This window comes from Falco peregrinus, chromosome 12 (assembly GCF_023634155.1).
Source record: "Falco peregrinus isolate bFalPer1 chromosome 12, bFalPer1.pri, whole genome shotgun sequence".
NCBI lineage: Eukaryota > Metazoa > Chordata > Aves > Falconiformes > Falconidae > Falco > Falco peregrinus.
In genome coordinates, this window is record NC_073732.1 from 9892078 (window position 1) to 9963798 (window position 71721).

The 71721-nt window shown below is 42.8% G+C and overlaps 3 protein-coding genes across 6 annotated transcripts in view; all 3 read right to left on the reverse strand.

The window, feature by feature from the left end:
• Positions 1–3948: 3948 nt before the first annotated feature.
• On the reverse strand, positions 3949–21628 carry AP1S3 (adaptor related protein complex 1 subunit sigma 3). Its single transcript, XM_055817105.1, has 5 exons — positions 21496–21628; positions 7804–7982; positions 6521–6629; positions 5418–5555; positions 3949–4433 (listed from the first exon to the last, which is right to left on the reverse strand). The coding sequence occupies exons 1-5, from the start codon at positions 21604–21606 to the stop codon at positions 4398–4400; spliced, it is 573 nt and encodes a 190-aa protein (XP_055673080.1). The 5' UTR covers positions 21607–21628; the 3' UTR covers positions 3949–4397.
• A 7764-nt stretch (positions 21629–29392) lies between these two features.
• Positions 29393–57282, reverse strand: WDFY1 (WD repeat and FYVE domain containing 1). Its single transcript, XM_055817104.1, has 12 exons — positions 57054–57282; positions 49075–49142; positions 47337–47410; positions 46071–46125; positions 44576–44726; positions 41790–41902; positions 39040–39166; positions 37318–37423; positions 35053–35154; positions 34143–34273; positions 32984–33092; positions 29393–32287 (listed from the first exon to the last, which is right to left on the reverse strand). The coding sequence occupies exons 1-12, from the start codon at positions 57188–57190 to the stop codon at positions 32228–32230; spliced, it is 1233 nt and encodes a 410-aa protein (XP_055673079.1). The 5' UTR covers positions 57191–57282; the 3' UTR covers positions 29393–32227.
• Positions 57283–66051: 8769 nt separating this feature from the next.
• SERPINE2 (serpin family E member 2) overlaps positions 66052–71721 on the reverse strand; it is a 24104-nt gene continuing 18434 nt past the window's right edge. For all 4 annotated transcript variants that reach the window (XM_055817398.1, XM_055817397.1, XM_055817395.1 and 1 more), the window contains 5 exons: positions 69447–69645; positions 69208–69308; positions 68135–68221; positions 67518–67601; positions 66052–66715 (listed from right to left, as the gene is read on the reverse strand). In XM_055817398.1, coding sequence (XP_055673373.1) covers positions 66678–66715; positions 67518–67601; positions 68135–68221; positions 69208–69308; positions 69447–69645 — 509 coding nt within the window. In that variant the 3' untranslated portion in view covers positions 66052–66677. The remainder of the gene's footprint in view (positions 66716–67517; positions 67602–68134; positions 68222–69207; positions 69309–69446; positions 69646–71721) is intronic.

A 71721-nucleotide genomic window follows, 5' to 3' on the forward strand; every position in this document is an offset into this window, starting at 1 on the left:
AAACTACCCTGAAAAATCCTAACAGACATTTAACTCAACAGATATCTTATTTGTACTATCATCTTGCTGAGGAACACAGATGATGTTGAATGTAGCAGGAATGTCATCAAATTCCCCAGAAGGATGCTTTTACCTGGTCTGAGCTCACAAGTTCTTGGCAACCATCTAAAGCAAAAATATAATGATGTAAGCTGATGATGCAGACTCCATGCTCACAAAGGCATCAGACAGAGTTAATAAAAATCCCACCAAGGGATTAACTGCAGAACTGAGACCTTTGGGTTTACTCATTTTGTGCAGGGTGAGAGCAACATCTCACTCAGGCAGTAGCTGTGCTAACAAACATTTTCAAATGCATTTTCAGTGGAGTAGAATGTCACAGACAGACACAGACAGGAGTTTTCTCTATGAACTAGATTGAGCCTTGTTATTTTGCGGGGACTGCTGATTGAACGTCTCTGGGTATCTTTGAAAGCCTCACTCACACTGTTAAATTCTTCTAATCTTCCCTTATAAACCAATCCCTCCTGACCCCTAATGTACTGTTATTGCACACTGTATTACTCCAACGCAGCACAGTGCTACACAGAGGATAAAAAAAACGTGTTCTCTATTGAAACGACTGTAAAATAAATTACAAAATAGCAATTCATCTTTTCATAAGTACAGCATTACTCTGTCCAACATAAATTCAGACAGAGAACCATACCTAGACTATACAGTAAGTTTCCGACCTGGGTTTCTGAAAGCACATGGGTTTTTTGTAGGAGCAGCCAGGGGAGGTGTTGAAGATACACTTTCAGTGGCTTTTTGTTAAACAAAGGCTGATAGGAGGTAACCAAGGTAACCTAAATGCCAAATGTCCTACAGTTATTTGTAAGAATTGACACCTTTTAATGAGCCACAACACTCAGAAATGCATAATGAAAACAGAAACAGAAATTGTAAGAATTCATGAATCCTGTGAGATCCTGCCACTCTTGCCTCTCACACAAGATGATTTGTCATACTTTCAATATCCCTTTTGACATTATTACACTTATTTTTATCCCAGTCTGTCTGTCTCTCTTTAATTGTCATGGTATGTTCAAAGATGTCACAACTCAAGAGTTGCAAATAGTTGCGTGACAGATAACCAGCCCTGTCACAACTGGTAAGCAGTAAGATCAGCGTAAGAATCCTCCAGGCAGAGATGCTAACAAGGAAATAAAAAAGCTTTTTGTTAGCTGCAGCTGGCAAAAGCAAGGATGGCAATCAAGGCTAGCAACATGACCACAATTAATGGTTATTTTAGTAACTGGAATTTTGCAAACTAGGACATGTGCTTGAAGCTTGTCAGCGAGGTCAGAGTTTAGATAACCACAAAAGATGTTGGTGAGATCAGGAAAGCTGTTAAGGCACCTGTTTTCTAACACTTTTTTTTTAATTATAATTTCATGAAGTAATCTTAGAAAACTTTACATTGAGCATCGCCTAGAATAGTCAGGCAAGTTGAAAATAGAAACATCAACAGCAAACACAAATTAAACGGGCATTAAATGAGAGATTCGTGAACATATACAAAGAGATATGTATCTCCTCCTTTAAGAAAAATCAAAGAACTAAGACACTGAGAGCCAACCATCTTCTGATGAGCTATACTCCACAGTGCACTAACCTATGTAGAGTCCCGTCAATGGCAATGGAGTTCCACAAAGATGGAGGCACAGGGATTTTGACACAGTGACCTAAAGGTAACCTGTAAATAACTGGGTTTCACTTGGGCCTTTTCATTTTTGGACTTTTTCCCTTTGGAGAAAGAACTGAGCTGAACTGCCACTGTAACACCGCTTAGGTGAGTGACCCCTGCCTCACTGAAGGTTGTAAAAAGTATAAATACAAGTTTTATGTTTCCATCCAATCTGTTCTTAAGTGTGCTATACATACAGGCTGACACTTGCAAAAGTCACATTAAGTAACGCTCAACTGCCTACTTTGTGTAGGCAAAAGTAACAGGAAGATGTAGATGCTGCTTAGAGCAGGAATATAATTCAGCAGTTCTTTGGAGTGCTTAACACATGCTTTTCATCCCACTTTGTAGCACAAAGGTGGCTGGCACAGCAGGCATGCCATACTCAATGACCTTGTGCAGTAGGGCAAGGCAACCATACTAATTCTCTCACACTTCTCAAGCTGACATTGGATACATCAGTTTGGCAATACTATTTATTTCAGATGCTAGAATTGATATGGTTGGCATAAGTAATCCTAGCTAATGTATTATTCTTTTCCATAAGGAACTCTTCTCTATTTGAAATGAGAGAGAAAGAAGTCCTACAGCTCTTAGAATGACTAAAAAAAAAAACAGGCTTATGGTATCGTTATTCATACCAAGAGATCTTCTTTTTAGAACTCCTATTTTGATAATACTCCACAATTCAAGCAACATGACAGTTATAAGAGTCAGAGAATCACAGCGTGGCTCCAAAAGAAAAAGAGTAAAAGCAAATGAAACTACTGATGATTTCACTGAATAGAAGTCACTTATAAAAGCAAAGAGCAAAAAGAGCCTCTTTGCACATTCTGAAGTGGCTTCATAATCAATTAAACACTCTACTTCAAAAAACTTAATTTCAAACCATGCGAAAATAATATACAACTCATACAATTTCATTAATTTACTATTAAATGGAATGTCTTCAGAGCTATTAAAAGCCCTTCAGCAATTTCACTATTTTTTCAATGCTGAAAGTATGCCTTTGACATCAATACAGAGAAAACAGATGGATAAAGTAATTTTTAAAAAGAGCAGCACAATGCTATGAACCAGTTTGTCACAGTTTTACTAACAGACCAGATAACACAGGCAGAAAAGTGGGCTGAGAATTAGCAAAGTTGTCATGTTGTCTCAAAGTGCTCCCACCCTCCAAAAAGAACCCCCAAAACCCTTCCCCCCAGGAAGATACAGACAGACAGGAGAGAAAGGAGCAATGAAAAAATCAGAACAAGCATGCAGGACACTTAAAGATCAGAAAAAACCCTAAAGGAAAATACTGACTGTACATTCCAGAAATCAAAGAAAATATGTGGAAGGGAAATGTGAATCAACGCTCAGATCATTCTGGCATATGTCTCTGATAACTTACCTGATTTTTCTATAGGACAGTTTCATGATTTGACAGAGACAAAGCATCCAGCTATGGGTTATGGGCTAGGATAAATTGAATTTCTCTGAGCTTTGAATTCTGTTAAAGGAGGAAATTATCTCTCTAAGGAAGTGTTCAATCAGTTTAGAGAGACCAAATTGCACTGACGGACTTGCAAGTTAACATACCTGGCTCCCCACACACAGCTACAATGTTTTATAATACACAGTAAGATGCACAGCCCAGCTGATTCTTCTCTTTTTCCCTTTATGCAGCTTGCAAAGTTATAAAAGATTGATTAAATTGTCCAACCTTCACAAAAATGGGCCACGCTCAACTACTAGAAAGCTGATCATCCTAATAGGTGTGTGAATTTGGGACAGGAAAACTCTACTGGGAAAGACGGTTATTAGTAGATGCCAAAAGATATAAGAGATTATTTTCACCCTAAAATATCAAAGACTAATCTCTTCAGGATATCTCCTGCTCTCAAGCTGCACACTTCCAAAGGTTGCAGCCTTTGTCCAGGTCCAGGGGATCTGGGAAGGGGACAGCAAAATGAGAAGAAAGACAGAAACAGGCCACCCGCATGCAGCAGCAAAAAGAATACACTAAACCTGGCAGAAGCATCTTGAGCCAACAGTCTTCCTAAGGTGCGAAGTGCAGTCTAGTAGCAGTTGGAGCAGTCCTGCTACCAGACTACAACAGAAAATAGAAGGAAGATAGAGAAAGAAAGAGGCTGGTCCAAAAAGAAGTGTCTTTCTCCTTATACTAGGTGGCTTACATTTTCGAAACAAGCTTGCGAAATCAGGGTCCACAACCATTTGGCTTTTAGAAAAAAAATTATTATTAGAGCAGAATAATCATTACATTCAAAATAATGGACATTTGTACAAAAGTAGAGTCATACGGTCAGCAGTAGACCAAAACTAGTAAAAATAGCTCTTCGAAGTACTGTCAGTAACAGTTTATGATGACAAAACCTGAAGCTAAAAGACATGGTACAAAACAAGTGTTTAGCCCAGCTAGGAGAAGAGAAACTAGACGAAGGGTAGTAACAACTCTGAGAAACTCATCTGTAGAGTAACACAAGTGCAGAATTGTTAAACCCTCTGCTACATTAGCTGACCTTCATCTTCACCATTATACAAACAAACCCCTTCAGTTATTGGGTTTTGGTATTTCTCTGAGGATCTGGCACATTGGGAAGCAATTTCAGGAAGTGCATTTTAGAGGTGCATACAGCAGTTCTCTCTCCAGGTAGTTTTAACATTAAAATGCAGGCTTGTTCATGTACTCTTCCACTGTCTGGGGGAAAAACAAAACAAAACAAAAACTTGATGCATTATAAGCAGTACAGTAATATTCAAACAAATCCTCTCGTCCTCTCTGAAGACAGTTGTAATTTTGCATGGAATTAATTAACTAAAAGGTAGAAATAACTCTGCTTTAAAAACCTTTCAGAGCATTTTAGAATCTGCTCTTCTAATCGTGGCATCACGGTTGTGGCCAAACTCATCACATCCAGCTGGCCGTTGTACAAAGCTGGTGTAGTTTCACGTGCAAATGCCAGACCACTGTGAAAAACTGTTGGACTGACATAGCGTGCCCCTAGTTACTTCTACCAGCATGCTTTTCTTCCAGCATTAAAATGGGTCCTTCGCTACCCAGGAAAAAATGAAGTAAATCCATCACATTCAGCTGCTTTTGCCACTCCTGGCTCAATGGTACAAGTTACATTACAAGTTACAACAAGAGAATTCCTGCAGGGTTCTGAATAAAGTTACATATCTGTGCCCTGCAGAAAGACTACGAAGGTGTTATGAATGAAACTCGTTTGCCAGCAAGAACTTTTGCCCATGTTAAGTGTTAACAGTAGGTCATCTGTTTCCAATGTATTAGTGAAACAGAAGAGATTCTTCTGTATCCATATATATGTACGTATAAATGAAATATAACCTTAGATTATGTTCTCATATTATATAAATATCTTAGATACATCTTAAACTATTTCTTAATATAATATCCAAGAAATTCTAGCAGTTAAACTGCAAGAGAGCATTATATAAAGAGCCTCCAGACAATTCCGCAAGATGCAAGAGGGTTGAATTGAAAGCTTATATAACTGCTACCTTGACTGCACTGTTGTACCTATTGAAACTGGACGTAAGACACATTTGGATAATTAAATACCAGAAGTGCTTAGCTGTATTTTAAGCTCCTGTCAAACAAGGAAGATGAAAGAAGGCGGAGGAAGATCAGGGGTTTGCCTTTTGTTTTCCTCTGCCTTACCTCCTGCAACATGTCAGAGTCTTCTATGGCTTTCACTGCAGACCTCTTTGAAGTTTCTTGAACTTCTCCACCGATTACAAACTCATCAAGAATAAAATAAGCTTTTTCAAAATTAAAGATAATATCCAGCTCGCACACCTGCCAGAACAAAAGGACACCCCACATTTAAATAATTTTTACAGCATTATAAGCACTACTAGGCCAAAAGTTGTAAGATGATCAAACTTATTCAACATATCCACTCTTGTGGCAAGTAGCAGGGTAAAGAAAGATACTGCATATTCTGTAATATTGCAGCTTCTGCATGTATTCTCTTCACATATATAGCCTATACTTACAGCAAAGATATTCCACTTACTATATTTTATACAATATATTACATTCATAGTAGTTTTCTGAGAACAAAGCTGACTTCCTAGCCCACTAACCTTGTAATAGGTCTTACATAGCACTTGTAATATGGGTTACACATGTTCATGCAGCTTCACAGAGCAAGACAAAATCCCTGCCCTAGTGATCTTACAGTCACGGACCACTTTTTTGTTTTGAGGTGGTACAAACGGCACAGTGATTTACATAAGAAATGTATTAAGGTAGTGGGAACAATTTCAAAAATGTTCATAGAAAAGATGGGTCTCCTGCAGTCTTCTAAGACTTACTGAAAAGACTTATTTGGACCTTCTTCAGGTCTTTGCTTTAAAAAAACCACCCACTTTATCTTTTTCCTCTTCATATGCCCTTAATTGTTACACAATATTGTGAAACAAACAAAATGAGCATATCTGAAGATGTCAGGAGAGAGAATCAGAGTACACTCACCCAGGGTTTTTTAAAGTAATTTTCCTCAAGCTTTCCCCTCAAATTCTATTCCAAGACAGACATACCAAGCACCGAGATTAAATTGGGAGGGGGGAAAGGATAAAAAAAAATACCTTATGATAGTTTCAGCTCTATTTTATAAAATATTCTAATAATTCATTTCGCTCTGGATTAAGAGAGTCTACAAGTTAAGCAGTGCAGATGGAAACATGAAGCAAAACACCTTCAGACAACGGTTTATCAGACAGCCAGGAATGGAGTTCAGGGGAGAAAGTGAAACCTACGTTTCCAAAGTATCTGTCCAGAAGCTCTACGTATCGATGAACGACCTCTAGTGTCAGGAGCTCATTGTCTTGGTCTTCTATTGCACAACAGAAATATAAACTAGCATACCTAGGGAAACAAAGGCAAAACCATGAGTGAACAGCTATGCAAATGACAGTTAATGTCTATCTGGTCTCTAAAATAATCATTTTCTTTCATTCTTACAATGTCCCAGAGAACGCTTAAAAAGATCAGATAATTTAAACAAATTCTTAATTTAGTTAGAAAAACAAACTCCACCCTTGGCAAAGTGGGATACCTCCAACACCGGTCTTAAAAAAAACCCAGTAAATCAGCAGTACTCTAAGGTCTCCCTCAGCTGCTGCAACAGCACTACAGTAAGTGGGGTTAATTAATGAGTTACTGCTCTTTATTAAAAAATAAAGGCAAAAACCAAGGTGGAAGGAGTTACATCCCAGCAATCCTGCTGGCTATCAAGTAACTGACAGTGTTTTACATAGGGCCTGAAAGCATGAAACTGCTTAGACCAAGCAATCTTCACAACTAACTTGCAGCAAAACTTTATGTTTAAATCAACCCAAGATGGGAGTAACGATCTACCTCAGCTCTCTGGTGCTGTGGCTGGAAGCCCAACTTGTCACAGCATCTGATCAGATGTTTATATCCATCGCTTCACAGCATGGAGCACCATTTTTGCTAAATGGGAGATGCCGCTTAATTTGTACAGCGTGCTATACCTTAACGCTACTTTTGTTTGCTCCAACTTTACATGAATGAACAGGCAGTTAATGCTAAGCATCCTGTAACTGGGGTCCAGTGATCGGTTTGGAAAAGGAAGTGTAAATTAACACTTTCCAGAGGAACATATATTTCAGACAAAATTTGACAAAATGTTGAAAGTGCCTCAGAATAGCTCCTGCAGCCTCCTGAAGAGCCTGATAAAGCTCAGCATGCATCTCAGCAGGCTACCTTGGGGAATTAGAAGGAGCAGTGAAGCCTAAAGCCTTCTCACAGAATTTCAAGCACCAATACTTATTATGTTACTCCCATTTCTCTCCTTTAACTGATTGTACAAGTATTTTGCACCCCACAATTTACCCTGCCGATTTATCTGGGGACACTGTGCTGGTATACACAGATCACTGATGGCAGGCTCTGACTAGCTTAGTCTAGCACTTAAGGTTTTGTTTGCTGCTTTTCTTGAAGAAAGCCTTTATTTTCCCTCTTCTGGCACGTTATTTATATGAATAGTAATCATACGTTCTCACAAAATTACTCACACCTTTTGTAAACAAGCTTGAGGTCTTTCCAGTCAACAAAACTACATGTTTTTTGATTGCGAGACAAAATAATCTGAACAATTTCTCGAATGATCTTTTTCTTCTCTTTATCAGGTAGCGTCGTATACCATTTCTGAAGCCTTAACTTCCCCTGCCGACTGAACAGCAGTATAAAGTGTATCTAGAGTAAACAAAGCAACATGGTTAACACTGGGGCCACAGCCAGAGAAGAGCATTCCTCTGCCCCACGCCGGAACTCTGTGAAATCCTAGCGAAGGCATCTCCAGCCCTGACATGATGTCTGGACGTGGCGTCAGTGAGGTCTGGGGGAGGCTGAGCGGGGCAGCAGAGATCCCTCTTCTCTCCTGTTTCTTCCCCAGGCAGCTCTCTCCTCTCTGTGAGACCTCTCCCCTTCGCACCCTCTTCCACCCGACCTTCCCCACCTCCTTCCTCACCTCGTGCAAACAGCAGCTTTGCTTCCTACTCTACCACTTCCATGGGGAACAGGAGGAGCATCACCACTTTGCAGTTGTGAGAAGAGCCTCCTCCAGCAAGATTAGACACCTTAGTGAAGGGAATAAAGACTTATACACAACAAGGCTAGGGGCTAGGGAGACCAAGAATGCAGTGTGGCACAAGACCAGAAACACGAATACCTAGATAGTAATCACTAATTTTGGTATTGATCAATCTCAGGTCACAAACAAAGCAGCACATTCCTAGAAGAGGCTATAAGGAGCAGAAGAAAGCAACTGCTTTGGAAAGGGAGCTTGACTAGTTTTACTAAAGAAATCACCAGATTATGAAACACAGATGACTATGATGACAAAGGACAGACCTCAGTGACCAAGTATGTTACATTAAATAAAGCATAATATGTACACTGTTCTAAAATTTCAAATTTAAGTCTAGTCATAATTTTCCACAGTTTGGCCCATGATTTTTTCATGCTTAGCGTTAGCAGTATTATTGAAATACAGAAGTGGTCACTTTCAAATGCCAGTTGGCTTTTGGAAGAAAAGTATCAATTCACATTTATACAAATGCTTTTATTAGCAGATTAAAATAAATGACCATACTAAGTCTTTAAGCTACAGTAAGCTACAGTAAGCTACAGTAAGCTACAGTAAGCTACAGTAAGCCATCTACCCATAGCATGGCAATGGCTTTAAGAATGCAGGAAATCTATTTGAGGATGACATCCATCTCAATGGGACACCATCTGTCAAATGGAAAAAAACCCACAAACCAAAACCTAGCAGGGATAGAGATGCTTCCAGTGGCTGAAGACACTGTGAACTGCCCTGTTCCTGACAGGCATCCCCATCGCTTTTCTCACCAGTAGCAATGCCTGAAGGCCAGGGACCTGCAGGAAGGATGTCTAACCGTAGTCACGGCCATGTCACCATGACAGGCACACCACCACCTGCCCAAGCAGAGGCAAGGCTTCCTCTGATGCTGGGTGGACCAGGGAGAAGCACAGCTCATTTTCCTCATTTGTTCCCAGTCCTTGCGAGCCCCCCAACAGAAGAGCTGGCAGGTCCCTTGACACATCCCATTCCCATTCGCCTAGCCTTACCCTTCCCTATAGTTTCCCAGTCTACACCCTAATCCCTTCTCCCTCTTTTCTACTCCAGCTTATTGCTGCACCTTTACTTCCCCATTGCTCCATCTCCCCAGTAAGGATTAAAGTTAACGTTCACTATTACTATCAAGATTAAAATGCAGGTTTCTATAAAGACAAAAATCATTCTACGCTCTGGTAAAGTCCAAGCAGAGGAGTATACCAGGGAAGCTTCTACATAAAAGAAAAAAAAGAAAAGCTACCGATTTTAAACAAAGCAATCATTCATAATTCAGAGCCACGCTCTAGCTCTTAAGTCACATAGTTATTGAGTAATCCAGAGATAAGAGTTCTGACTATACTGAGAAAGACTTTAAATGTGGGATCATTTTAAGGAAACGTGGACTGTTTTATTCATATGTGCCTGTGGCAGGATCTACTGGTGGAAATATGGCTCTTGCCATCATTAGTCTAATGTGCTTGATAAAATTACAAGGATTTTGTAGCTGCCTTGTATTGAGTCCTATAATACTCTCCAGATGAGCTTGCTAAATAAAAATTATGCTGCCAGCAGTACACATGGCCTGATTACAGTGAAGATCAAAGCACCATGCTCTTGCCTTTCTCTGTTCATATGACCAACTGGGTTTTGACAACATTCCAGCTGTCAGGGTTACCCCGGCCCAGTAGATGAAGGGACAGTACTTAGTGTCCATACACTTCGTCCGCTGAGAGGAGCTGAATGAATGAATGAAAGACTACTTTGCATGCTGCACAGCTCATTAACTCCAAAGCCTTTGTAAAGGTGAGTGTATTTTGAAAAGCAGGGCATAGGTCCTGCACACAAGAGCAGAAGGTCAGTGGGTGTCCATTTAAAAGTAACGAGGCACAGGTAGCAGCTATTTGATAAACAAATTTCTAGAAATATGGTGGATCAGATAGGAAAGGGTGATTAGATTTGATTGACAATGCAGGGAATTAGTCAATGAATTCCTTTCAAAAGCTGGCAGCATGGTCAGCATAACAAGGTCGTGCAGTTTGAGAGATCCTCAGGAAGAAATGTGTTTGCCTGCCGTGCTTCAATAGGGGAAGACAATGAAGGGGTGTTCTGGTTTGGGTTCAGCTGTTGGACCCAACAGACCTTAACTCTGAGTGCCTGCAAGTAATCCATGTATGTGCAGGAGAGCAGCCTTACGCCTCTAAAAGGTTAAATACCAGCAAGCCAGGGAATTACTGTGAATATTATCACCATTTTCTGCTGATTAGTTTACTTCAGGGTGTTATGCTTCACCCATAGGAAAGCTGGCTGCTCTCCATTTAAAATTGCTTTGAAAACTCCACTGTTTCTTGTAACGATGCAGTTGATGTTTCACCACCCCTTTCATGAGCAGAAGGAACATTCTTTGCAATCAGAAAATACCCATTAACACACTTTTAAACGCATCAAGATTTGTACACAAGTTTCAAAAATCCCACTTTTGGGTCTCCTATCCCACGTTGCTTCACATACAGAATATAACTGCATACCTCATAAGGCGATTTTACTATTATAGAAATATATACAGCTAGAAAACAGGTAAGAGCTTCTACCGTAGCCCATTTCTAATTTTACAGTCTGCAGTAAAATAATGTGCCCTGAAGCCTAGGTATGTATTACCGGCCAGCTCAGAGCTCCTGTAACAAAATAACGCACTAGAAAGCTGCAGATACTTAGAAAATACGGTGGGCTTTTTTTCTCTTTTGACTCTTCTTCCTTTTCCTAAATTCCATTCAATTTGGGAAACTCTCTAAGAGGTAAATGTTGTTACATTCTCAAGAGGTTAAATGGCTTAATTCCTGTGTGAGCATCTCATTGCTATAGACAGACATTGTTTCAGGCAGTTCAGCATCGCTCTGCCCAGCCACACAGACACAGTGCGACACACCACATTCCCCACTGCCCCAGCTCCCTTGTTACAGCTCACTGGAAAGATGCCGACGCATCAATAAACCTGGAAATGTTGAAGAACTGCACAAACACAAATTAATAGCTCATTTGTTCCTTGACTGGGAAAACCTATTTGCTTTCCTATAGTGCTAACGGTGAGATGGATGTTGATTAAGGAATTTTTGGTTAGTTTTCAGCAGCCAAACTACGAACAGAGGTAGATTATCCTGGTTTTAGGTTTTACTCATCTTTAAAAGTTCTAATTCCAGAGGAAAACAAAGGCAAATGACTTGCTTCAAGCAAAATACCTTTGAAGCAGAGTGCTTGATTTCTTTTGCTTCCATTCTAGGGTGTGCTGGCTGTGACTAACAATCACCAGACCCAGGGGCGATGCCAGTGGGAATATTTAGGTCCAAGCCTGAGTGGGTCGGGATGAGGAGTGCCGTTCCTATGAGAGCATCGGCTGCCTTCACATGAGGAGTCTGTAGGAGACAAGCTTTGGTCTGGGAGCCGAGTGTAATTTTATTAGCCTGTTTTACTGAATCAGACCCAACCACCTACAGCACTATGCAAAATTATCTCCACAAACGTCAGTAAGTAGCCTAAATGACTGCATTTTGTATTTGTAAGCCATAATTTCCTAGTTGGAAAAATAGTTGTTTTTTTAAATCAAGCATTTAAACCGGACTTCTAAACCTGAATTCTATCCCCTCCTCATGCATTTCTGAATCAACTGCAGCTGTAAGTTGTGTAACAGGTCAGAAACTTAGAAGGCCTTTTGTTTCATCCAGATCTACAAAACTGCACCAGTGTTAACAACCACCCCCCTTAGTTTCAGGGCTACAAAAAACTTTCATATGAAATAATTTAGCAGTAAATAGACCACACACTGAAAATGCAAAATACAGAAGGTTTACATGTTCATAAAAAGCAAATATAAAAGATGTATGTAAAATGCACAATTGATACTTTTTTTTCCCCACCTTCCTTGGGAGACCTTTCTCTCCTTTTGCTAATGGGCTGCCATGGTCTGAGAAGTAGCTCACCTAAGCCTGTCTCCTAGACTGCTCCCTGCCAAGACCAGAGGTCCCCTTCGTGCAGCCTTCCCCAGTGTGCAGCCATTTCGCACTCCAGACCAATCAAACGCTTTACAGTTGGCTCACTGGTTTTGAACTGCGCTCATTTGTTGCTTTTACAGAGGTTTTAAAACTTTATCTGAACTCCAACATTTAGTACAACTGCCTAAAGGGCCCCAGACTTTAACATATACATACAGAACAAACCACCTGTAAGGATATCAAAAAAGACTGCCACGTGGGTAGGCAAAGCAGCTTTCCTGACTCCCAGAGTCATTTCTCCAGTTTACTGTCCAATGACATAAACATGTAAAAGATGCCACACTTCTTCCTGTGAGGGGAACTCCAGGGGTCAACGCAGCAAGGCTCTAATTCACCCGGCTGTGAGAGGAATGAGCACTGGAAATGCTGCTTCTCCTCCTCCTGTAATTCAACCTGCATAACCTGTTCTGTGGCATCTGGCTGCTCCAGGTCCCTCCATGGGAGAGGACAGGGAAACAGGAGGACTCCAAGGAGCCTACGGGGAGGGATGGCAGAAGAGATGGCAGCTGGAAGACTGAAAAAAAAGAATCCTTCTCTTTTCCTGGGTGCTTGGTTTGGGCAAGGATTTGCTTGGCTAGGCAGCTCTGTCACTCCAGCAGCATTGGGATTAGACTCTGCTCCAGTTGTAACCTTTTGGAATTCAGTTAAATCCCTCCCAAATCAAAGTCACCTTTATAAAAGAGAAAGATTCCTGAAATTCATAAGTTAACTAAAATTTGCAATTAGGAATTACTATCCTGAAACAGACAGCTTGGCAGAACTTGGAAACTTAGGTTTTCTTTAAAAGCTTTCTTTTTAAGCCTGCTGCTGCCAGTAGGGGAACAGGCAACGTATGACATACTAATAAAGAAAAACTGATGGACCACATAAAAAGGGAAGTGGGACAACAAAAGCCACACCTTTGGCTGATGGCATGCCAACAGCTGCCGACAGAAACCTGGGGAAAACCAGCCTGACTGGCTGTACTTAGTGGAGAGGAAGCAACTTTTTTCATAAAGTTCTTTTCACTTATTCTGACTCCCTTGAAGTCTGCTTGATCTTCTGGCACTGTTTTAGTCGAGTTCATATTCTGCTTATCTTTTACTATTTTTCATTCTTTCCTCCAAATGAAAGAATGTATTTCCCAACATCGACAGGTGTCCAGAGTTTTTTTATTAGTATTTATTTCACATTACATCTGAAAATGAACAAACCTACCTTCATGAAATTGTTTCTTTTAAAAAGTATGAGCATCCAAATTATCCGAAGAGGTTTTTTTCTCCAAAACATTTGAAGAATAAAAAAAATTCATTTCAGTGTTTGCTTTGTTTAGTGGTTTTTTTTAAGGGAGGAAAGTAAATACTGACTTTTTTTTTAAAAAAAAAAAAAAGAATAGCTATACTGTGAACACACAGATGGCTTGGAATGCCAGGTGTTTAAGGCGAAATGAGAAGGACATACTGAATGGACAACTACTGACCTAATGTATTAACAATCTAGCTACATCAGGAAAAGCCAGAATAACAACACACTGAAGTATTTCGGTATTCTGCTGCTGCACGGAGTCCCCATCTGGCTACTGACCTTTAATACATACACTCTGGGATTTTAGGGACTTTTAAAGCAATTATGTAAAATCCAGAACAGGCTACTTTATTGAAAATATTGCCTTCCTTGTTTACTCTGTTAGTCTGTTATTCACAGCCACGCAGAAGCTGACAGGTATTTGTTAAATACCGTAGAATCTCAGCTTTAAAAATTCAAATGCATATTCAGTCCGTATGATTCAAGCAAATAAGAAAAAAAGAAAATAAATGAAAAACCTGCAACACAAAAATACCAAAGTAGCTGCCCAACTGGCACAGAATTCTGTCTCACTTAATCTCCATTAGGAACATTTCTGAACAATTTCCCCTAAACAATACATCCAAAGTCCATGCAATAAAAGCTGTGCCAGATCATTACAGGCACACGTGACTATAGTTACACATTGATTTTATGCTTTTCGTGATGCAGAAACTGCCCTTATCTTATTACTGAAGATTTTAAATTGACCAGCATTCTAGTATTTAAAGGATATTTACACCATATAATATTGATCCAGGCAACAACCTTCTTGAGAGCCTCACTTGAGTTAAACAAAACTATAATCAAAACACTACAGCTGATCTCAAGTTCTGAATCAAAACCATCTTGAAGCTCCCTGCTCCTGATCCCTACCTAAGGATGAGAAAACAATGCTCAGGCCCCCGCAAGCTCCCTCCAGCTCTGTTCCTGTTTATCACTGCCTCTAGCAGGTCTAGTCCTCCTGACCTTGGCTCATTTCTCATAACCCAGCAAAATTCCTTCAACAACCACCTCCCTACAGTACAGGCATGCTTGGGTCTCCTCCTCGCAGGCTGCTGGGCATCCCACCAATGGCGAAGCTGGGTTTCCAGCACCTCTCCAAAGAGGACAGACAGCACAGCTTTCCAACAGAGCTCCTAAGATGTAGATGCAGGCAGCGACATCCAGTTTTTACAGAGGATAATTCGTCTCAGTTTTCTTAAATCCGTGATTTTTTTTATTCCCACAAAGTGGAATTACCCCAGTTTCTAGGCAATAAGCAAGAACAGGTCCAGGCAGGGAGTTTGCACAAAACCTTCCCCAAACTTCACCAGTGGAGAGCAGGCCAGTGACCACACTGCAGCTGCGTGAACCAGAGAGACAGCACTCACATCCTCAGCCTTGGCTCCAGGGACAGACAGCTGCAGGGACACCAGCTGGCTGACCTTACAGAAAGCAGCACAATTTGAAGACATTCAGAACAATTATTAACCAGGTAATCACATCCTTCTACCTCCTGTGTTCTCAGAGGTGTTTTTATTTGTTTATACGCTTTTGGGAGGCAGTGGAAATCTTCATTAGGTTACTATTAGCAGGAGGAGACCAGGGGAGAGGCTGAACAAGCTGCCAAGAACTACCTCTAATTCGCTATAGCCCCAGTGTATTTTACAGTCACAAGAAGCTGTTTTCCCAGCCTGCTACTTGGACAGCCGGTGAAGAAACAGAGCTAAAATCTAGCCCAATAGACTCTAGCAAAAGGTGCAGCCTCTTTTATTTTAATTTCCCATTTGTCTTATCAGGTATTTGCAAAGCCCTGCTATGTGAAGGCACCGTGATGCCCTTCCCTTGCCCCTGAGCTTTCAGGGAGCAAAGTTAAAGAGCTTTGCTCTGGGCCAGGGCAGGCACACGAGAAGGTGATGCGTTTCCCTGGGGCCTCAGCCAGCTGACATAGTGCTTCAGCCCTGGGAAGGCCATGTCTGGCGGCACAGGAACACTGCAGGTCTGCAGCAGTCTCACACCCATTCCTCCAGCTCCCAACATAGACACTCAAGGAAAACTCAAGCTCTGAAAGGACCAAAGATTCACATGAGTTAGGATGACATTCGTGAATGACTCTGAAAGCGCACTGGAGTAATTCTTTTGAAACACTGCAGCGTTCCACTTAGGCACTTTCAATAAACTCTTGGTTTTCCCTTTTAAAATGGCATTTTTTTTTTTCATTAAGGTAAAGAACTGACATGGACTTAACCTAAAGAAGCAACTGCTGTTTACAGAAGAAAGGGCCAGAGCACAGGATCTCACAAAATGCTTTATGTTGGCCCAAAATTTAGCCTCCAGAATGACAAAGTGTATGAAAAATTAATTCTGCTATACATTGGGTCTTGTCATGAGACTCAGAGGAAAGGAAATGCTTTAGGTCCTGTTCCTTCCCCATCCCCGTCTCCTGAGCCTGGTGGCTGTTGAGTTGTGAGTTTAACGCAGCCATGTAGCCATTCCCATGGCTTTTCCAGAGCTCAGAGCAGACGGGCAGACACCCACCCAACACTTCACATGTTCTCCTTCCAGCATGCAATGTTGCAAGACAAAAGGCACAAACTGGTAAATTTCTGCATTTTCTTCAAACAAAAATGATTTTTTTTCTCATTCTTTTGCACTATGTGTCTATCGCTTGCCTCAGGGAACTAGGCAGAGGGACATGATCATCATACAGGGGTTCCTGCACTGGTTAATGGGCCATCGAGAACTGCAAGTGTCTGAGCAAAAACCACCGTCAAGCTCAAGCAGCAAGGCAGCAACAGGCATTTACCGGCTGGTGAAGAGGGATTTTAATGCCCTCTCTTCCCTTCTCAGGTCTACACAGAGAATAGCAAATGGACATCCTCACAAATTCTGCAAGTTAGAGAAGAAAAAAAAAAAAAAAAAGACTGGTGCATGGAGTACCTAGGGTTATATCTGTCATATTAAGAAACATAAATCCAGGACATACTAGGCCAGAAAGACATGTCTGGCAAGAAAGGCACGTCAAGCTTGCCTTAAACCACACAAATGTAAATTTTCTTTTCCCGTCCTACCCCGGTGACTCTGCATGCTATATTCCTACTTGCAAATAAAACACCATTTGAGCATGACTGGACCCTGCACCTCTCTAAACTGCAACATCTATAAAACACAAAGGCCCAGAGTTGGCCCCTCAAGAAAGCAGATACCCAAAGAAGCCAAGGAAATGCATGTGACAGCCTTTAGAAATAGGACAGTAGGGAAATGAAAGGGAAATGAATGGGCAGGGATGGTAATTAGCAGTTGTACATATGTGATACAGAAAGAATTCTTTTTACAGGAGCAGTACGGTTTTAATTTAGGCATCACTGGAAAGACTGCTACTGGCTCACATAAATGCCTGATGTATATGCCAAAGCATAAATCTTATAAGTACTTTGGGGAGGAGCAGCTCTACCTGCCCTCTCTGACCCATCAGTTTCCTCAATACTTTCACTGTTTTGTCCCTTGCACATAACTGATGCCTTCAGAAGGCAGAAGATCTACAGGATGGTTTATAAAGCACGGGATTTTGAAGTAATTAAAGAAAAGCAGCAAACATTTTACATGGCTCACATGCTTGGCAGCATTTTCTTGCCTCCTCATAGCCACCGCTGCCCATTACTCCTCTAGCTCTCTCCCTCCATTTGCCTACCTCAGATGCCATGGCTTTCTCCAAAGCCCTCCAGGCACTTCACATCCCAGTAATGCCTGGCTCTGAGACAAGCCTACAGTTTTCTTATTTGTGAGTGAAAATATATAAAATGACTTAAGCAAAGAATCATCAGATGATCTATCATTTCTTCCGCTTTCCAGAAATGAGCATATTACCCAGAGACAGTAAAGTGTGCATCGCAATGACTGCACAGCCAGGCAGTCCAGCGCGGTCTCTAGTACAACAGTGACTCATGACAGTGAGTACTTGAGACAGACATGCAAAACTGGAAGAGGATCACATCGACAGTCAGAGATTATAGACTTCCTGAGAAGAACCCCAAAAAAACATTTTTCCTAGCAAATCCCACAAAACGGTATTAAAAAGTCCAACTGAATGGCAGGGAGTAACTGAATGCCAGATGATGGATCACCTCCTGAGCAGTACTCTGATCTGAGCAGCTTCCAGAAGGGGACAGCACAAGTAACAGGGCATGTGTAAAACCATTCTGGTAGTCCTGTCTCCAGGAATCACAGGTTTAAAGATTCAGGGCCAGAATCAGGATCCAGACAACGCACCTATGGACCCATTCTCTAAGAAATGCCAAACCACTAGGACACCCACAACACCCTTGGCAGTAGATTAAAAACCTTCATCTACACTGTGTGAAAAAGCATTCCCTTTTGTTTTCTTTACATTTAGTGCCTAAAAATTTCACAGGATGTATCCTGACTCTTCTTGCAGCAACCATTCTTTGTAGCATTCATGATTTCACGCATTTCTATCACCTCCCCTGCAGTCATCTCTTTCCAAGCTGAAAAGTCTGTCTACTCAGAATCTTCTAAATAGGATGCCATTGCATTACCATTATCTACTCCCACAGTAATAGTTCACTACAAGATAAACAAAGAAATACCACACGGACTTTTCTTTTTCATGTAGAACACTGCCTAAAACAACAAGAATCATCCATTTGTAATTTTCTCTCCCTCCCTCATCTATTCTAATCTGCGCCCTTCTTGTCTTTCAGAGGTAAATGCCTAGAGGCAAGGTTCATTGTCTTTGCTAGACCAATACACAGCTGTATTACAGAGTGGAAAAAAGCAGTTAATTCTTTAACCTGTAGACAGTAAGTTCCGTGCAGCACTGAAAACATTTTGCAGATCTGTGTCTAATTTAACAATTACGGACACTGAGACTGTTAGTGATTCAGAATAGCTGAGAGTTCATTTCAAAACACCGGGCAGGTGTCAGTAGCTGCAGTCGCTTCAACTAGTATTTCCACCCAAGCTTCTAGATCAGTGACTGGTATCAAATGTCTCGCTAAGTGGAAACAGTGCTTGCCAACTCCTTTTCTATTCAGGCCAAGTACATTTTTAGAGCCCCTGTGTCAATGGGATTCTTTTGATCTTCTTCCAGGGTTTCAGATCACGCTCACAGGTACTAATTTTTCTCGGTGTACTGAAAAGCAGCACAGGTAGGAGGGAAGCAGACCCTTTACTACGCAAGCACCAGTTCTGCACTGGTAACACTGAGGTGGCAGTAAGATCAAGGTGTTGCAACACAGGCACGAAAGACTAAAGCAACATGTGTCTTTGGGGAAAGAGTTTTCTCCTATGTGCTCTCTCTCCGCTCTTCGATTTTGTTGAGACAGCAATCCTTCAGGACGTGTTTCTCTGCTGCACCCATATATGTGTCAGGGAGCAGAATTTAGTCTCTTTTCTAAAAAGTCTTTTTTTTTTTTTTTTTTTTTTTTAACATGTCACAAAGCAGCAGCCAGGCAGAAAAGCTGTCTTTCTCATCAGGATGTGAAGTTAGCTTTGCTAAATAGACTCTTTCCTGAAACTTCCTTGGAAATCTGCAATACAGCAAGCAATCAAAACAACCCACTGGCTAAGATACAGTACCATCTGCACAAGTACCTTCCATTCAGATCTTAAAATACAGAAAAAAGGTGGCAAGCACAACTGTGTCATTCCAAGCTAGAGGAGTGGATCTACGAAGAGTTTAAATGACCTGTTGAAAGTTCTTCGCTCATGAGCCTGAGTAAGGCTTATTCTTGGTTTGTCATCCAGTAACCCTTATTTCTTGACACGTAACTTAGCGTAAACAATTCCTTCACAGAGACTGGATGACAGACACAGTAATTTTAACCAAAAGAGTACCCTGACAAAAGCACCCTTTCAACAGCACTGGTTAATAAAATTATTAACTGTAAGAATGCACACTCACCCTATAAAATTATAACCATCAATACAGTAGATCGTCTCCAAATTGTCAATAAGCAGCGCTCCCCCGGGACCATCATGAGTGCTTTGAAAACTAGCATTTATGGAGCGCATGTATCAGGGAGAGTTCTGAGATCAGCTTCCCTGAAATCTGCTCCTGTATTTACTGATCTTCAAGGGCAAAATAGGAACTCTGGTTGTTTACACAAGCTTTACCCGAGGGAAGTGACTATGTAGGGCCAGTCTCGGGGTGTAGCCGTAAAGATTATATCTATATGGGGACTTAAGGTGTGCAGACTGCATTGCCATCTGTAAATTCAGTACTATACATTTCTATTTGCAAACGTAATGACAGGTCACCTTTCTAAATACACTAGACTAACACATATTTAGCATTCTGGCTAAGCCACTGAAAAACAACAACATAGCTCTGCCTTTGAGGATAGAGACAAACAACAAAGCTTGGCCTCCGATGAAGGAGTCGAGACTTTGACTTCTGTTCAGCTGCACTGACAGTAACTGGTATCACGGATGCACACAGTAGGCAAACTGTGCAAGACAGCAGCTCAGGGCACGCTCGCAGAACCTGCCCCAAGTCTGAATTATCAGGCAGTAAGATGGTTTCTCAATTAAGAGGCATCACTGACCACCTTACTGCTTGACAGCCCACAGTCCTCCTCAGGGAAAATCTAGCCATTATTCTGAGGATATTGGTCATCACGCTTAACAAACGAGAATAACCATGGCAACCTTTTCTGATCCCAGCAAACCACCACCAAGCACAGCACTGGAGAGCTGAAACGACAGGATCCTGCCTGTCAGCCCTTACACCTGGAGGGCTGCTGCCCCCTTCCAAGCTGCTGCTGCTGCCTCTGCCCAGCCATGGAGCCAGGTCACACACGTGGCTGCCAACAGAAAACGTACAAGGAACTGAAGCAGACCCAGCGGGTCTCTCGGACACGTCACTTGATGGAAAGGCAGCACAAAGCTCCTCTGACCCCCATGAGACCAGGTAGCTGAGCAAAGGCACCGCTGGACGCTGCGCCCACTTACCTGGCACCAGGGAATACAGGTAGGAAAAAGCTCTTCCCAATGTGCCCATCACAAGAAAACCCACTGCCTGACACCACCTCGCTCTGACAGAAGAGCCAGACAAAGGACAAGAGATCCACACAAAGCCACACCTGATCTTTCTCCAGGCTCTGGAGCTGAGCTGATCTGCACCCCGGCTCCTCAAGTTACAGGAAGGCTGCAGGAAAGCTCTCTTAACAGCCTTGTTTTCCTGGTTGGCTACAAACGGCTGTCGGCGTGACCCCAGCTCACCCCGGGGCCAGAAGACAGACAAGGAAGGACCAGAACTTTCATTCCTGCAAAGGTGCAACCCTCGCCCCAAGCCCCCCGGCCGGTGCGCTGCGGCCCCAGCAGGCAGGCTGGCACGCACGTCCTGCACAACACGTTGTACCTCTGTTAAGAGCCAACTCAGATTATTCCAGCAGGATGATTTTTCACTGAAATCCAAGTTTCTTTCCCCCAAACACAAGCCGGCCGCTGGCGCCCCGTCCCGGGATGCGCCCTGCCGCAGGCACGGCGGCCCGGAGCCCGGGGCAGCGGCGCGGCCCCACAGCGCCCGGCCCCACCATGGGGCTGGCCCCTGGGCGCCGAGCCGGCCCCGCGCAGGGTCTCCCCCGGCCGCGGCGGGTGCAGGAACGCGGGCCCCGCCGGACCGAGGGCAACGGGGGCAGCCCCGCTCCGCCCTGCCTCCAGCCAGCCCCGGCGGGGGAAGCGCAGAGAGCGCCCGCCGAGCGGGGCTGCGGCACCCGGGCAGGGGTCGGCAGCAGCCGCCCGGCCCCGGCACACTTACCATGGTGCGGCGGCGGCACGCTGGGAGCCGGCCCGGCCCGGGTGGCTGCCGGCCGCCTCCCTCCCGCCCTGCCTCCCTCCCCGCCCCGCGCCAGGTGAGGCCCGGCCGCATCGCGCCTTCCCACAATGCCCCGAAAGGGCCCTCCCGGGCCGCCTCCCCCGCCGGGCCGCGGCTCCCGGGGAGGGCACGGGGGGGCCGGCCCGGCCCGGCGGCAGCGCCCGCTACGGGAGCGGGCGGGCGGCCCCGCACGGCGGGCGCGAGGCGGCCCCGCTGTGCCGCCGGCGGAGGGAGGCAGGGCGCGGGCAGCGGGCCGGGGTTCGGCCGGGACCGCACACAGCTCCCCCCAGGCCCCGGCATGTGGGAGGGCAGGCGGCCCCTGCCGGCACACGGGGTGCCCCCGGGCTGTGGGCCCGCCCTGCTCCCCGCAGCGGGACCCCAGTTTAACAACAACGCTGCCGGTTTCCCGCAGCGGCTCGCCTCAGCCCTGCCGAGCGTTCCCGGCATGAGGCCACGCTGCCGGCACAGCCGCGACGGCTCGGCACCCACCTCCACCACAATGAAACTCGCCCTAACCACCGCAGACGGCTGGGCTTTGCTAAGCTGTGCTTTCTGGGGGAGCAAGACACGAGCAGCGCCGCCGGTAGAGCAGCGAATCCCTGTAACCTCCGGCAGGGATCTGCCGATAAGCAGCTGGTGCCTAAATCATGTGCGACATCCACAGGCTCATCACTTGAATCTAAAGCTCTAAATCCAGGCCTAAGGCTTCTCAAGCTCCTACCAGGAGTCTGATTCAGATGCAAACTACCACACGAGCACAAAACAAGACAACTTAGGATGTTTAAGTGCCATGTTTGTAGTCTAAAGGAGAGCCGTTCTGCAGCACACAGCATCACCTAGCCCAAAGCGCTGCTCTCTGGATTCAGGATATGGTTCCCACCTGCCCTGGGCAGAGCTGTGCCCTGCTCCCATGTGCAGTGCTAGATGCATCAGAGCCATCAGTGAGAACGCAAAATCTGAATGAGCTCAGGGACTCCAGGGGACACAGTGATGTCAATGGCTGACACAGGTGGAACCCCTCTTCAGCCTCTGGCTTCAGCAAAGGAGAGGTCCCTCACTCAAAAGCAATCCTGCATGCATGGCTGAGAGGGCAGCTGGGCTGAAATCCACTCACAGCTGGAAAATCTTGTTTGCAAGGGCAGAGAGCATATGGAGGGGTGTGCTCCTTACACTCATTTAACAGTGTGGAGGTGATTTCCACATTTCCCTAAGCACACATGACCCTACTCCTCTCTGCCCTCCATAAGCTTCGATTTGGTCTACACAAGCACAGTGTTCATAGCGCCTTTCGCTGCTGCTTGCTCAGTTCTGGTTTCTGTATGTTCCAACCCCATCCTCTCAAGCAGCATGATGCATGCTGTGCTGCGACACTGCCAGCTGCCGAGTGCCCTGGTTTCACTTCTGGAGTGCACAACACAAGAAGAGTCCCAGCTGCCTACAGATCTCACTGATAGTTCATCTGCTCACTTGCCTCCAGCCTCTGTCGCATCCTGAGCACATATCCCAGACCCATAAAGCAGTGCTATCTACAGACTGCATGGACACACTCACCCTTTACTGCACAGCTGTGGTGCAGCACTCACCACGCCATGCTTCCAAGACAGGCCCCACTGGTTTTGCTGGGGCACTACCTTGCCTTCGGTGTGCCTGCTAAATACATGCTTACTGCTATCAGCATCTGTTAAAATAGACCAAACCCTTTTGCTAGATTCTCTGAAAGACGGCTGGGATGAGTAAACAGGCCAAATGAAGTGCCACAGCACCCATGCTGCCTTCCCCAGGAGGTAAACATCTGGCTCCCCCACAACCACAGCCAACGCTCCTGTCCTTTGGAGCCCCCAGCTCTACCCTACCCTGGCCTATGCAGAGCAACAAGAGCTGGCTGCGCGCTTGAACCCCAAATGTTCCTCACTGTTGGTGAATGGGGGATTTCCACAGATACCACCGCAGCACTGGGAAAGCCATGCCTCTGAACGCTGGGAACTGGATTTGCCAAATATGCAAACACCACAGTGCAGACGTACTGCAGATGTAGGGCATCAACGTTTCAACTCTTCCGTCTCCAAAATGAATTCAAAATTAAGGAATGAACATTCCCCTCACCTGTGAAAACAACTCTGGCCTACATTTTACCTTGCTATGTAATTTACTCCAGTGATGAACAGTAATATTTTTTTGCTTAACAACAGTCTCCCAATAATCTTTTCTATGCAAAGACTTTACTTACTTAGACACATGAATGCAAGGGAACTAGCTTGCTGCTTTTGTGGTTTTGCAAGTACATCAGAAAAATAAGCAGCAGCAAACACATCATGCATACAGCGTACATTAATAGTAGTGGCCAACATCAACACATCAACATGCCAATCTTACAGGTTAGCAGAGAGAATTTTGCTGCCCAACAGAAACAAGGCTGCAGATACAGGATCATGCCTAAATTAGATGCTTTCCAGCACAGAAAGACAGGGCGTACTTAATGACTGGCTAACTAGGAGTGGTAAGGAGTTGGAATTCTTCCCTCCCCACTTCTCCACCACTAGCGCTGTGTGCCCACAAAAGTGATGAAGATAGCTCAAACTTCCCAGCTAGCAACTACTGATGGTTATCAGTGTCACACAGCAAAGGGAGCAAGTGGAGACAGCTGTGGCACACAGTTGTGCCAGATGAACTGGTGGGGTGATCTTATGCCAGCAAAATGCCATACCATGGACTCCTTCGGGTCCTTCCCTTAGGCCCAATTAACTAATCTGAACACAAAAGCTTGCCAAGTAACGCAAATTTATTTCTCTAATTCAAAAGGGGCTGCAAAGGCTTTGGGACCCTTCTCTTTTGGCTTCTGTCTCTGCCTGAAAGAAAACACAATATGAATTCCTTTCTTGAGGACCCTTTGAAAGGCTTTTAAGTGAGGCAAACAGCTGTTGGACATTGCATCCTCTTTGCTTATATTCCATTCTTCTATCGCATTCAGAAGTAGAAAATGTTCACGCTGAGACTTACAGTGGATTTAGTGAGCCTTGTGTGCCTATAGCTGCTGGTAAGAGCTTCTCTAACTCTTAGGTATAAATTTTGGTGAGTTTGGACATTATTTATTTGAAAAGAAGTCACTGATAAAATGTCAGATGCCTAAACCTGCAACAAGCCTTGTCTTAGACCCTCCTAATCTCTGCAAGCTTTATGGACTACAGAAACTAATCCTGGACCATGTAAGTAAAGCTATACATTCACTAATGATTTACAATCGATTGGGAAGTTGTGTTCAACGTACATTTCCAGGGAAACAAACAAATCCTGACAGCTCCAATTAAAAGACACAAACCAAAGAACAGCAGGGAGAGAACAAGATACAACATTCTCCTTTCTTTCTAAAAAACTGCAAAAAATTTCCTTCTGAAAAAGCCCCACCTCTTTACTGCAGAAAGAAGCCTTTTTACTGACATTGAGCACCACAACAAATGAAGCAGAACACTGGCCATTGACAACGATTCTAGCCAGCACATACCTTGGTGTCATTGTCAGTACCTAAACTGAGCTGCGGCCAGGTACACAGAGCCACAGGCTACTACTGATAAGTAGCCCTGTGTGAACCAAGGAGTTCAGATGATGTACAGTCCACTTGGTGATTTTACAGGAGACCTGCTGTGCCCGTTTTTTTCCACTTGATACCAGGTCCATAGGAGAAAGGTAAAACTTTGAAAGCCCAATCTATAATCAGCTGCAGGAGGTAGCTTTTAATTGCACTTGGATCAATAGTGAAGCAATCTAACACTTGCTTTTGGTTACTAGGCGTGGGTTTGTACTTTTCCAGACAATTTCCCACTGCTTTTTGTGCATTCCCTTTTCCTTATGTGCTCACAGAGTCTGGATTCTCCACAATTTAAGTGCAGAACAAAGCATTCGTATCACTAGAGAACATACTGAATTACGTATCTGTGCCACAATTCTTGGTACCTTATCAGCAGCAATAGCATGTTCAGTAAGCAGTCCCAACACTTAAGCAGTTTACAGTACTAGAAAAGAGTTAAAAATAGCAGTCTCAAATCCTTAGAGCCTGTACTGAAGGGATAGGTGTACACAAGTACACCTTTAAAGGGTGTCCAGTGGCATTTTGTTTGTCAGCTGTGTAAAACTAAGAGCAGGCCACAAGGCAGATAGACGTTAATAAAGCTCCGTCCAGAATTCTCTATCAACACAAAATGTGTCAGTGTAGCCCTCTTGTGTTCAGTTGGATTCACAGCTGTTGGATCCATGGTGTCCTTCCTTACAACCCCTTAAGTTAAGGCTCTGCCTGCTTTAACCACACTGCCACTCGGTTCTTTGCCCTCTCCACCTTCCCTCAGTTTCGTTCATGTTTTGACTTGTCCCATCCTGGTTGTAAAATCTAAGTGTATTCAGACCATGCTTCTGAAACAGCAGAGTGCTTGATTGGTATATATACATATAGATATAACTGCATGGTATATACACCATAAAACGAGAGAACTGCTGTTTTGGAGTAGGACTAAAACATCCCTCGTTGCCTATAAGCATGCTTGTATTCCCAGCATTTCTTCTCCATAAAAGGACCACAATGAACACAATTTACAGCCTTGTTTCCTTCTTCTAGATAATGCCTATGAGATCAAGTTTTAAACTGACTGTCCTACAGACATCATTTAGACATGTGTAACGTTTCTCTACCCTTAGAAATCACGCTGACATTCTCCAAAACCTCTAAGTACTATTGACAGTCCTGCGCATCCCAGAGTGCCAGACCTTCCCTACCAATCACCAAGACTAAAAACTCTGGTATCCACCACTGAGCTGGGACACTGCACAGTCAGGTTTGTAAGAGGTAGTGGCTTTTACAGCGTTCTTTTCCAACCTGCAAAGGCTGCAGCAAACAGAACAAGTTATGGCTGCATTGCTATGGGTGCTTAACAGGACAAAGTCTGGTAACTGAGGATGAGGTACTAGGTTGTACCCTAGAAGACACTCACCTTCCCCGTCTGCTGCCTCAGTCGTCCTTAATTCCACCACTGCAAGACCAGCTCCTTCTAACAGATCAGGAGGCTCAGGGCAAGCAGTTCAGTTGTGCTTCAAGAGCTGCCATCGCTCGCCTCACGGAGCCGAACTCCAAAATGGACATGCTGCTGTAGAGGAAACCTGGAGAAGGAGCCATAAACTAAGAGAGAAAGAAGGAGAAATGAATGAGAACAGAGAAAAGACAAAGGACAGTACTAGAACAGAAAAATAGCTATAGCTTAGCAGCAACATCAAGGAGTATTAGCAAGCAGTGCCCACCCTTGATCAGCAACACAGGGGTGCACTTCAGTTCATGAAAACTTGACAGATACATGCATATAGATTTTGAGAGCAGCTGAAGCCATAAGGAAAACAGGCTTCAAAAAGAAAAATCAATATAGATCGTGAGAGTCATGGTATCTTCCTTATTTGAAAGACCACTATGGTAGCAAAGCTAGGAGCAAGTTAAATCCTGTTCTGTGTCTTTCCCTATAAACGAGGTAAAGGGGAGAAAAAGGGGAGAAAAGCATGCACCTCCACGACATTTGTTATTGCAAGCCACTTTCCTGAAGAACATAAAGTAACATAAAGCAGTTTAGAGGAAAAATGGGAAGACCACGTGTAAACATACAAATGGGAAATCCTACAGCCAACCTTTATTTCTACCTAAATTTATCTTGGTTTTGAGCTGGATAAATGCAAAGATACCTAAGCCTCTGGGTGTCTCACAGAAAGCATGATTCATAGCACACCAGGGCCTTTGTAAACAAAATTGACAGGATTTACTTAGTAATTCAGTTACAACAGCTGGATGTAAGGCAACCCTTGACATCTTTGTGACAAAAAGCAAATGTACCAAACATTCTGCAAGACAAGCCAGTCAATCCCACCCAAATTAGTATAACACATCAAGTGTAAGTCAAAGCATATGGTTCAACTTCTCTGTGTGAGCACAGATTATAAAGTAAAACTGGCAAGAGACCCTGAGTACACAAGTGAGTTGGAGGGCAGTTAGTTAGAGCAACTCTGAGCTGCCTGTATGTTGGGGAGAAAATGCTCATGCTATAGAAGCAGAAAGAAAAGCTTCTAATGACCCCACATACTTCATCTTATTATTTGATAAAATATTTTATATTTAATTTCATGAAAAAAAAATGTGTAATTTTTATTACTGATCTTTTGATACTTTCTTCCATTGCCAAAGTGATAAAACCAGTAACACTGTCTTTGAATCTGTTCAACTATTAGCTTTTGTAGACCATACAGAGCTACCTAGAGACCATGCCCTTACTTCCTCTAAAGTGGCAGAAAACTATGTGGGATCATTTGGTAGCAGTATCTTAAAAGATCATTGGGAAGGCTTGTGTTATACCCATGAGAGAAGCAGATAAAGCCTTCAAAGGGCACGCTGCAACTCACTGAAAGATGGTTGGTTAGTTGATAACAAAAGTACTTTTTTAAATATTAAGCTGGCAGAAATTCATCATTTGCTGTGTAGTTTGATCATAGTACTTCACTGTTAGCCAGGTCATTCAGCACTGAGGACTTAAGTCTACAGAGACAAAAAGCCTTAGAGAGCTTTCCTTCTGAAGTACGTAGTAGTAGTAAATCTGATCAATATAAAACCCTGTCCCTTTCCTGCATCTAGCAAATTCTAAATTTCTCCAATGAGTAAAGTTGACACCACACCAAAAAAACCTCATTGCTAAGACCTGCCACACAGCTAGCTGAAATCTAAATGAAGTTTAGGACATAAGAAATGTCAAGAAGTGATTAACTATGCATTTTCACTTAGAAAACAAATACAAGTATTTTAGTGCTTTTACTACAAGAACACCATTTGCAGTTCCCAAACATTTTCAAACATAACTAGAGTTCATATGCCTTATTTTTTTAAAAGAGTCTATAAGATGGTGTACACAGACATTTAAACAGGCTTTTCCGACTACAGACAAGCAACAGCTTCGTTGTTTCCAGTCAGTTTTTGTTGGAACTAGAAATCAGGGCATTTTGCCTTGGGAAAGGTGAGAAGCTGATCAAAATGAGACATAGTTTGTCAAAAAAGAAAAAAATTACAGTATTACATACCACACAGGCTACTCAGCCACCCTTCAGAGTGGAAAGAGTTTGTGAAACCCTTTCAGATTCCTTCTGTTGCTCCTGAATACCCCAGGGAGCAGTGAGCTACACTACATGTTAACAGGCCAGCATTCAGGCATTCCAGGTGTTACAAAGGCAGCCAGTGCTGTATTTGAGCCTGTGAAGGCTGTGTAACTGTGAGGGATAAGGATGCTTCCCAGCCTGTCCCCATCCCTTCTCCATAAGAAAGCGTCACAAGACAAGTGTAATCACCTCCTGTGGTTGCAGTTTGTGTCCTCTGTATATATCATATTGTAGACTCTGCTCATCCCATTCAGCATAAATTAATATTTCCCTAATACCTCAGGCAGGTCCAAGGGATCTCTGGGAAGGGACTGACCCTCTGATCCTCCATGTTGTAAGAACCTTCACAGACCTCTGAAAGGGAACCAGATAAACCAGAGAAGAGGTCTGTACAATCTAGCAAGTCGGACACAGGATAGGGTTATACATGCCTAGCTGGGACCACACAACAGTTGTTTGTCTCTCAGCTCACTGGTTCATCGTGGGCCTTTAACCCCACTGCTGCAGCTTCTCCAGTTCCAATACACCACCTCTTACAAGCTCTACCTCCAGCCTAGAATTTGGACACGGGCCATATAAAGGAGGAGCCAGAGCGCATATATATATATATATATATATATGTATACTGGGGTTCTGCACTCACAGAAGAAAAAATGGATCATCCAAATAGACTAAGTGAATATCAAGAAATATTTTATTGTACATGTAATCAAAGTTTAAAAAACAGACAAGAAGGAGCAAGGGACAGACTTATCTAGCATCTCTTAACTATGCAGGGTACAGAAATACAACTAGTAAAGAATCTGCACATATTAGTACCCTTTGCTCCCCTTCCCTGCCCCAGTGGAGGTTATACAAGCGAGACTAGTAATGCTTCAAATCAAGCCTTCTCAGTAATTGCACACTTGACTGACATAGTTGATGTTCAGTTTCACGACAGAGTATGTGCCTTCAAAATAGTTGTTTATAAACCAAATCGCTATCTCTTCAGTGGTTTGTAAGCATTACTCATTCAACACCAGGAGTATACTTAAATGACGAATGATTTAGCAGCCATAATTGTCTTGTTATATCTGAACCGACACTATCTTTAAGTATATCAATTATAGAAAATAGATTCCTTAGGTTTAATAATATGTAGTAGAGAATATATTATCGAGTGGCAAAACCGTAATGTAAAGAAGCAGAGGAAGTATTCACAGGGAAGGGGCGGGAGCTGCATGCTCAGCAGGGGGCATGTTGACTAACCAGAACTAAAAAAGCTGAAGCTCAGGAGTGCCGACTGCAAGGGAGTTACACCTCAGTATCATTGGTGTAAGTTTCAGAACGTCTGGTTTGAAAAATATGCTATTCACCCCACATCTACATCAATCTCCCAGCTTAACTCGTTACCCTAGATCCTCCTTACCTACCACAGTATGACCTTAAACAGTTCTAGCAATGTAACTCATGATCTCCCTTACATGCTGTGAGGAAGAAGGCTTCCATTCTCTTCCAGAGCCAGACAACAAGTAGTCTGTAAGTGAACGCAGAGCATTATCAGGGCTTATTCACCCCTTTAACCACTTGGTTCCCCTCCTAATTTACAAGGTCTTCAGAGCAGAATGCTGAAACTTTTTTTCCAGTACAAGCTCATCTTCTCTCAATAGCTTAGAAATAAGCCTTCACAAAACCTCTAAACTATATAGCATGTATCAAGGGATGAATCACATCAGCGTGACAAGTGCTAAATCCCAAACTGAAGGCAAGACAAGTTTTCCCCCCAAAAAGAGGGGTTATTCTTCAGTGGCCCAACAAGCCTAGCAAATTAAAAGACTCTTTGCAAAACTTCCAGAAAAGGCCCATGGACAGGCAGACAAAGCCAGATCCAAAATAACAGCAACTAACATTTTCTGGATTCTAATGCCCTTTGGAGACTATCAGCTTTTTGGCTTAAAACGTGAGTGAATCATTATGTATTAACGATACCATGATCTTCATCTATTCATCTGTTTCAGCCTAGAGCATGGTCCAATGCAGATTATTAGTGTCAAGTTACACACCTATGACTTGAATTCACTAACACTCATAGCACCACTTGATTGTTGCTGTAAATAAAGACAGTCTAGCCTCTAAGTCCTTTGCCAGAAAGAGACTATTACCTTTGAGAGTTGTGCAACACCAGCTATTCTGGCCCAGCTGACCTACCCACATTTTTTATCCTCACACATATGCATCGGTTTTCAGAAAAATCTTAACAGCTTCAAGCTTAAACTCTGTGACATATTACCTTAGCTTTCCGAGTTTCAAAGTAAGTTCTCCTTACAGTGTTCAAATATAGGAGAATCACACAACTGACAGTCCAATTTATTGACAATCTCACTAGCTATGTCTTGTACGTGCCAACTGCACAGTCATAAAAGCCTCCCTGTTCTTCTCCATACTTCTCAGCTTTGAAACAGGAAAGGATCAATATAGATATCTCATCTCAGGATTAGCAGACCTAGGTGCAGGGAAAAAAGCAGCTGATCTGTACCTCAGTAATTATTGCTCAGTATTTATCTATTTAAGCAACATCAAGGCAGTATTTGAATTTATGCTGCACTTCAGCAGATGCAGATTCCCTACCATTTAAGAAACATCAGCCTTTCCACAGCAAACAGGTCTCTAAAATTTAGCTGGCCATTTTTTCTTAGCCATTACATTTAACAAGGCAGATCTGCTTAGCTTCCCATTCTAACAGCATTACAGAGTTGTCAAAGTATATGGCTCATATCTACAGCCTCTCTTTAGAGTAGCTGGGCTGCACATCTTTGTAAGAACAACAGAAGTTTATTAGCTATGCTAAAACACTACTTAAAGACCCTAGAATTGTTCAAAGACTCACCAGCTACCTAAACAGTTGTCCCACAAAAGCGATTCCACTAATAACTGGACTTGAAGACAAACACTACAAGAAAGCCAGTAAAGGAAATCTTGTGTGATCAAAGGTCCCCTTACTATCTCATCTGAAAGAAGCTACCTGCTGCTCTGAAGTATCTCCTCCTTCCACAGGAATAACCAACGTATCTTTTGGAGGCAGTTTAGACAGTGACTGCTGAAAAGTATTTCTACAGAACTGCTTTTAAGGAAGAGAGAATAAGTTATTTCACTATTTGCACAAATTGAATTTACTACACTCATTTTACTCTGGTAACGTTTTAGCTACAAGGTATCTGTACAAGATATATCAGCAGAGATAGCACATTGTTAACACTACATATGTAAACCGAGGTCCTTTCATCAAGGTGTCATATTGCAGGTAAGCCATTTTACGTTAGTCCAAGAGCCTGCGGAACTGCACTTCCGCACCAAGGAGAGTCCTGGTGAGCCCAACAGAAAAGCCGTGCTCTACAAAGGTGACTGTCCATCCTGGAACAGCAGCAGGAGAAGAATCAAGCAACCAGTGTTTGCGGTAATATTCTTACGAAGGATCCCATTCATTTGGTGCATATTGCTGTACATAAGGTGCATAAACCTGTCACGTATGAGATCAGCGTGAAGAGAAGCCAGTTGCAAGGCTGCAACCAACTACTGGCGTCATGTCCCAGATCTGGAAGAAAATATTGTGGAGAATTATATAGCATTATTATAAGACCTAAAAGGTATTTCTGCAAGAGGACAGAAGCAAACATGAAGAGCTTCCTGGGCACAAGATAACAAATCCTGTTTAAACTATACTTGAGGAAGATGTCATAAAGAGTTATACCAGCCTTACAACCCAAAAGCCAAACTTAGGGCTTTTAGCATTTCTGTATTTTAGAAAATGCTATGCAGTTTGTTATAAACATGCTTACAGAAAAGCAGGGACAGACTGGAACAGTCTCAGTTCTGGCAAGCAAGGCAGATGTACAGCTTAAGTACAGCAAGATTCTACATCAGTCTGATTTCCACATCACAGGGCTTTTAGTGGCAATGCTCCAAGAACCAGAAAGCTCAGTGTGAAGGAAGCCTGCACATTTCATCATGTCTGTGTCCTTAAGGCCACTGGCATATACTCCTTCTGCTGATGCCTGCTTTGTTTGTCCAGAGGACACCAACAGTAACTAGTCCTGACATCTAGACCCCATGCAGTGGAGTTACAGTTCATTTCCTCATTCAGCTGCAGGAAGACAGTCTGCAACAAATACGATTCCTGCTGCCCACAACAAGTTAGCTTTGTAGCAATAGTTGTCAGAAAGAAAAAAGTACAAAAAAGCATTAGCTCTCCATTAAATATCTCAAATGCAGGAAAGAGGCACTTGAATACCTTCACAATCCGGTCACTCCCACAGGTCACCATTAGCCCTCTGGAGATGTCCATGGACATGTGTGAAATGTTGTGTTTTCCTTCATGAAAGGTTGCCAAGGAAGTGCGGCTGCACAAGAACAATTCAATTGAAAGGCAGCCATCAGATGAAGCTTGATGGCATCATTATAGCAGCACAAAATAAACTTACAAGAAAACTAAATTGCTCAGTACCAATAAATCAGTCCTGAGAACTGCAGTGCCACATAAAAGTGGACAGAATTAAATCAGCAAGTCACGCTAACCCATTGCTTGTGCAGTTATACTGTCACATTTCTTGGCCTTCTGCAGGCTGACTGTTAATAAAACTAGAGCAGAAGTGGGAAATTGCATTAGTAAATAATTCTACTCTTGGGTTATAAACTCAAACTCAGCCACATTTTTTCCTGCTCATTACAGTGAGTCAACTAGGGCACAGCACCTCCCTTTAAAAAAAAAAAAACGCAAACCCCAAACAAACCAAAAATCCCACCAACAAAAACAAACCACAAAACATATAAAAAACACCACCAACCATCTCAAAAATTCGCATCCAATTACTTTGGTCCTTGAACATCCCAGTGTCCAAGGGGGTGAAAAGACAGTGAACAGTGAAGTGCTGTTCACATCAAGATAAAAAGGGGGTTCCTTCATTGCTAAGAAGAGTTTAAAGAGACAGCAAATTATGTTTAACCCAATTTCCTTGCATGAGGAAAATAATATTGGGCTGTGAATACTCCTGTAGAAACAATTTTCAGTAAGTGTACATGAATTAATACATATACATCCTGGCAGTTGTGACGCATTGTCAGGCATCCATTCAGCAATTTTAAGTGCAATCGATAGCCTTTTCCTAAACAGAAATATTGAGAAAAGTATGTTTCAACTCTAGATCTGGGCTCGTGGGAAAGAAGAAATAAAGTGGATAAAAAAGTTGTAATCCACTTATGATCCAAATCAGCTTGCAAAGCCAGCTGAGGGATCTCTCTCATTGCAGTGCTTTGAGTGCCCAAGGAAAGGGTAGCCTATTATCAGAGTCAGCTTGGCATGTTTGTGTAGCATTGTGCGTGGATGTGGAGCAAGCACAAGTGTTTCTGCACCTCAGCAGTGTTACTTGAATTTATTACTCCTTAATACTCACTCTTCATCCTTGATTGACTCAAAACAGGAATCACAGACACGGACCTGGAACTCAAATCCCATGATTGGGTAACTTGACCGTTTGGTACTGCACTTGCCGCACACTGCTTGCCCACATTTTCTGCAATGATGCTTCATGGAGAAAACAAAAAAAACCAAACAAGAAAATCACTATATTGTGCCACTTGAGCACCTTAACCAGTGTTCACTGAACAACGGCAACAAAGCTTCTGTTTTGCAACCTCATAGGAAGCAACCTGTTAGGAAGAGAATTCTGTTACTTCAACCAAGGACCAAGGACTCTGGAGTTCTGAATAGTCAACTTGGCTATTAATGGGTTTACCTCCATATTCTCCCTGCCCATCCTCTTCTCCTTGCAAGCTCCTTCTGGGAGCAGGGGAAAAAAAGAGGGCCGAACAAGCAACCAAGGAAATAACAGTCTAAAAAAGCCAGAAACAGATGAGTGTCTCGGTGCCTCTGTCCAGTCCCTCCAAAAAGCAAGCTGTCACATTCTAGCCCAGTGAGAGCAGGGCTATCACCGTTTCACTGAACTGAGAACCCTACAATATGCTATGCTGCAATTTGCTCAGTTACAGGACACTGTGTGCCACTTCACACAGCACTTAAGGATTAGCTGTCCACAGCTCCAGTGCATAGAAATATTCAGAGAAATCCAACAGAGCACTCCCAGCACAGCCTGCTTTGCCCCTATGATAGAAGTTTGATGCAACACTTTCTGTAGAATTTGGAAATTTCTTAGCACTGACTGGAAGCTGTGACCTCTCAATAAACCCTCACTTCAAAGCAGCAAAAATACCAACAGTTTAAAAGATCTAACAGCTTTAGTGGTTTCTGTTTGCATTTTGCTTAAGTGTTGAAGCACAGCTAAGCACTCAAACCAGCAATCTCACCTGTCTCAACCCTAATGTCTTTGTGTCCCACATCTGCTTTATATTCCAGAAGAAAGGTTGCTCACACTTCTGACAGGAATCGCTTTCTAGCCATTGAGGAGCCTACAAAAGAGCAAGAGATGTAAGCAATCAGAATTATTTCTCCTCATGCAACAGCCAAGGAAGTTGGTTTTACCAACCCAAAGTAAAGTTTTACTTGGAACAATGCCCTGTCTCAGCTCTGGACATTACAATAGATCGCCGAGTGTACAGTACATAGGAAGTTTAGTACAAAAAACCCCCAAACCCAGGACTACAGTTATTTATTACCTACATGCCTCCTACACCTTTTAAGCCCACAGAAGTATGTTACGTTACTGCCTTAATAAGAAAACTAATTCAAACATCTAAGTTATTAAACTGGCTGCAGGCATTCAAAGATTGCTGCTCTGGTTGCCTAGGTGATTTTTAAGAGCTAGTGTAATCCAAATTGTAGAAGCTATGAGGCAGTCATCCCATCTAAGGGGGGGGTGTGTGTGTGTGTGTCCAGAAGTAAATATCTTTTCTGCTTCCCTAGGATTGCAGTTTGAAATAATTAAGAACTCATCTGCATTTTCCATCCTGCCCACATCTTCATTAAGCAACTCTTCTCCCACCCACGTATTTTTCCTGCCATAAATGGACTAGGCCAAGTGAAAACAGTTAGAACCTTCACACATTTCAACACTCATATACACTTTAACTGAGCATCCCTGTAGGGGATAGAAAGAAAGGCACAATGCTTTTAGTACATAGACTTGTATAAAGCTGTATAGAACATACATGTTCTAATTCATCTGATGGGGGAGTCTCCCTGAAACTGGACAGGAGGAAAGCTGGAACAACAAAGAAACTTTTTTCCTCAATTCACTTATATCCATAGCTTATAGTAATAAAACAATCATCTCACCATGAGTATTTATTAATACCAGATGTCCAGTTCCTACATCTTCATGTAGCATTTCTGAGAAGACAATCCCCTTTCTGGCTCCCTCTAACAGAAAAACGGGGTATCTTCCTATTATTCTCATCTTAATTTCAGCACTAGATAGGAGATAAAAACCTGCCAACACTACCAATGCTATTACCCACACACAGCTGGATCTGCCCAACATCAACAGTACAGCTGTCAGTAGAGTCGCTATTCCTTCTAATCAAAAAAGTCCGTCTTCTAATCTTACATACATATTTAAAGATACCCCATAACACAACTTGCTAGCTAATGCTTCAGAGGCACTATGTTCATCATTCTTCAAACATTTAGTTTCTTTGCTTTTGGATTGGGCTTGATCATGTTTTTCCAACGAGCTCTGAGACATCATGGCTGTTCTAAATTAACCATATTATTTTAATTGTGTTAAAACTGTCTACTATTTAGAAGATCCCTTAATTATTGCATGCAGATCAAGAAGAGAAATGGCTACATCTTGTTTTCCCAATTGTATTATAAGCCAATTCCTTGCAACTACGAAGTTTCATAATATCACAGAAGTTTTGAGGAGACCATGATGCTGAAAACATCAGGAGCATCACATACAGCACTCTGTATGCTTAAGGTGACAGCTCAACACATGTCAGAAAACAGTTCTTAATCCTGACACTTGCATTTAACAAAAAGCAACAGGGCAAGGAAGACTGAGCCTTAAATACCGCTTTATGGGGGCAACCAAAACTCCTATAACTATGGTTTAACCAAAGACAGTAGTAACATACATCTTCTCAGCTCCTATCATGGATATGAACTGATGCAGAAAGAATCTACCTGGCAGGCTCAGTCGCTGTGTACTGAGGTCTTAAAAAAAAAAAACAAAAAGAAAAAAAAAAAGTGTTACCTGGGGACTGAATCTCTACATTCTGAACTGCACCTCAAAAACAGCATCTCACTACTTTACTTGCTTCAATACAAGTTGAGAACTTATCCCAAGACTGTTGAAGCACAGTCCATTGGTTTCTTTACGGCAAAAGTTTGCCTGCTTTAAAGTGTCCAGCAGCAAGGTCTGTAGCCATTCCAGCGAGCGCGTCTCACTGAGATAAGATTCTAAGCACTCCCAAGTCTGTCCTGCACTTCCCCTGACCTGGGAATCCACCTACTACAATGCAGTATGGACAGCCACTAGAACAGAGCAGGTTTTGATAATATCAGCCTTAAAGTTTCAGGCAACATGAGGACAACTGACTAAGCAAAGCCACATCAGCCTCTGAAAGGGGGGATGGAATAGAAGTCTTTGACCTAGGACACGATCTTACCTCTTCTCGACTGATATCCATGTTCCAAACAGCAATTCCCCCATCAGCTGAACAAGATACCAGCTGCCGTGTCAGTTGGATGTAACAGATAGCCTGCACCTTATCACTGCAGACAAAATAGACATTATTTACCCACAGGTATCTAAATTAAGCTTAATTTCCCAGCAAACGCCAATTTATCCTTGCAAAGCTACCTAGGAAAGCCAAAACTGATTTCCAAACACTTTGCTAAGACTAGTAAGTAGAGCTATGAAAATGAATGAACAGGTACTGTCACCTAAGCAGTACCCTAGCATCAGGATGTTGCTTAGAACAGTTCTTACAGGCTTGACCAGAATACCAGAGGTATAGTTCCACGTTAGTATTTATTGGCAGTAAGCATTGACAGTGAGCTGAGTGTCAACTGGCTCAGCATGCGCGCCAATACTTGTCTGTGTTGGCAAGGGGAGCCAGTTATCAAAACAGAGACAACTGGAAAAATAGAGAGAAATAATTTGTTTCAATATACAGCTAGGAAGCAGACGGAACTTCCATTTTTTCTAACAAATTACAATAAGTGAGTCTATAGCTGCAAAGCAAAGCATGCATACACCGATAATACAAATTAATCCTAAATAAAATAATAGAAAAACAAAAGTCTACCCTAAGCAACTAAACAAAGGATCTCAACATTACTAGATTGCTTTGCAACATCTAAGCTGAATTAAAAAAGCCATTCTGCTTCTCAGAGGAACTTACTTTCCCATTCAGTATGAAGTTTGATGCTAAGTGTGATGTCTGAAGAGAAACTAACACTGTTACAAGTCTTCACCAGGACACACGATGCAGCAGTAAAAGCAGTATAAAGTCCTCCAGTCATTGACTTCAGTTACTTTTTTGTAACAAGTATTCTATTATTACTTCTTTAGCCATAAAACTAAATCCTCAAGATTTAACAAGAGTTCTAGGGCTAAGGCTATCAGTTGATCAAAGATGGATGAAGGCATCTATGAAATTAGACAAGAGGAGAATGCACTATACAAATACATTTTTAAACATAAACAAGATCTCTACTACCACTGCATTTCTAAGTAGAATATATCTTGAGTGGTGAATGTGAACTGCCTGTCAGACTGAATAAAGGCCCTGGATTTAAAAATGGCAGCTAGTGTTGTGTCTCCGTAAAAATAAAGAGTTGATTAAATACAGGCAACTACCTACCTAATCCACAGAACAGTGGAGATGTGACATACAGGGAAGTCAAGAGACCTCCCTGTAATTTGGCCAATCAGTTTATCACCTCGCTGATCAAGACAGAGAACACGAACATACTAAAGCTTATTCTACATGGGCACACAAACATGCTTGTATGTCAAGTTTCTAGCCCCACACTCACAGGCAACTCAGTGAAGGATATGCAATACAGAAGCATGTAACTTCTACATAAAGTCCAAGTAAGACGAGTTAGGATTTTTACACACCTCTTTCTATAACCTACTTCTATGTTATGTTGTTATTACCCATGTTTAGAAGTATCAAACATGAGCAAAAAAAAAAAAGGACTTATCAGTAATGCTTTCCTAGTACTGATTATCCTTCTTCCACCTCAAAGGCCTCAGAGTTCTGCAAAAAGTTATCTTCCCTGTTATTCACAGATTCAAATATCTTGCCATGCTACTTAGTCCTCCTCGGACTCTGTGTTCATTACAGAACATGTAGGAAAAATAAGACACCATTACGTACTGATGTCCCTGGAGAAGCAGTGTTCGTCCCTTCCTTCCACCAATATCCCACATGATAATGCTGTGATCAGAGGCACCTGAGAAGAGCAGTCGTTGAACAGGATCCCACCACAGGGAAGTAATACTTCCTAGGAAAGAACATTCTGCAGTTAGACCTAAGGGAGCCACTCCCCAACACAATGATGCTCTTCTGGGTCACTAAAGTGAAACCTGAGGTATGCCCTTACTACAGTAACAGATATTGAAAGCCTTAAGGCAAAGGACAGCATGCAACAGCAAGATACAGTCCTGCTAGAGAGGCAAAGAGCATTTGACAACAGAACAAAACACCCCCAAGATGAAAGTTAGATGCAAAGCATAAGCCAGAAAGTTTGATTACCAGCTTGCTGCCCCTTGTAAACTGGTAGTTTGTTTTAAGAGTCAGCAGGCTGCTCTGCGAGCTTCGGAAGATGAAAAGTATTAAAACTTGCCAAGCAGAGACTAATATCTACAATACAGTAAGGTGCTTGGTCAGTGGTTGCAGGACAGCATGCAGTGTTCACAGGTAAACCAACTCCCTTACATGACCATTTACAACCTTAAAATAGTTGGAATAAGAAACAAAGTGACAGTTTCATTGCTATTAGCAAATCTGGCCACTACATACTAAATTACAAAATGAGATTTCAGAAGGCCCAACCTGGCTGTGCACCTCATTAGTCTGACATAAAAAGAAATTAGTCATCTGACAGCAGCAGTCTTATACTAAGCCCATATGCATGATAATGTAGACAGGATACTAAATAAGTAAATTTGTCACTCATGCCACCTATAGTTTTGAAGTTGCAGGGATGTTTTATTCCTTTACAGACATCCTTCCCGTTAAAGCATCATTCCATTGCTCAGTTGTCATCAAAAGCCTTGTTATTCTGAAAGCAAGATGAATGGTAATTACAGCCTAAATTAGTCCTCTCCAGCTCTCTGGAGCACGAGATTTTTCTTGCCTCCTTTAGGGCTACACTGTTTTCAGACTGACCCATTTGGGAATAGTTGTCTCAGAGAACAGTGAGCATCTGTGCCATAAAAGGCAGTTTGAGTATTAACTCAGCCTACACACAGTAGGCTGTTAAACATGGAGAATTCTGGAAACTGGCTTGTTGAAGGGCAAGCTCTAAAACCATTCAAACTGCAAAGCAAACACTGCTTGCTTATGAAGTCACAGTAAGGCAAGAGCTAGAAAGGAAACAAGATGAAGTCAGACTTCTGAAGTCTGGCAAAGAGCACACAGAGAAGAACTAGATGTTATTTAAATTTAGTTACCAGGCCTTGAGAATATTACACAAATACTGTGGAGGAAAAAAGGTTACACATAATCTGTTTTGCTTTTAAAAAAAAGCCAAAAAGCAAACAAGATGAAATAGCTACTATTACACCAATTGAAGAAAAACCTGTTTCTGCCCCTCAAATGTAATCATCTTTTGTACTAGATCAATTCTTGTTTTGAGGATCACAGTTCCCTTAGTGAACTGATATATAAGCCAAAGTTGTCTGCTATGCAGACAGCACTGCTGAAGTTAGTACCTGGACACCCACCACAACTTAATAGAGAGAATACACGCTCTATGTAGTGGCACATCAAGACATACTGCTTTCAGACTAACAACAGTATCTATCAAGGAGTTGCACTTGAACACAGACTAGGAAAAGGAGTCCCTAGGGCCAAGAAAATTATTTTGCTCTTAACTGAAACAATATGAAATTCTGCTTGAAAGCAGAAGAGGCATTTATCATTTGAAAATCTCAACCAGCTTCCCACATTCAAAACCTGCTTTGTCATTTTACAGTCATCTGTAAATCAGGAGTCTACCCAGCTTTAACAAAGTCTACTCTATACTTACAGCTATTAAACAAGGCAGCCTTTTCCAGTGGGGCTGAGACTCATGACCCAGTAATTTACCCCTACCCAAATACTAACTAGTCAGCTGATGTGAAAGTTGCCAGTACCACATGGGAAGAGGCATTAAGTCTTGTTTATTTCTCTCAGTATATTATTAAATTACACATTCTCCTCTGATTTGCATTCTTGCCTTACTCATTACAGCAGAGAGTGGCTCCATATCATGTCACAGACTATTTGGTTCTTTGTTCGACGTAAGGATTTCAACTATACTACACAGCGTGAGACATTTGTCTTTGGCTAGACAGTTTTGATTCTAAAAGGCTCTCTAGATTTCTTGCTTATAGCTTAGTTTCAGCTAAACATAGGAAACTGAACTAATGTCTCATAAAGACTGATCAGAACAGTGAAGTCCACATTGGAAAGAATTAAGTGTTTTTTTAGAATCCAGACTGGGGGCTGCTAAAGCTGCTTTAGGGATTATTATAGTACTACAAGGCCTCCAGACCAAAAAAAATATAATATATTCTTGTCCTTTCTTTTCAATGTTAAGGAAACAAAAGTTTTTAAAGGTGGCCATCTAGTGGATAACTTGTGTTAATTGAATGCGTATGTTTACCTTGTATTTTTACTATAGATGAAAAATATTGTCAGTATTTATAAGGTTAAGATTTCCCCTCAGCAAGTATGTGTCTGTTCTTTAAGAGACAGTCATATGTACAGCTTTGAACAGGTTTTGATAACTACTGCCCTGCACTAGTAGTTTATCCAGTATCTATCCTTAAGGGGTAGATCCTCAACTGAACGTCTCATTGCAATTTACAAAGAGGTACTGTAGTACAGGTCAAGTGGAATTAAGATGAAGAATTACTTACCTTCATGTCCTTTGAGTGTTGTGATAACTGAGCATGTATTCTGCTCAAGCTTCAAGAGAGTGATCTGTCCAGAATAATCACCAACAAAGGCATGCCGAGTTTCATGATCATATCTGAACACCAGTCAAGGAGAAGCCTCATTTGCTCATAAGAGTATTTTATGGGACTGAAACAGACAGCACAGCTGTTAGCAATATACTAAATAAACTGGAATGGAACATTTTAATAGGCCAGACAAATACTTATGTAACTACTTCTAAAGGGGTTGGAGACCATAATTAAACGTTTTTCATTCCTCTCTTCTCCCCACACTTCCCTACATGTGCAGGTAACACAGTATGGAAAATAAATATGAAAAGTTTTAGAAAGCCACTGGAGAAGCCAGGAGATAACACATCCCCTAGTTTAAGGCAAGCCAAGTAGATTTAGACCATCTCTAGCAGAAATTTACAGAATACTCTCATGATCTTCTACAAGAGATGCCAGAATTCCTCAGGCTACTTCTTGCAGTGCAGAGCTACCGTTAGGAGCACCTCACTGGACATTGGGTGGCATTCAGCCCTACCTAGTATGTCCTCCTATAAACTTAGTTTTCTAGCATGTTATACTAGTCGATGCTGCCAGAATAGGAAAACTAAGACACAAGGACGTTAACCCACCACAGCTAGTTTACCTTACAGTGGAAGTACACTCCCAACATTGTAGCTACTGAGAAGGTGAGACCATCTAGTTTCTGTTCTCTGCACTTTCAAATTTACTGATGTGGGTCCTTAAACACAGTATTGAAGACTGAACTGTATTTCAGAAAGGGTTCTGTCGTTTAACACTGACATACAAGCCACACCACATCCTAACATGGGATCTACTAACAAGGTGCCATGTTTGGCAAAAGTATTATACATCGTAACCATGTTCTGATACTCAGTTTTTGTCACTGTAACTACTGTCTCCAGAAACTAAAGCACAGCAAACTGGATGGAACTAGACCATTTGCTGCCTTTGGAAGACCTTTGCTATTCAGGATGTAAACAAGAGCTACAAAAACCCTATACAGTTGACACCAAATAACCCAAGAGTTGTGTATAAACTTACCTGTCCTCCTGGAGCCACACAAACACACAAGCAGCAGCCAGCAAAGCAGCCTACTCTGTGCAACAGAAAAGACTAACTTTAAAAAGTCAGTGTACCAAAGAGCCCACCACCACAAGTGAAAAAGCAGAGGTTTTGTCATCTGATGACATTCTGAAATCTCTTAAGCCTTCAGAATAGAGATAAACATTTCACTTTCAACAAATCCACTAAGTCCCTGAACATGTGATCCTTTCTACATCTTGGAAATTCAGGCTAGCTTTATCCCCACTAATCCAGTAGAGAAAAGGCACTCTGATGTGTTTTTTAGAAGCTTACACAGAGGATCATTAACAACTAACTCCTAAGGAACCTCCTGACAGGGAGACCAAGCACCTAGTACACACACCAGAAAGTTAATTCTTCCAAACACAAGTCCAAAGGCAGGATCAATTACAGTGCATTTTAAAATATCATGCTGTTCATTGGAAATTTATCTTGACAGAAAAGATTATATTCTTTTTTCCATTTTCATAATAAACTGTTCTGTTATTTGCAATAGCGTTAGCTATAGAACCCACTGCATTCAAATAGTGAGGCTCAGAGGCACCAGACTGTTCTGTGAGGTAGTCTCCTGAAACACACACACCCCCCAGTATTAACGCAGTTCTGTGCTGCATGCAGCCGAGGTGAGCTGTACATGAAATATTTTCTGGGACACCATCACCCTGAACACTAAAACAAGGACAGCAAAAAAAGAGTGTAAGTACAACAATACTAATCTGTCAGCTCTTCAGTCAGCAAGGCAGTGTCTGCAAAAATAGGAGACCTCAGAAGGCTACACACGCTGCCAACAACCAAGCAGTTTGCTTTCCTCCTGGTTTCTTAGTACTGCACAGGTATATAGCGATTCTTAGAGAGGTATTTTTTTCAAGAGACGCAGCTGACCTCTTTCACCTTTTGAATTACGCCACTTCTACAACATTACTGCCATTAATCCTCATACACCAACCAGTACTTCCAATTACTGTCTAGCCACACCTAAATTGTCACCATTAAAAAGTGCCAAAAAACAGTTTTAGAATTTAAAGTATTAACTCAGGCTCAGAAGTTTTGATATATGAACTACATTTTAAGCTACTGGATTTGTAAGTTTTTTACAAAGGGTAAAGAATGCCCGGAAGTACTCACAGCTGAATAGACAACCAGAGTTCTTAAGCTACAAATGCTGCAATTAAAAGCAATGTGCAGGAAAGCAAATTGCACAGACAAATTACTACTAGTAATGAATAAAGGTACAGTGTACCCTGTAGCTTAAAGATACAAAAGGTTAACATGAGTAAAGGCAGAAAAATTAAAGCAATCCAAAGGGGGTTTATGATGTTTTATGCATTTGAGTCCTTCTAGAGCACACTGGTATCTGTTGAACAAAGTGACTTGCCTAGGAAGTTTACAGGCCAGGATGTAGGTACAGTTATTAGTCACTTCCACAAGATCCCACAGACAAACATCTCAACATTTGGAACTAATACACACTGCAATTTCTGTAATTCAAGGTCACAACATCCCCTGACAGAAATAATGGTATTAAATATCTAATCAGAATAAAGGTTTGCAGACTTGCAAGAGATTTCACTATTAAAGGAGGGAACAAATGGAGCTAAAGGAACAAAGTACTCCTTTGGTTTCAGGGCAGCAATCATTTTTCAAAAGGATACTGTAGACACGAAGCCCAAGAGGTGAAGTAATGTCTCCCCAGCATACTCCCACTCCTGGTGCACATCCAGCTGATACACTTGTCATGGCCAGTGCTGATAACCCACTCTGATGCCAGGCAGAAAGTAATAGCAGACACTCGATTCTGATGGGCTGTGGGAAGAAAAAGTTTCTGGCTAGTTTTTCCTAAAAATCAAAGTGATGTGTTCGCATGTTCTAATTCAGAGAGACATAGGTTGAAGATGGTACCTAAGCAGTGCCCTAGGGAGATGTTCTTACCATCATACTATACTCGCCTCTAGGCTGAATTAAAAGGCTGGCATTGTTCTGTGTAGTATTTGCCTTCTGAATAGCTTAAGTGAACTGATCATGTCAGTCCGCTAATTTAACCCTTTATCCCAGAGAAAGAAGTTGAGTTCAGCCCAGATACTGGTGATGCCGTGGTTAAGGGGCAGACAAATCCTCAGCTTTCTCTAGTTAGGCCAGTACTTCTGGGAAGTAATGTAATGCATCTAAAAACCTTAACTTTCATCTTTAAGTGCCTCTTTTCCTGATGCCTGGGGAGCTATCCTCAGATGCATGCTTTTAAGCACCTGACAGTGTATCTAGTCCATGCCATTTAAACTGCTACCTATGACAGCAACCAAATCCCACAGAGATTTGTTTAGGATGCTGCCACTAAGCAAAAAATTACATAAGCATTAGAAAGAAGTCCCCCCTTTCCCCCAAGATGCAAGTATTTCCCTGGACTGAGTTGTCAAGTCATCTTCCTTAGGATAAAGGCAGGGCTTGCTGCTTTAGGAACAAGGTCTTTTTCTCCTACGTAAGAACATTGCTTCTATCAGTGTCAGGGAGTCACAAGACAAACCGCACTTTGTTTCACTACATAATCTGCAGTCTTCATGAGCCTCCTTCAGGCCTTTTACATTAATATTCCAATTTCAACCAGCAATCAAGTTTTGTATTTCTTTTAAGGATGTGCAGACAAATGCTGAAATTAGCATCTCCATAGATATTAGAACAATGCCTATTCCCCATGTACCAAAAAAATAAGACCTTTTCCATCCCTATTGCTCTCCTAAGTTGACAGAGAAGGCAAGGACTGTTATCTTCAGCTAGAAGTAACCAAGCCCAGTGATTACAGAAGGTAAGGATGGAAACTGCAAATACCAAAATGTAGAAAGCTCTTACCCTCACGCAGTATAACTACTCCACTTGAAGAGCAAAATCTGAACCACTAGTTCTGGCTCATTACACTCACAGGCTAATGATGTACTGAACTTAATGATAATGACTGCAACTCAGATGACTGAGGATTACTCAGTAACTGAACATTTATCTTAAGGCAGTTATTCCTAACTAAGTGACAGCTAGAAGGTCAGTCAGATTTAAAGCATATTTGGACTTGATTAGTCTGTGACAGTGTCCAGTTTCCCAAGCATTTTAGATGCCTCCCCTTCACACAAATGTTAGTGTAGTCACTGGTCAACAGTTTACCTGGATAGGTCTTCACAAAGTTCATCTTATTAAAGTCCTCTGAAATATGAAACTCCTAAAAGCAAAGCAGAATCATTAGAAAAGATACCACACTGACATAAGCAATATTGATACAAAAAAAAAGAGAGCAGTAACCTCACAGAACAAAATTTGCTTAGCAGCAACATATCTCATGAAAAACTAGCATTTTCAGAGACTGAAGTGTAGCACACTGACACACCAACTGTAAATTAAGGTTAATAGTGAACTACATTTTCAACAGGGAGCATTCTTTCAGAAAAGAGTTTGCTGAATGGAGATTATAGGAAGAGGTAAGGTCTCGCTGTCCCCAGCAGGAATAAGTAACACTGTATCTCGCAGTTAAATTCAGTATCTGAGATTTCATAATAGACAGATTTAAGCGAGAGTATTCTCTATTTGATCCATTAGGCTTAGTGAAATTTTAAAAGTCTTATCTTACAATTTCAAGTAGTTATCACTAGAAACATTATTCTATGTAGTACTGCATACACTATACACAGGAGTTATCAGTAGAATCACTATTTATGACACTGATGCAGTACCCCAGCTCAGTTATAGGTCAGTTATTATTTTGACCTTATTTTCATAAAGAAAGGAAACCATTAAAGCATCTGGGAGAATCACAAGATTCCCCTCCTTTGCCAAGAAAAGAGGGGAAGAATACAGACCCCTTTCTGTTCTGCCATATATATCTGCTCTCTTGCTGTAATTGCTCACCCTCTCCCAGAGTACAGAGAGACAGAAGGAAGACTTCCCAGAAGGAAAAGAAACCAACCCTGCCTCTTGTAATTTTAGAGCTAGCGTTGAAATTTCCACATCATAAAAAGATCTACATCAAGAAAATCCAGAGACACTTGCATGGCAAGACACAGGCTGATCCATACTTCTGGCCAGATGCAAGCCAGCTGCAGCTCACAACCCGTTAGTGCACCACCACAGCACTCTGCCCAGCTTAATGTACTCAAAATTATTCCTTGACAAAGTGTCATTGTTTGGGTCCACTGCTACACTAATGGCGCAGTGACTTCTTGAGGTTAGCTGGCTCCCACCTGGCCAGAAGAACCCTTGTTTATTTGCAGTCCTCCCATGTACATCTCAGATGAACTGCCAAGAAGTTCAGCCATTTAGTAGTAGCTGCATTCCAAAAAGGGAAAGAAAAATTATCAGCTGCCAGCAACACCTGGTGCTCATGGAAAATCTAGACAATTCTAATCTACATTCTGAAGAAAAGTCACAGCAACTTACCATGATAGCTCCATTATCCTGGCCTACAAATATTCGTCTGCTGTCATGATGATAAGCCATAGCTGAACATGGTGCTGTCAAAAAAAGCAAGTGCATTAGAGTTACTGGAATACAGGTATCAGGATACACAGAACTTTTGTTAAAACCAATTCTTTCATACAGGAAAAAAGCTGTTTAAGTAGCTTGATAGAAATTAGTCTGCAGAGATAATGTCCCTTGGTAAGACAGTTAAATTCCCATATGTGAACTGAAGAAAGGTACACTACTACAGTAACTCAGATATACTACTAGGCACCATATGCAAACACCATTTCCTGCCACAAGGTGCAACTTGGTAAGAGGAATTCCACACAGGATGAAAGCCTAACCAGCAGCAACAGCATGTGCAGATGGTTACACGGAAGAACTTGAGTTCACTAAAATTATCTCAAATAGAGTCCCGAGTTGTATACCAGAACAATATTCCAATTCTTTACATTTGAGGACTGTATCATTAGAGAGTAAAGCGCTAGACAGAAATAAGTAATTGCATGCCAACTTCATATGGAATCATGTTTCAATATCTGCAGCTTTAAGGAGACTCATGTTTTTGAGATTACATACAATTTATTTCAGCAGAAAACCTCTAAAGACCTACTTCACTTTTTGAAATTAAGAGCTAAAATAAACGTGAAAAACAACAACAAAATTACAATAGTGTCCTAATGAAAATTTTGCAAAAAAAATTCACTGAAGAGTGGCCCCACTAAACTTGCAAATTACAAGGATGAAGATACAGTGTTCTAAACCTCCTTCTCCAAGACCATCAGAAAATGTGGCCTTGAAGGTGGTTTTAGAAATTTAAACCCAGACAGGACAGTCTGGAATATTACAGTGGTCATATTACATCAGGACAAGTCCATCCCTTGGAACTACCTAAAGGCACACTTGATTTCGTATAAACCTTTATAGAGCAGTCTAAATAGTCTATTCAGAAAATTGATAAATTGAGCAAGTGTTGTAATTTAGACCAACTACTGAAGAAAAAAAAAAAAAAAGATTACAGTTGGCATTTCTGATCTAGATCCTAGGCTACTCAGCCTGCAGCTGAAAAGACACAGAACATCAAGGAGTCCAATTCTTTGATCTTCATTTAACATTTGTATGTAAGTTTCTGCAGAAATTGACATTCCAAAGACTATCTTTTGTTTGTGTGATGGTTTGTTTTGTCATTGTATTACCTCTTTTTGTACATGGCATGTGTCTAGGTTAAAGAAGTTACAGCAAAGCACCCAGGCCGAGTGGTGTTTCAAAATCAAAAAAAGCACACTGACACTCAAGATCTACCCAATACTGAAGCTGCTACTCAGTATTGTTTTCTTAATAATATAAATGTAGGGGGAAAAATGCACACCTTAGAAAGCTGAGAATATTCTTCTGTCTTAATTTTCAGCTTGTGGTTTGAAAAACTAACTTTTTTGGCAGGCAAGTTATTTGCCAGCATTTGAGGCACCTACAGCTGCAGATCCACACAGTGATTTACCTGGTGAAGGATCTGGTTCTGACAGAACACTGCCTTAGACCTTATGCACTGTGCAATTAAAGTCTGAGCTAAAGTTGCTGCAAAATTGCCAAATTCAAGATCATCGAGTGAATCCAGCACTTGAGGAAATGGGAAGGAGTCAGCCCCACACAGAGCACAGGTACAAAACTCATGCTGTGCTTGGACATCACTTACCATCTCCAGCACTGTACTTACATGACATGGTGTGATAGATGCTGGGCCAGTATTGTCCGCTGTCTCTCTTCAGCCATACTCGTATTGTTCTGTGTTGTGGGAAGAGTGATGAGAAGACAGTTGTAAGCACACCATCAGAACCAGTTCATTACTTATATACCAGCTCCAATCCTCTCAGCTTTTGTGCTACTCAAACGTAATAGAGAAACAACATAATAAAAATAGTAGTACTCCAACGCTACTAACATAACAAGAATAATGGTACTAAGAGTAGCTACCCTTTGATTCTGAACAGTTTTCTTCAAATCTATTTATACAAGTTCCATTAAACATGAAATGGAAATACTATTTCAGCTCACCTCAGACATTGCTACATATTGCATCCCTTTAATTCTTTCTCCTTGGTTCTGGCTGATTTAAGTCGAATTCAAGTTGCAGGAACTTTCCAGCTGTGTCAGAGGAAGCCACAGCTTGCTTTATAGTAGATTAAGTTTAAAAAAAGAATTCCAAATCACTCCTTATGGAAGCCTGAACTCCTGAATTTTTACAGCTCCTCTGCGCAACTCATCCTTCAGCAAGCCAGATGCTGAATATTAGTAACAGAAGCACTTCATTCTCCAGACCAGCATATTACTGACATCTCCATCCCCAAATATTGATGTATGGATCCATGGAGAACCTCATATCTAGTTCAGCACTATTCCCTCTAATCCACACTTCTACTCCCTCATGTACAAACACAAAGGACAATCAATGTTAGTAGTACTGTTGCTTTGCACTGCTCCTCTGGCCTAAATACCAACAGAATTGATTAGCCCGTCAAATGGAAATGGAAAGAAGCTGACAAGACTACCTGGACTGCATTCTAAGGCTCTTTATAAAATTGTTTTTAGTTTGCAACCTTCCAAATCAAGCGTTGGAAGGAAAGGAAAAATGGTCTTGAGAACATTTAGCATTGTAACACTCCCATGACTGTCAAATCCTGGGAGGAGGGATGTAAGAGAATCAGCAAGGGAGTGGAAAGTTATCGTCAGTTAAAAACATTCCTACAATAGGCATACTTGAAGGGAATCTACATCAAGAAGTTAAGAGAACACATAGACACAGTAGGTAGCGTTAAGGTTATTTTAAGCCTACTTGAAACTTCCTCTCCAAACCATTGTTTGACTTCTTGTCACTGTTTAAATCCAACTTCCTCCTTCCTTAAATGGAAACCTAAATGATCTGTAAATCCATGTACCTGGCAACACTGTCAAGAGATTTCATTGAGATGAGTTGTTCTATTTAAAAAAAAAAAAAAAAAACCAACAAAACCAAACACACCTCAATGCATCTGATATTTAGCATTTTTTAGAAAAAAACTAGGGGATAGATTTGCTAAACATCATACAAAATTGCCAGTAAGAGTTCAATAAAAAGAGTACAGGAGGGGACTAGTATCTTGCATCAGAACTAGAACTCTGCAGGTTGAAGAAATATAGGTAGCATTTTCATTTTGTAATCCATTTAAGGGCTTTTCTTTAAAGGACCACACAAAGATGACAACACCCACCCTTAATGTACTCCTTTCCTTTTCTAAAACTTGACATCAATATAGCTGAGTACACACTGCCTCAAAACGATGATTTTCAGGTTTTGAATCAAACCACTCTTCCACCAGTTCCGTGACAAATGCACATTACTCCAGTCCATTAAACAGGTTGCATTAAGACTGTCTCTTAAAAGCTATCACTTCCTCTTTACAAGAATTGACACCCTGCCTCACCGTCAAAAAGTTAACACTTTCAGAAGAGCAGTTATTTCTTGGTAACATGAGAAAATGAAAAAAAGCCACAATGCTGTGAAGTCATTTTCATGATGCAAAAGCATGGGTTAGCACCTATGCATTTTTAGCAGCTGTTTAATCTGCTTTTTAAAACTGCTCCATCATACTCAAACTGTTCTAAACGTCTCAGACGGTAGCTTCTACCTTTACAAATCTCTTTCACTTCTAACCAAAATCATGGAATTATATATATATATATATATGTATTTATATGAAGAATAGGAGTTGCCATAGTGATTGAGATGCATTGCTGATTTTCCCAAAGTAGACATTGTTTCCCCTCAGTATTCTGGTCAACTATACTGAATTAGGAATTCATATAAGGAAGCAAGGATTTGCTTTTTCTAAGCAAATTATTTCCTGGAAGTATGATTTCTACACTGATCATCAACAATACAGTCCCTCAATAAAGTTGAGCGTCTAGGCAAACAGCTGCAAGAGTTAGCAAAATTAACTTCTGAAAGCTTCTTATTTTGGTTTAAGCAAGATTTAGACTTTGCTAGCCTCACGCTGCCAAAGATAAGCTGTGAGACAGCTTTTTATCTAATTATACAAAGCTCTGAGCAAAATTTGAAAAGAGACGTTTCATAGTAGTCAGCAAATAACCTGTGCCAAAATACCACTTCTACTTTTCTCTCCTGTAAACCTGTTGTTGTACTGTATCTACTTTTGTTAGGACCAAATAATTTATGGAATACCGTTTCTAGCTTAAAGGACTAGAGAAGTCCTCCACTAATGCCACTTCCACAGTCTCCTACCATGAAAATGTTTTATTACGTAAACCACCGTATCAATCCTAGAGTTTTCCACATTCTTCTCAAAACTTGGTCTTTACTTAATGAAGAAGCCTGTGCTCAGTACCTAAGTGCTAGGTACCACTCATCTTTCCTCAAGCATTCCCTATTAAGGGCCTAGAAAGATACAGGTTTGTTTGACAGCAGTCTCAGTAAGGATGTAAAAATGTTGAAACTCATTAAGGAGCACCCAGAGCTAGACACATCCACTTTCAATCACTGTAGACTCAGACATCTGAGAGTAGCAAGAGGAATTTAAACAAGATTAAAGAAGACCTCCAAACTTCCCTAACTGAGTATTTTCAGCTGGAAAGCATACATATTTATAGAAGAGTAATTTGAAAGGGGTTTTTTGGCTGTTTTCTTGTTTTTTGGGGTTTGGTTTTTTTAAAATACAATATAAAGAAACAATGCATACAAAAGTAATCTTTAAGCAATACTGAGTGTGGCCTTACCAATTACTAAGGATTTCCCTTGTTCTCAGTTGCTGTTTCTTTCACAGAGTTAAGCACCGAACAGTGCTGGAGAAAAAATTTGGGGTTTGAGAGCAGAGAAAAATCCTTCAGCATTCCAACAGTATTTGTGCTCATACCACATAAACTGCCCTCTAAAAGCCAAATGCTCGCATGGCAGGGAGAAAGAACTGATGAAATACCAACAGGCAAATCCAAATGTGTTACAATACAAGCACTGCTGCAAGTACTACATGGCTACACCAGCCTGTTCCAAGAACTGCATCTTCCCAACACCTTCAAACCACAAACAATTGCTTTCCTATCTGAAATCAGTCACTAACTTGTTTTCCTAGCAAGAGCAGAAGACTGGATTTTTCTGGTAGTCAAAATAAAGCAGAAGTATTCAGATTGCTATTGACAGTGTTCCCAAAACAGCATTAGGAATCTGGTTTTTAATTACAGTGTGATACAAGTTCAAGGACATCACTTGCAGTTGATGCTTTTTATCAAATTTAGCCTCACTAAAACATTAATTTTGACCAATATTTAAAGTTCCATAACCAAAAAAACCCCTAATACCACAACTGTTCTGTGATCAGCAGCAGCAGTTCCAACACAGTAGCAGCTGCTGATGGTTACAGAACAGCAGCATTCAGATGTGCTAGTGACTCTACAGATCCTGTTAGCCTGTGGTAAATACTGTACTTTAACCTTGCATTTACGGTCTTGTACACTAGCTTATTATCCCTCAGCATTCCCAGCTGCAGCTGGCAAACACTTCTCTTGCTTTAGTTATTTGTCTGCTGACAACAAAGATAATAAGGCTATGTCCAGAGATTTTACTGTATCACAGACCTGTCCAGCCCACACTGGCCTATCTCAGCTCTGAGAAAACACGAGCAAGCCTCAAGCAGACTGATCCAACTCACAGCTGGTACCTGAGCTAGCTGCCCAGGCTGAGAGAGACACTGCAACAATTCCAAACATTGTCTTGGAGCCAGGGTCAGGCAAGAGGCTCATAAGGACACTGAGTTAATCATCCTTTCTAGGTAAATTCTGAGAAAGCTTCACAGATGGAAATTATCCTGTGAAAAAGTCTGATTGGGAAAATTAACTACTGCACTCCTGCGGGTATTCTTGCTGCCTATTTTGGCTTCAAAACTTTAAATAAAAAAGAGCTAGATTTTTATTTGCATTCACGTATTTGCTATGTCATCTTTTGTACCCTCAAGGAAAAAAGTTACCATTACTTCTCATTGTAGAAAACATAATTTAAACCAGAAAGAACTACAACCCCTCTAAGAGAAGGATAATCTACAACATTTCTGCAGAACGTTTGTGCACCAATGTTTTCCTCACCCAACTTGTAAACACATGCCTCTGACTGGTTTTTATGAAACACTTGACAGCCTTAGCTGTATTAAGACATAATCAAAAATACTTCAGCCCTACTCTTTTGGTGTGCATAACAGCTCTTTCACTTCTTGAACTCTGTACTTTGCTTGCTGCTAGCAGCATAATCAGTTACGCAGTATTAACACCTACACGCCGTTTTTAGTGAACAAACAGGACCGCAGTAAGTTTGATAACACATTAAACTGGAGGTGAAGGATACATAAGTAGGCTCTGATGTGCTGTAGGAGGTATCCCAGATTAGAGACAATACAGCACACCAGTTTCTGAAAGTTTCAGGATCTAAATAAACGCTCATAGTAAGATCGGCACCACAAATTTAGCCTTGAGTCCAAAGCTTCTCTTAGAAATTTACACACACCAAAGGTAGGCAACAGCTTTGGCTCTCCTTGCACAGGTCTGTATCTGGTATCAAAATCTGCAGAGATGAAGATGCTGCTGCATCCTTGGCTCTTACCAACAAGAATGCAGACTGCTACCTTCAGCATTAGATCTTTAAGCTTAAAGGCTGGCGTCGTCTGCTATAGGCAAGCCTCTGCCATGAAAGTCTGTTCAGGTTTAACTCGGATATGAACTTGTAAAAATTGCTTCTCCCTCTTCTGTCCTTCAGGAAGCGCACCAAAACAAACTAAACACAAACATATTAACACTTAGCCCACACTGGCACCCAAAACACCAACTTCATCCTGTACAGGACTAAGATACCAGAACCACCACACATAAAAGTGGAATAAAAAGGAAGCTGCTCAGTCTCCTCCAAAACCTGTTACCCAACACGTACTACAGAAAATCATTTCCACAGGAAGAGAAGAGACAACCAAGTCTGTCTTGCAATCAAAGCCAGAAAACATACCTAACACATCCAAGCGTCACCACTTGCTGCAAGCTAGGTACAATTGCTGCCATGGGTCAACAAGGAGTAGTATGTACTACTGCTTCAAAGGGTCAACATTCAAATCCTGCTGCTTTTACATAGGCATTACTACAGCGAAGGAAGCTGTTAACCTCTTTACCAGGGAGAAAATTGCATTTTAACTCTAAAGAAGCCATACTAAGTGGCAAAACGAAGCTCTGAAGAGGCAGGTGCTGTTCTGTGAAGTCACAGAACTGTTTCCCTCTGTTGCCCACCTTCCAGTGCACACATTGCACAGTATGATATCATGCAGTCTAAGAGCATGAAAATATTTAATACATCGATATCTAATTGTATAGTTTGAGAAGCACATATACCTTTTATCCTCTGATCCCGCTAACACTCTGCTGAATGCTTCCAGCACCCAGAACTCCAGCATTCTGGAAACTTGGGAAAGATATCTGTCACATTCTATAGAAGCTGATGGATAATCCTAACACTAATATTAATGCACTTAAGAGCACCTCTTAGATGGCCTGTTACAATAAGCACCCAATCTGATGGCTGAAAAAAATATTTTTGAGGAAGAGGAGTCTGACTCAAAGTACTTCAGAAAAATATTTTCAAATAGCCTTTAAACAACACAGGGAAATCTTTGCCTTTATAGTTACCCCAAATTTACAGCATTTGTACTTCAGGCATTTAGAAATCAGTGATTAGTTTTTACTCCAGTTCCAATAATTGATAGCTCACCTAAGACTTAAGTGTGCTAATCTTTGGGGGTGGCGGAGTGGGGAGGTGGAATCTGATTAGCCATTTTAAAGTAGTACATAATTAAGTCTTCCCCTTCCAAATTCAACTACTTCTGCCTGATCTCTAAAGAGTTCAACTGGCACTTGAAAACAATTCTTGGAATGCCAATGAAAAATACATTCTTACCACCTCTCCAGTGGAAGTAAAGATAAGACTAGCACTTCCTGAATTCTCAGAAGTGCTGGTAATCAGCACCAGTAAGTGCAGCTATGGCTTCACATTTTTTACTAACAGATTTATGTTGCCACGTCACCGAGAAGTATGACAAGTTTGTCAGTGTTTCTACCTGGTCTGCATAACAGCACCATGACATGTCCTATACAAATTTTGTCACTTTAAATGCCAGCTAATGAAAAACTAACACTATCTGGTAAACTTCACTTAAACCAGGACAAGTTTACATCCTTTGCACTTAATCTGTCCCCCTCCCAAATCCTGAATGCCTTGGCTAAGACTATGCTTATGAAATTAGCATGTGGCATTGCTAGCTGGTCTGTTTGCTCTTTTTGACCTAAAAATAAACACCAGAAAACCTTGTTTACCCGTTCAGGTAACACCATAGCTCTACTTATTTTCAGCACTCATACTCCCACAAGGTCAGGCTTTTCAGATAAGATTTAATGCAAAAATGAACGCAAATTCAGTTTTAAAAGTTATACATTATAACAGTAAAATTATCCCTCCACCAAGCTACATCTCAAAGAAGGCACTTTCGTACTTTAACATGCTTCTTTCAAACACTGCCACAGTTCTGGACAGGAGCTCTTAAGAAGCATCTCCTACCCCTCTTCATATTTAAAAGTCACTTTCCACATAGCACAGGGGAAATCCCAGCTCTCACCACTCCATTGTAGAGCCCTCACCTCTCTCCTAGCCAGCAACCCTCTGTGCTACTTGCTTCCTTATTTTCACTTCTGTTTCGTCTGAGTAACTGCTTAATGACATTACCAGCTTTTGTGACAGATGTTTCACATGCTGTGTGCACCAGTGCCAAGGATCAGGATTAGACTCTGAAGACATTTTCCCTTCCAGACAGAAACCACTGTCCTCAGCAGCTCATCACCACCTCTCCCCTCAGATCTGCCAACTCACTCCCTGAGCTGTTTCAGCCAGAACGAAACAGGCTGAAGACCTTCAAACTGAGCCATCAGGATGGGCTTGTTTTGACTGAAGCAGCTCGGGGAGCCTCAACCCTCCTGACAGACCGGGGAGCAGCAACGTACCTACAAGTGATTCACCCAGCTGAAGACTGAGTAAAACGTATTCCTACGTTTTTCGTTCTGCTCATAACCGTTGTAGAACCCTTTCACACACACAAGTTGTACTTTTCCAGCTAGTTCGGAGGGGCCGGGACGCAGGCACGAAGCACAGCAGCTTTTTCCCACCAGGAGCGGAACGCTGCCGGCCCCCATAGCCGCCAGTCGGCCAATGCCGTTTCCCTCCCTCGAACTGCAGCTTCAGTCATTTCCTTATGGCTCCAGGCTAAGAGTCGCGGCTGCGTGCCGCCGGGCAAAGTTACAGGCTAAAAAGCGATTTCCCCCCCGCACCCCACCCCAGTGCCCCGCTTCCCCGGCTCAGCCAGCTCCCGCCGGCCGCCACCTTCCGCGGGGGCCGCGCCGCCGCTGCGCCTCGCTCGGGGGCTGCGGGGCCGGGGGGCTCAGCCCCAGCCCCGCACGGAGCGGAGACCTCCGAGGGAGAGGAGGGGGACCCGCCCCGCCGCCGAGGGGCCGGCCCTGCCCACCCGCTCCCGCCGCCCCGGCCTAGCCCCTCGCCGAGCGGGCCCTGAGGGGCCTCACCGCCCCGCGAGGCGCCTCGGCGGGCCGGGCCGGGCCGCGGCCGCCGCTTACCTGTCCTCGCTGGCCGTGATGACCCCGTCCTCCTTGGGGATGAGGAGCGCGGCGCTCACCACGTCCTGGTGCCCCTCGACCTTGCTGAGGAGGACGGGCCGGCTGCTCTGCGGCCGCGAGTGGATCTCGGCCGCCATGTTGCCGCGGGACCGGCCCGGCGCCCATCAGCTGACGGCGCGGGGAAAGCCCGGCGGCCGCCGTAACGCTGCGTGTAGCGGCGCCGCCCCGCCAGGCCGAGGTGCCCTGTGTAGCGGCGCAACCCTACACGTCAGACGCCCTCTCCGGCGTGGGGCGGGCCGGCGGCAGCCGTACCCTCTCGAATAGAAGAGCCGCACGACCGTATATCCTGGAAGAGCAGAAAAAGCCGATCTGGCTTCCGGTGGGGGTCCCTGGCAGCCTTCCCGGAGCCGGGAAAGCGCCAGCTCCGAGCGGGCTCCGGCTTCCCGGGGAGGGGAAGGCGGCCCTGGGCTCAGACGCGAACCTCCGCGGCTCGGGCGGCGGGGCAGGCTGCGCTCCCCCGCATGCAAACCGCGGGGAAAGCACTGCTGCCAAGTACAGTTATGACCACCCCGGGGGGGCCAGGAGCCCCCCAGCTCGCTGCCCCTTCCCGGCTGGCCTAGGGCCACAACAAGGCAGCAAAGAAAAGGCTGTACCCCCCTAGGATAATTAGTGGAAAGGTACGGACTGAGGAAGGAGGTGTAGTCACAGGAAATATATTAGCTAGTTTCTTTATGTCGTTTAAACTAAAAGCACAAAGGCTTACAGCTGCTTCTAAGTTTACAAGCAGCTGGATTGCATTGGCTGTTGCCTTTGTGGCCAGTGCACGTACATATTGCCCACGGAGTGGGTTAACCCACAGCAGAATGTGTGCTCTCCTCTCAGTGCTGGTTCCCTGGCAGCTGCTGTGCCCATGGCACTGGTGGTGCTGACACTTCTGAGCCCAGTCCTGAACCAGAGCAACTCTTGTCAGGACTAGCCAGGGGCTGGCAGACCCGTCTCTGTGGGCAGAGATATAGTTTCTAATGCCAGGTCTAGCAAATATGTAAATATTTGAACAGCGTGTCTAGATGTAACCAAACACACACACTGAGTCTATGTGAAAATCCTAACTGCAAGCTGGGTGAAGCTATTTCTGCTCAGGACATCTACAAGATGAAGTAAGGACAAACCTCCCAGAGCGGGGTGGTGGGGAGCGCACCATTTGATAAGCCATCACAGACCACCTCACACACCTGCAGTCAGGGAGGTTGAACCAGGCTTCTGCAGGCTCCAGGAGGGCAGCAGACAGCAATTACCTTTCCCCTGACCTGCCCCAAGAGAGGAATTTCACCTTGCTGGGTTTCCCAGCTATTGACTAAACAGCAAAGGAAACTGGAAGAATGGGTCCAGCTTGAAGTTTTAAAAATGCTTGTGATTAAATACACTTTACCTTCAGCTTTTCCCTGTTTCTTAATGATTCCTCCGTATTTCCAGAGTCCACCTTTCTTCCACCCCTCCTACATCCTGCACATTCCCCACTCATTCAGCTCATGCCTGTGTCACAGTGCTTTTCTTTCTCCAGCGTTCCTCTTTTGGTCCACTTCCTAAACTTATAACCTGCTTTTTCTCTCCATTTCTTATCCTTCCTCAACCTATTTTTTCCATCACCCTGTCTGCACCACTACCATCACAAACAAACCAAGCAGCATGTCAGTCCAGCCCTGCGCCACCTCACGCCTCCCATGGCTCTGATGAGACTCAGCTATGAGATGAACTGGCAAGATAACAGTCCCTGCAACAAAGGACTGACTATGTTCACTTCTTCCAGGGTTGTGCAAGCCTTTTCCCAGGCTTCACAGGGAGAGGTCACAGAAGAACACGTGGAGGAAATAAGTGTTTCCAAAACAAGGGACTCTGTGCAGAGCTACCCTAAAAGCCCAGCCCAGAACCTCAGAGGGAGGCAGGTGCCTGAATCCCCTTTGAATCTAGGGGAGTTAAACATCTAACTCCTTTTGAGGCTCCCAATCTTCATGTCTACAGCCCTTACGCTTGCTCTACCCTACAGGGAGCTTTCAATACCTGCTCCAGAGGTGGCTCCAGCAGAGTGGCTCAGTCATCCCTCTTATACTCGTGGGTGCTGGCTGCATACAAACATGCTTGTGCAGGAACACTTGTAATCATTTACCAGTTCCTCATACCAGGACCACCTTTATCAGCATCTCCGTGGGCAAGATTAATAGTTTATTGGGTAATGTGCTGGTCTATAATGCTGTGAGAATCTGTCCTGAATCCCATTCATAAGAGGGCACCTGGTGCACAGCAGCCTGACTTGGTCACTGAGGACAAGCATGTTACTCCAGGTCTGGTCTAGCAAATCGGCCCAGTACAGACAACAGGCAATGACCACATAAGTAAAATACAGGGCACAGCTGGACCTAAAATCCTCCAAACACAGTATTTCAGGCCTTGACCACGTTTGCTGTGCAAGGTTTCCCTGTGCTTGCAAACAGTAATACAGTGCTTAGCCCAGTGGACATACCCATAACAAGAACTAACAATTCTCGCATAATCCAAGCAGCACCCTGCTGCCCAATGCTCTTTTCCAGTCAGACTCATACATACTTATTCCTCTGCTTTTTTAAACCTGACCTGCTTAGCTCATGCTAGTTATCGGTGAGACTATGGCTCTCTGCCCAAAGACAAGAGGGGAAAAGCAGTGCTCTCCCCCTGCAGAGACTTCACAGCAGGGACCCTGTCTCAACGTGCAGCTATAGGATAGCATATCCACAAGGAAATGTTTTCAAGAACTTTATTTGATAACGAGTGGTTATGAGCTTTTTTTATTCTTCCTTGTTTTTAATCTTCCTTTCTTATCACGCAAGACATTGCCTCTGGCCTCATCATCTGGTACTCATCATCCTGCTGACCTTGACTTGGGATTGCAGTGGAAATGCATTTTGGCTCAGAGGTACATACTTCTACCAGCTCTTCCATCTCCTTCACAGGAGCAGGGAATATGAAAATACCTTGTGTTTGCCACCTTCAGAATCGCAGCTTACCGGATCCTCCTTGCTAAACCTTTCTCCCTCCTCTTCCTTTTCTCTAGCTTGCCTCCTTTTGCCTCCCACACAGGCACCAACTACAGCACTGTCACTCCTCCCCTCCCTCCTGTGTTCCCACAAATCACCCATGCCATAGCATGCCATGATGGTCAGTCTAGTTTTAAAACATATTGTTCCAGGTAAATAGTATCAAAGCCACGTCCAGCATAAGCTGTTCTTTTGTCATAAGAGCTACTCCCTGAAAAGACATTTGTATTACTCCTTACCTGTGCCAGCCCTTGCTCCTCCTCCTCTGCAGCTCCTTGCCAGCTCATTGCATTAAAGGGGATGGAGTAATCTGGCAGAAAATAAACCCCCTTCTATTCAATATTGTTCTAATACAACTTCTGTTAGGTCTGTAATTTTTCCCTAATTCCCCCCCTCCAGGTGATTTTCCCACATGCCTGTCTGGCAGAACACGGCATGGCACATCCCATCTCCCTCGCCCTTAGCAGGAGCACGCCTTGCCTGGGCAATGCCCTGCCGGTGCGCCCTCCTCGCCGGCCTGGTGGGAAGACCTGACTTCCCGGCCCATCTTAACAGGCAAAGAGCCATCAGCCGAGTTACCGCGCAAGCCAGGCATAATTAGCACAGCATCAGGCATCCCTGAAAACGAGACGAGATGGTGAAGGACCTCCCCGTAACAGCCTGCCCCTCTCTCCGCCGTGCCCCCTCACACCAGAGCTCCCCACGGGGACAACCCGGGCGGCAAAGCAGCAACAGGGGCCACAAGGCACCCGGGGAGGGCAACGCTGGGCGCTCCAGCCCGCCGCGGCGGGGGGAGCCGGCGGCCCAGGGCTTTCCCCGGTGGATCCCGGCACCCCGCCGCGGGGCTTCCTGCTCAAGCTGCCGGCCCCGCGGTGCCGGGGCCCCGGCCTGAGCTTGCCGGCGGGGGTGGTGGCTGGGGGGGGCGCCCCCTCCTAGGAAGGGCGGCAGCCGCGGGGAACGCTCTCAGCGGCGGTTGCCGCGGCCGGGAGTGGAGACGCCGGTTCGAGCGAGCGGCCCTTCACGGCCGGCGGAGGGGGCGGCGGGCAGGGCCGGGCAGGGTGGCGGGCAGGGCCGCTCCCGCCACACCGCCGCCAGGGGGAGGCGCCAACGGGGCAGGAACCTCAGCCCTGCGCGCCCTCTGCTCGGCCCTGCTTCCTGGCCGTCAGCCTTAAGAGCTAGTTGAAGCTGAACAAACAGAACAAAACTATTCAAATTCCATCATTTCCCCTCAGATTTTTTTTTTTTTAATTATTTCTTAAGTACAAAGACGAGCATCCAGGGTGGCATTGCTTCTCAGAGGCGCTGCCCCTGGGCCACCAGAAGCCCCACGACACTGCGGAGGGCAGTGGCCGGCCCAGGCCAGGCCAGAGGTCTGTCCTCACAGGCACCCACAGCCCAGGGAGCCCTTGGCCAGGCTGAGGGCAGCTACCTCCTCACCTCCACTGTTTGGGAAGGTGGAATACAGCAAAAGCCACAGTGCTGCCTTCCCTGCTCCCCAGCACCTATCCAGCTCCAAACCAGCCAGCGCTAATTAGTCTGGGAGCAAAACAAATGGTGCCTGTGAACCGAGGAGACGGAGCCCGCCCTTTGGTCTAGGGCAGGGTGGCTCACAGCCCATGTAATTAACTGATGGCCACAGGTTCCAGGTGCTCTGTGCCCAAAGGAAAAGCACCTGATTCACTCCTATTGCACAACAGGAGTGGGTATGCTTAATTACAGGGTGCATCAGGAGCCCAGATCCAATATTCAAGGGAGATGGCATGGGCCTAACAGCCAGGAGAGGCCTAGGGAAGGTAATCCTTGGCTCACGGCTGATCATGCAGTGGAGGTATTGTTGGAAAGGAAATGTCAGCATTAATGCACATACATGTCACATACATCCAGACAGGGTCCAATCTTCCACACCAAAAGTTATATCCACCAAGGCCTTGAACGCAAGAATGGCATTCCTGGTAATTCTAGAATGATCTGAAGGACAGGAATGACTAAAGACAGCACAGCACCAAGATGGCTGTTACAGCAAGCTAGCAGTACCCACCTAACATGACTCCATGTCCCCGCAGCACACAAAAAGCATCACTAGTCAAGAGCTCACAGAAAATTGTCATCTGGGAAGTGATCAGTGCCCACTTGGCCGTAGCAGCAAGCCTAGCAAACCAAGAGCAAGGAGATCTGCAGTCTGTCATCAGCTGCAGCACCAGCCTCCTGGGGAGGAGGCCAGACTGCATCACCCTCTGTGGCTTCTGCCTTCATCTTCCCCACTGCCTTTGGCAGGGGCTTGTCTCCTCCTGGGTGTCACATCCAGCATGCCAGACTATCACAGCCTCCTGGCACCACAGTAATAATGAAAATGATTAGCATTAGACAGGTTTCAACCACTACAGGTAGTAGTAGCATTACTAATAAATACACAGTTTAAATTGATGAGGCTAAGCTAAAGGGCTTTCTCTTTCTTTGAAGCACAAGGGAGAGTTTTTAGAACAACGCTTACAAAGAGTTATTTGAATTTCTTTCTCTTTTTCATCTTTATTAACCTGCTGTGCTGCTGGGAGGCAACACAGCCATGTTTTTAAAGGAGAGGCTGCTGCCAGAAGGAAATTTGGTATGATGCCAGGGGATGAACATCAGTTATCCCTTTACAGAAGCCTTGAGGATCTGGCCCCTCCCTACTCTGTCCAGCAAACAAGATTCAAGAACTACAAAGTGTTAATGAAATGTGGAAGTTGTAAAAGAAAAGGAGGCTTTTTAGAGCTCTGTGAAGTCATGAAAACAAAACTGAGACACAGTTTAGCAGATTAATAGCCTGCTATTTTCCCAATTATTTCATGAATAACCACTTTTTTCATTACAAATCATCTGGCTCAGGAAGCATATGGAGAGTTTTACCAAACTCTTCCTCCCTACTTAGTCTCTAAGGCTAAAGCAACTGTAACCACAAGCATTTTCCACAATCATTCCCTGCTCAGGGCTTCAGTCTCATATTACTGAAGAGCTAGCAGTCTCTCTGGGCTTTCCACCTCAGAAAAGTTTAGGAAGTATGTGTTACCTCCACTTTTAAAGATTGAGAAACTGAGGCATACCTAGGGAAAGCAGCCAGCAACAGCAGACAGAGAATGAGACTGAGCTGCAATTCTGCATAGTTACAGTCCTGCTTGAAGTTACTAATCCATCACTAAGTTACAAGCTTTACACATTCGGTCTCACTATCACTGCTCCTCCTGAGGACAATTCCTCCCCAGCCCTCCTGCCCTCAGACAGAGGGCAGGACTGGCCACCTCTGCAAGGCTCAGGGGCCCAAAACCACCTCAGCTTGCAAAGACAGTGATCAATGGCAAAGCAGTCAGGAGAAAAGGAAGAAAATAGATCAAAGCAAAACCAAGCAGCACAAGCATTCACCTTGCTAGATATTCCTGGAGACAAAGAAAGCTTAAAGAAATCAACAGCAACCTCTGCAGACCCCAGAACCTTTCAAGAGTAGCCAGACTGCTACAGTAAGGGTTAATAAGACTACAGTAAGCACAAGCCTAACATTAAAACATCATGCTGAACTCTAGTTACTCTGTTGAGCAGGACTGGAAATTTGATATGAATAGACTCCCAGCGCTGAAGAGCACAGCCAGTGTTTTTACAGCATTACTGAAAAGGAAGTTTTCAACAGCTAACCTAACCCTCTCCTTCCCAGGCTCTTATTTCACTTCCCTCCATCCTGATCTCCTTTACCCAGTGTACAGGCAAATACCATTAGCATCTTAGTTCAAACCTGCTTTTGTTAAACTTTTCTTTCCCAGCACTGAAGAAAAAAAAGACTACTGCTTAGGAATGTCGGAAGTGATAGAGCTGAAAAAAAAAAGCCCTTTTTCTGAGTGGTGATATATTTCACCCATGTACTGCAGAACCCTGAGGCTCCCACATAGCTGCTACATGTGACATTCCCCATCAGTTTGCTCAGAGCTCAGCTTGGGCAGGTAGCCCCAGCCCCATCACACTAAATAATCATGTTCACATTTGCCAAGCCACATTCTTAGTTTTCCAGCTTTGGTCTGGTTGGGGAGGGGGGAAAAAGAAAACACCCACAGTTACTCTTTGTTCAGTGCTCTAAGCAATCATCTTATTTTGCAAGTTATTTCAGGAATAACAGAAGGGACCAACAGTTGTTTACAGAAAAACTGTGCTAAGGCAAACCTGGAAACTACATCATCGCATTTTTTTTCTTGCCTAAATCTAATCCCAAGCCTGCTTGCTGCAGAGCACACACTGCTGCTTCAAGTACCAGCCCCTTAATATTTGAATTCTTACCACAAACAAAGAGAAGCAACAAAAAATTCCCATATTGTAATTTTATTTTCATATAAAAATGGCAATACTGTTACTCTGAAATACAATCCCATGCTGCTCCAGAGCGTTAAGAAGGCACCTTGTACCCCAGTAGTCACCTCTCACACACATCATGCCTTCTAAAGTCCAGCTCAGGTCCTAGCTATATAGTTTGAGGCAATGCCTCTATTTCTGCAGAGCCATACCCCAAGCTAGATGCAAGACAAACCAATGCAAGTGGCACTGTCATTGTACAGTACTCTACCAATTCTGTTATTACTTTTGCTCCTTACCTTCGTGAGATGCAAGAAATTGAAGGCAAGCCTGGCTACACTAGCCAGGACAGCTTTCCTGCTCAGCAACAGAATCTTTGGTTACATCAGTCACACTTTGGAGTTTTTTGGGTTTGTTTTCTTTTGTTTTTCCTGCCTGCATAGCTCATTTTCTCTTCAATGAGACAGGAAGAGAAGTGCATCATGCTGGTTTCTTCATTCACCTCTTTGGAGTCAAGGGCAGGAGACCTAGCCCTTTGTATACAGCATCACAAGAAAGCATGCAGCAGGAGCACTTCTCTCCTAGCTTTGGAGGATTTGGTGGCAGGCAGCAAATCCATCCCATAAAAGACAGCTAGAGAGATTTATTCTTCTTGACATGTTTGCAGTAAGAGGCACCAACAGCTAAGAGTCAAACATTCTTCCCATAGAATAAAGAGCTTTTCTGCTACTCCTGTCCCCCTTACTAAGTTAGCACCTGTCCATCACATACTGTGGCAGTACATTATGAGATCTCATCCTGTGTTTTGTACTGGGTTAGGACTGGCCATCCATGACACATTCAGGCAATTTTCTGCTGGAAGTATTTTCACTTCATTTTGTATTCTTACCTGACAAAGAAGCTCAGTGCTTCCTCACCTTCCAGCTTATGGATATGCATGCGACAGTCATCTACTTACACCAGGGCAGTCTGTGAGACACTGCAGGAAATTCTCCCCACAACCCACCATTAGCCAGCCTCCTCTCACTTCCAGTGTGCCCTTAAGTGAAGCAGCTAATATCAAAGACTTACCTTCCCCATCCAAACCCCTTGGTTGCCACAGGAGCAGTACAACAAGCTTGCAAACAAAGAACCGTCTGTGACAAGCCAAAGGGCTTTTTACTCCTTGCCTTTTGAAGAGTTTTACACTCAGGGGAGTTCTGCAAGGGGCTGAAGAAATACAAATGTGCACATAATCTATACCCACAGGGAGCAGGAGGAAAGGCCCCTAAGGTGCACTGAGATGTCCTCACATGGCAATTTTAGCAGTAACTTGGGCACAGCAAATACAAGGAGTTTGCTCTTCAGATACTGAGCCTACAGATAATTCATCTACAGAATGGCTTCAGCAGAAAAGGAAATCAGCAACAGGCAGTAAAAAAAACCCTGCCACAAAAAACCAAACAACCCCAACACACCAAACAAACAGCCTACACAAAGTCACCCTGAAAAAACCCCACACAACAAAACTCACAAAACCAACGCTCCTTTCACCTTCCTTGGAAGGAAGGCTCAGACAAGTACTTCACAGGGCTCTGGACCCAAATACCCATTGGCACATGCACATCCATGATCCACAATACTGACTGTTCATAATGCACTTTTATTTTTTCCTTTGTACAAAAACAAATATAAAATTTAAATCCAATAGAAAGTGTATACTAGCAATGACAAGTTTACATTACAATAAGACAGACAATGCGATGTGTATCGAACACCACATTAGTTTTAAAACTCTCAGTGATACATGCACTATATAAAAATTGCTAGAACTTTAATCTATTTCTACCAAGAATATCCAGGTACCAAGATACTCAAGAACAAAAAGTAGTCTTGATAAGTGGTATTACAAAAGTTAGACTTTCCACACACAAGAAACCAACATTAATAGAAACATCTATCATTCTGTTAAAATCCTCTCACAAAAGCCATACGTAAAATTCTTAGTAGATACAGAAAAAGCTCAAAAGTTTGTTAGCATAGGTAACCATTCAGTAGTTTAGAGAATCTTTTAGACAGTTTGAAGAAATACCGTAGTTTTCAATCTGTATTTTCCCCCCAAAGCCAGAACTACATCGACTCCCGTTTCAAAACCTAGTCAGCAGTTAAAACTAGCTCTTGAGTGAAGTCAGAGTAGCGTACAAAATATTTAACAGAACTGGGGTGTGTCACAGGAGTGTTTACTTCTTGAAGAAAGTCTTTTCCACATTCAAGGTTTGTTTATTTGTCCCATAAACAAGATTGTGCCTGAGGGATGAAATGAAAACAAGGATTACCACAGTCTGTAAATACTGTTCTTTCATGGAAAAGTTTAACAAAGTCACACAGCACAGCTGAGCTACCTCATCACAGTCTCGTCTAGCCTCCCTCAAGTCTGTGAGCCCAGGGAAGCGCATGTTTGGATAGGTGGCCAGCTCATATTTCTAGAGACACACAGTTCTGTTGATGCTCTGTGGAGCCTCAGGATGGGGACAGCTGCCAGGAGCCTACTCTTCCCCTAGTGCTGGCAGCTGCATCTTGTTCCTTACTAACTAGTAGTATCATCCACACATCACTGCAAGAAGCGGAAGAGTTACTCAAAGTAACTGGGACAGCTCTGCTCTTTGAGAGTCAACCCATAGCGATCATGGTTTCTTTGCCTGAACACTGACTTCTGTTCACAACAGGCTGGTGTAACACCCTAGATCCCTGAAGCCCCTATTCTAGCCTTTGCCCTAGCACTATATTACTGTCCATCAGAAAGCTGGATCCTATTCACCAATGCACTCAGTTATTTCCTCTCCATTCAGGAAAACTATGACTATTACAGACTGTTCTTTTGTACCCATGAACCTGCCATGCTTATTTCTGTTAACTTGGCAGCCAATATTTATGTTTTTTTCCTGTTCTGAATTGTATTCCAAGTAAAATAACCCAGTATTAAAGGCATAAAAAAATACTTGCAGAATTTTTTTAAGGCAATAGTTACTCAGTAGCTCCAGACTTTTGTTCCTATTGCATAGCTGATACCCAACTTCTAAGCCAAAAAGTACATACAAATGCTCCTTACCTGTAGGATTGTGCCGGATGAAAAAGACAAATGGCCTATCTACTATGAACCAAGGAGGGGATGACCTGGCTATTAAAATTGCAGCTTGCAGGAAAGAGAAGGTTTAGAAGTTAGAGAAACAAGTAACAACACATTATATATTCTGTCAAAGTGAGGTTTCCTAGTGTTTACTAGAAGCTTGCACAGGTAGAGATAAAATGCCTAAAACCCTCCAACCTGGACATTTAAAGCCACACAGGTCACATGTTATTCTTATAGGAACCGTATTAAAAGACACAACACAAAGCCCACAGAAAGCTGGAAGGAAGGTTGTCACCCAGAGGATGTGGTAGCTTAGTCCTCTTTGCCACCTTGCCAGGACATTACATTGGTGGCCAAACCATTAGTGATCAGAAGACACTTATCTAAAAAATAAGCCTGTTTACATTTCTTAGAGTATATCAATAGTCTGATCAGTATTGGCAAGTTGGGATTTTCTGAGGAATTGCCTAAAAAAAAAATCAACGGATCTCAAGTCAGAGCACATTCACATAATGGTCTCAAAGTGGGCTATCTTCACTTAGTGGTATAGCCTTATACAGTTTTCCTGCATCTGAGTTATCGGTACAGTTGCTTACTTGTTGCTGCAGAAGCTTTGGTTCCATCTTCACTAACTTCAATTTTTGTCTTTTGCAGAACATGAGATACGTGAAGACCTTCTGTTCCTGAAAAACCAAACAAAACCAGCACTTTCAGTAAAGCTAGCTGCAAGAGTCCCGACGTACACCGTGGCTAGTAGCCATTCTAGCATGGCTCAGAATAATAAAGCTACTGCAATCCTGCCGAAATCCTGAAGCTGCAGCAAAAAAAACACTGCTAGTAATACCTTTGAATACAATCATTTTTTGTAATTACAAAAAAATAGAGAACAACATCTTACTCCTCTGCATTTACTAAGTTTTCTTATTTGATGGTTTAAGTTAAAATTAAAAATGCAAGTGGACTTTTAATTAGCATATTTTTTCAGTCATTTGTTTACTTGAATTCCATTTATCTCAGCATCATGGGAGAAAAAAGCACTAGCAAGACACCTTGCTGTCAATGAAACAGGAATTTGTTTTCAAATTAAACCAGCACGAAGCAGGGTTTTTTTGTTAGATCTCTCTGTAGAAGCTCATCAGGAGTTTAATGGAAGCAGAGAATAGAAGTAAAATGGCATTTTAGAGCCATGAGTTCAAAAAAGTGTACACTTTGTTTTCAGACTATTTACAGCTCTGTGTTGGTTCAGCTCCTTAGACTGGGAATTTAGTCCTTGAGCTTTCCTACAGTTCAAGAAAGTCACCAAACATACTTGAGGGAGAAGTTAAATACTGCAGTTGCAGCGTTTATTACGCTCTAAAGTACAGTATTGTTAGAAGTCCTGCCATAGATTTTAGACAATGCTTGAGACCCTCAGGTTGTAACAACAAGTCTTATGAAGCTGACCAACATGATTTATTGCTTTAATGCAAGACAAGGGGAAAAAAGCCACTGCAGAGTTCAACAGAAGCAAGCAGCCATGCTTGGCTGGCTACAAAATAGAACTTAGCTCCAATGTCATGGTAACACTTATCCAAGACAAAACCAATAACTGCACTGGTAAAAACAGCACTTTATTCAGTGCCAGAAACTATCAACAAGGACCACTATGGATTCCAAAAAAGTAACTTACTTGTTATTTTTGCAAAGTTTGCCTTTGACTGGTCAAACATATCTGTAATACCAAGTGCTTTCAGAGGGTCCTTTAAGTCTGTTTCTGCTACTGCTGTAAATCTGTTGGAACACACAAAAAACCACATCAGTATCACAAAGGAAAGTTATCTTAAGCACTCTTGCTTCTATATCAGAAAAGATATGTATATGATCCCCAAAACATTCCCTGAAAGAGAAATTGGTTATGTTAATACTTACTTGGGTAAAATAACCTGCACTCTTTTTGCTACCATGGTGGTCATCCAGCTTCCTATGGTTTTTGTGCTGATGTGGGGAATGATAGCAGAGAGTGGCGTTGTGCTTTCAGTAGGCAGAGCAATCAACATGCTTATCATTTCACCATGGTATGGCAACTCAATGATATTGTACCACAGCTCATTTGGAGTACTTGTAGTGCCTAAAAAAATAAGCAAAGCTGATGAGCCATCATTTTGGGGTTTTTTTGTGTGGTTTTTTTTTTCATTTTTACAGCCTCAAATTTCTATTCTACCTTCCGATACCTACTGCTATAACAGTCTGTTATGAAAGCTCTGCCCACGTATTAGAACTGACTCTAAAAAGTCAAGACTGCCTAGCAGGAAGGCAGGCAACACTTCTAACTGTATGGGCTCTGTACAGACGCTAGTTTGACAAAAAGCAAAGACAGGATGACACCATGAAGCAAATACTCGTTTGAGTTTGACACACATACTGCTTCCCAAGCAAACCTCATCTGCCCGGAGTGGCAAGCCAGCTATGTCAGAAATGACAAGGTCTGTAAATCAGCTCTCCTTCAGATACCAACTGTTCCAGAACCAACTGAGCACTGAGAAACAACAAAAAGAAGCAACAAACCCCAGACCATCTTTCCAAACTGAAGAGAACTAGTAGAGAAGCTCTTTTTCCTCTAGGAGTTATTGGAAGAGCTCCTGCTTGTAGTAGTCTGTTGCATTTACTTCATTTTCTTGCTTAATAAGGATCTCGTTAGGAAGCAGTCTTCAGCCCTTCAAGGTAGTGGAGAGCAGCCACTTTGAGGCAGTGCAGGAGGCCAGTTAGATGAGAAGGATAGCAATGTCTCCAAGAGTTACAGCAAGTGCTGGGAAGACTGTCTTTGAGCAACCCTCTCCTCCAAGCTCCCTTTGCTTACTGTGGGATTTCTGGTACATGACTGGGAAGAATTATAGGAGCTTCAAGTGAAAACTTGTCAGTTTAACTACAGACAGGGTTTCTGGGAGAGTTTTTGGATAGCAGTAAGATCTTATTATCTTTCCACTTTCTTCATGTAAGCCTGCACTTGTCAGCCCAGGCTGACAAATCAACATCTTCATTAGGAATTTAATTTTGTTGCCAGCACCATGCAACCTGCCTTGACTGAGCTCATATTGCTAGAAAACTGGCAACATTGCACTTTTTTTACAGTAATTGTGTCAGGCCTGGTAGTTTGATTGTTTCTTTTTATTATGACAGTAGTTCTCAGAGAAGGGCCTACAGATCAAAATACTGGTTGCATAAGTCAGCTACAGGACAGTAACAAAAGGCAAACTATCCAACACTAAAGTACCCTGATGTGCTGCAAACTACTATTGTTACTACCATGGCATATCAAACAGGAGGGGAGTTCATCTTCACAGTCAACTGATGGGATTTAAGATGCTTAAGCTTTTACAGACCCATTTGCAAGCGTTAATAAGATAGAAGTCCTGCATTAAGAAATCCTGAGATACCCAACCTAAAATGAGCCTTAACTCAGCCATATTTCTCTTGTTCCTTTCTAGCTTAAACACAGGCCAACATAGTGCTGACCCAGCATTAGAATCCAAAGCCAAAAGCCTTTAAGATAATAGTCTTGCCAAAGCCTGTCTTAAGCTATGAACTTCTTTCAAACTCTACAGATTAGTATATGCTGCCATAGGCTTCCCCACCTCGCCCAGCTAATGCTTCCAGCTATTATCTCAAAGTATTACATTATATCTGCTTTAATACATGGGTTTGAGACAGTGTTACAGCTGTTTACTTTCAACACAAGTCTATAGTATTAGTTGAGCACTATTGACAGTAAAATTAAGCGTTTAAAAGCACAGCGGGTCTTTGTTTTTTGACTTACAAGAAGTTGTATTCTCAGCCCTATTTTTCAGGCTGTGTTTAGCACATATGGAAGCAAGTTCCAGGCAGCACTGCTCTATTCTTGGAAGGATGCAAGAGAAAACGTCCTTTTATCACAGCTTCAATCTTTGACCAATAAAATCCCCACAGGGCTGCAATGCTAAAGTGCTGAAGCACACTGTCAGTCACATCCAGCCGCCTATGTCAGCTCTGAGAGTCTCTGATGGAAGTCTGGCTGAACCTGCTGAACTTCTTTTCACTAGTGACTCAATTTAAATTTGAAGAGCAGCTTCACACCTTGAGAGATATAGCCAACATGCTAACCCCGTGCTTCTCTGGCTCCCACAGGACTACAGACAGTGCAAGTCCGGCTTCTTTATTATACAGTAAA

Excerpts from the sequence above, each read along its gene's own strand:
- AP1S3 (XM_055817105.1), bottom strand. The coding sequence starts at position 21,606 with ATGCGGCCGGGCCTCACCTGGCGCGGGGCGGGGAGGGAGGCAGGGCGG. Across the intron at positions 6,630-7,803 it reads CTCAAGCTTGTTTACAAAAG|GTATGCTAGTTTATATTTCT; the intron begins GTGTGAGTAATT and ends TTGTTTCCCTAG. Across the intron at positions 5,556-6,520 it reads TGGACAGATACTTTGGAAAC|GTGTGCGAGCTGGATATTAT; the intron begins GTAGGTTTCACT and ends TTGTTCTGGCAG.
- WDFY1 (XM_055817104.1), bottom strand. The coding sequence starts at position 57,190 with ATGGCGGCCGAGATCCACTCGCGGCCGCAGAGCAGCCGGCCCGTCCTC. Across the intron at positions 49,143-57,053 it reads ATCACGGCCAGCGAGGACAG|AACAATACGAGTATGGCTGA; the intron begins GTAAGCGGCGGC and ends CCCACAACACAG. Across the intron at positions 47,411-49,074 it reads CATCTATCACACCATGTCAT|CACCATGTTCAGCTATGGCT; the intron begins GTAAGTACAGTG and ends TTTTTTTGACAG.